At 47.0% G+C, this 72,089-nt stretch overlaps 1 protein-coding gene across 1 annotated transcript; it reads left to right on the forward strand.

Moving 5' to 3' along the window:
* The first annotated feature begins 8,458 nt into the window (after nucleotides 1–8,458).
* Nucleotides 8,459–50,462, forward strand: LOC119396500 (vesicular acetylcholine transporter). The gene is made up of 2 exons (XM_037663753.2): nucleotides 8,459–8,520; nucleotides 46,557–50,462. The coding sequence occupies exon 2, from the start codon at nucleotides 46,637–46,639 to the stop codon at nucleotides 48,374–48,376; it is 1,740 nt and encodes a 579-aa protein (XP_037519681.1). The 5' UTR covers nucleotides 8,459–8,520; nucleotides 46,557–46,636; the 3' UTR covers nucleotides 48,377–50,462.
* Nucleotides 50,463–72,089: the final 21,627 nt, after the last annotated feature.

Raw genomic sequence — 72,089 nt, forward strand, 5'->3', positions numbered from 1 at the left:
CGCGACCTAACCTAGAGTCCCCATGTCGCACATCTGAAGAGAAAACTGATATGCATTGAGAACATATTTAGGTTCGTTGCCGGAAAATTATGGGGACCATCCGTGCATTCAATGCTGCAGCTTTATACAGCCCTCTTTCTCGGATTTCTACGGTACAGCCTTCCTGCCCTGTCCAACACGTGCAAGACTAACATCCGTGCACTACAGAGCGTGCAAGCCCAAGCACTTCGGACATGTCCTGGCCTTCCAAGATGCTCATCCACAGTTGCAACTATCGCTATCGCACAAGAACAGCCGGTCGCAACTCATATCATCGTTGAGACGCTGAGAGCGTACATACGGCATTTGTCACGGCTACCGTCACATCATTTAGCGTGTTTGCCAGCGCGGAGGCCCCATGCTTCATTCTGCGGTATTGTGACAAAACACTACGACATATTACCACCTGGCTTCAAACCTGCGATGCGTCCGGCATCTGCGTTGTGGACTCTGCATCAACCTGACGTGTGCTTATCGGTTCCTGGAATCGTTAAGAAGGCACGCATTTCACCGCTAGCCCTGAAGCAGTTGTCTTTGCGTCTGTTGGAAGAAACCTACATTGAACGAGAGCATGTTTACACCGATGGCTCCACTAATTCCAACAGCTCTACCGGAGCGGTGGTTGTTCCATTTGATGACGTACTGTTACAGTTCAAGTTTTCTCACATCACGACGTTGACAGCCGCAGAGCTCGCAGCGCTTCAAGGTGCGGTCAAGTACATCCTGCAGCAGCCGCCTAATCGATGGGCCATCTTTTGCGACTCCAGGTCAGCCTTACAAACACTACGGTTTGCTTTACGGCACGGATTACACGAACAATCCGTGTACGAGATAAGGCACGACTACCACCAAGCACTCGAGGAAGAACATGATATTATATTTCAATGGTTGCCGAGTCATTGCGGAATTGTCGGCAATGATCGCGCGGATGAAGCTGCACGATCGGCTCATGACCATGATCTGCGGACGCCCATACCACTCTTGAGAACAGACGCCGCGTGGCGACTACAATCACTTGCACGCCGTATCACTCTTCTGCAATGGAATACGCCGGGTTTTTCCAACGCGCGCCTGTATTCGATTGACCCAAATTTTCAGCTTCGTTTGCCATCAGGGCTCTCAAAACGCGATGCAACTTTACTGTGCCGCATGTGGTTGGGTGTGGCATTTACGAATGCGTATTCGTGTCTCATTGGAATGGCCAGCAGTGCGGCATGCAACATTGGCGCCTGCGAGGAGACGCTTGAACACATTCTCCACTGCCCATCATACCAAGCTCAACGACGTAGTATGGAAGTCAAGCTCCGTCACCTGGACTCAAGACCGCTGACAGAAAAGAAGATCTTGGGACCTTGGCCTACGGTCTCGCATAGGCGCAAGGCCACGAAAGCCCTCTTGTGCTTCTTGAGGACCACCGGGCTTCACGAGCGCCTGTGAACTAACAGTGCGAGTTCGTGCTGTGTAGTTCATCCATCCCTTTCTTACTCTTCTTCTTTCTTCTTTACCCTTTCTTTTCTATTATTTCCCCTTCCCCCACCCCAAGTGCAGGGTAGCCAACCGAGTCAAAGCTTGGTTAACCTCCCTGCCTTTCCTCTTCGCATCTCTCTCTCTCTCTCTCTCTGCGTTGATGCTTCTTTTTCGTCCTATACTTTGCCACATTTCATGGAGTATAATAACTTATTCCATGAAAGACCAGAACTAAGAGCTCGAAGAGGTGTACGAAAAAGCACTGACAGCCGAGCGAAAACGCGCGCAACTTAAACAACAGAGGACCGAAGCCGTGTAGTGGAAATTTTCAGATGAATCTTAAACATCATGCCCCACAAGCTTTAGAATGTACTTAGACAACATAGCATTACGTAATATGTATAAGGAAAACATTTGTGACAACATGGCAGGTGCTGTTGAATCAGAAACTGAAGGTTTCAGTTTCGAATGCGTCTAAGAGGGGTTGGAAAAATGGTCGTAACTTTCGAACGGCTCAAGATAACTACATAATTTTTTTTGCTAAATATTATTGAATAGACAAGGAGCTTGAAAATGTTGCATAAAAAATCATTTTAAAAAATGCGTTTCTGAAGGTGGTGAACATCCTTAACGTTATAATCGCCCAAATTTTTTTGAAAGAAAGTTTGAGTTTACACAGTTTGCATAGGCTATTTTAGGAATCGGAGGTGAGGAGTAAAGAGCCACTTCAGCGCTTTTCCGTCCCCCCCCCCCCCCCCAAGCTGGGAAAAGTAGGAAGGCAAGGAACGACACCTAGTATATAAGTTCGTAGCCATTTATAATGCTAAAATTATACAGAACCAACTCGATGTGGTTTGCCGAGGTATTAATCGTCTGAACTTAGTCTTCTTCTTAAGAAATACGTTATATTATAGGGCTCTAACAGTAAAGAAATTGGCACTCCGCTTATCCTGAAGACTTCTGCGAAGTACCTTGCTTTGTCAGCCACATGTTATGCTTAATAAGTGAGAACTTAAGGTGCTAGAGTCCATAGCAGGTTCTTCATACTCATCGTATCTACAACGCTAAACTAAGACTGGGAAGTTTGCTGATGGAATGCTCAGATGATCAGGTTAAATTTGGGTGTACTTTTTAAACTGCACGATAATATTTCCAAAATGTTACTAAACACTGCCGTGTTGTCGCGGTATAGGGCGGCCCAGCCTGCACAATCTGTTTGTGCAGATTCTTCCTTGATTTTAAACAAACAGTTTTGCAAAGCAGGTCATGTGATCAGCTCTATGAATATAAAAAATCGCCTCAAATCATATATATATATATATATATATATATATATATATATATATATATATATATATATATATATATATATATATACACGGTACATAGTGAGCGACGCCAGCCCCCCCACTCGCGAACGAGTTGGTACGCCACTGCTGTTGGTTTCAGTAGGTGGTGTCTAACAAAAGAAACGAACCCTAGATCGATACCCCCTCTTCGGCACTTGTCGTGTGGTAAAACTTTGCCCCTAGTACTGACTGCCCTGTGCTCCTATGGCCCACTAAGTAAATTCTGTTCTCGGAATGATTGACAGTGGTATGAAACTTGTACCGCTAAAATTCAATTTCACCGAGACATCGCTTTGCTCGGTATATGACGGGTAATTTATACAAAAATTACAACGTTCCTCCGTTAGTCTGGCTGACCGATAAATTAACATATTAAGGGGTAGGAATTAATTTACGCATATCAAACACCGTTATTTGCGTGCTGTTCGGAGTCCACTTCCTTTATGCCTGCTTCACCTCGCTAGTGACATCATTTCTTTCACGTATAAGAGCCTATCAGTCAGTTTTAGTTGGACTCTTGTCCACTGATGGATTCCAGAACATGGTGCACTGCTTGACGAACTGTTCAACGTGCAGCGTCCACCGCGAAACGTTCACATACGTTTTCGCAGACCTCGCACGCTTTTTCGGTGCAATGCTCCCCGCCACGCCAAGCTCAGTAATCGAGATCTGCGGACCTCAGTGAGAAACTGTGGTGTCAGTATGCACTCTCGGATGAAGTACCACTCTTCGTTTTCTCTCTTTTCCTTCTTTTTTATCCACATTCCCTCTTCCTCGGTGTAGGGTAACAAATGGTGTAGGGTACCTCGGTGTAGCGTAGCTGCCTTTCCTTGGCCTCGTCTCTCTCTTTTGAGCAAGAAAATTTTACTTACGTGTATAGTATTCGCAAAACGTTAATGGATTATGGAGGCACTTGCTAAATGTAGGGCGTAACTGACGGCTCCGTCACGTTCGATATTTTTTTTTTCTAGGAAAACGGTAATGGTAGCGCTGCATGCATCGGGAATTTTTTTTTTTCTCTCTCAGAGTTCCTGTAACTTCAACTCGTGCGCATGCGCGAATGTGAAAATAATCGCATTACCCTAGTTTTCAGGCTCATCCCACGATCCATTTGTAGTTCAGGTCATTTCCGTAAAGCCTTGCAGGTTCGAGTTAAGAACGCCTGCCAAAGGGGTGTGTTCGGCTTTTGATTTATGATGTAGGTGGGCCAATAAACAAAAAGATAAGGGACACTAATTCAGGCTGAGCTCGTATAAATGATTGATTCGAGGTTGTATGCGCACTTCTTCTGTTGGAAACAATTTTGTTTCAAGAAAAGAAAGGCATAAGAAACCTATATATAAAAGAATGAGACAACGAAAAACATGTATATGCATCTTTTATTTTGTATTTCGCGCCGATAAAACTGCATTGCTATAAAGCACCCCCGATGCGGCAGTTTGGCTCTGCACTGACGCTACAGAAGACACAGGTATTAGAACAAAATAATCGCGTCTTGTGTTCATCTTTTGTTTCTTTCTGTTTTAATTTGTATATAGGATCCTGGGGAAGGCTTGATCCGCTCCCCTTAGCGAAATTGGCTCTAGATTTTTCGAACCTGTGGCACTTATTATATGAATATATTTGTCCTTTCATTACAAATATATTGAAAGGACTTGTTGTCACGACTTTATCTTTAGTTCAATGACAAGAAAACGTCAGTGTCACTTCATTGGGCTTCACACGTGTTCTTTGTTAAACAGAAAATATAATGTCCTTTGCAAAGGATATAAGCAAAGGTTAGTTTGTGTTCACAGGCTGTTGAATAAATTGTACTCCTTCCATTACAGTGAAAAAAAAAATAACAATAAAACATACCTACAGCCACCGGGAGCCCTCTAACATAATCTGCGACGTCATTGAAAGCTGGTTAAGTCACGAGGTACTACACTGGCATTGTATTACATTGCAATTATGATTCTGTTGCTTTCCTGAGGCACTATACATTTAGTAATCGTAATCAAATGCAACTTTGAACCATGTATATCTATAAATTAAGGGTGTGCGAATAGTGAAATTTAATCTCGAATCGAATAGTGCCGAATAGTGGCCAAAAATATCGAATCGAATAGTATATCTATAGGAAATGTGCACCGCCAGTTACGGCAAGACAAAGGAAAAATCAGGGGCGCTACAGCTTCATTACGCACTTCTTCGGGAGTGGCTTTTGTTTCAGCTTTTATGGGCGCGCAAGCATGTTGATACAACAGCCGCCATTCCAGTCAGCAGCGGCCCTGCTCACCTCCTAACAGAGGGGGGTACGGTAGCTAGTTTTCTTTCCCCATGGTCGAGCAATAAGGCTCATCTGACAACGGTAACGTTGTGCTTCATCGTCATGGGTGCTCCGGGACCAAAAGTCTTCGGACGTCCGTTCACAGCAGTGTTTTAACTGCGCGCCGGAACGATGGGAGTTCTGAACTAGTGGTGCGGTTCGGCAGTGGCGACTGCCCAAATTTTTAGATGCAGATCCAATCACCGAGGGTTTCGCAGGCCAAAGTCAGGTCATTTTACGGCGCTTGCGGCATATGCGACCGAACTACGCAAGAAGTCCGTGCCTTCGTTTCGGGAGCGAAGTTGTGAAGGACTTCGCAGTTTTCTCGTGTGTTTTTCTACGTCAAGAATTAATATAATCTCCTTTAAGATCAACATGCGCTCGCTTTTGAACCAGGATGTCAGTGAAAGTTTAACGAACGGCGACGTTAGCGTTACTTTTAGCCACCCCACCATAACCAAGTTGCACCATTGGCCTTTGTCGCGTTTTAGATATTTGTCCCGTCGAATTATTCGAAACTTCAAATACTAGCAATTCGAAAGTCGAATCGAATTATTCGATTAGGAACTATTCGATTCGGAACTCGAATATTCGCACACCCCTACTATAAAGTGTAATTATTTATGAATAAATTAACAAATAAATAAATAAATAAATCAAACTGAGTAGCCGACTTTCTAGATATCTGAAAAATGCGCTCAGTATTGACACAAATCACACAAAAAACAGCAGTCGCCCTAAACAGCCTTTACAGAAATAAATGTTTATAGCCTGCCTGATTCCTGTACTTTTACGCATCACTTTTTATATAGATGAGCAAATCCGGCGTGTTTGCACAGCTGAGTATTAAAGTCACGGGTTCGATTCATGGCCGCCGCACCCGTATTTATGTGCACGTGGGCAGAAGGCTAAAAAGACTGTTCGTTTATATTTGGATGCGGGTTAAGAAACAGCATTTGGGCACAATTAATCCGGAGCCCTTCACTCTACCTGCGGCGTCTGTCGTCACACCAGGTGCAAATAATTAGACTATTCTGCCGCCGCCTTCCACATCAGCGTGGACCTGGGCACATTCGTTTTTCTTGATTTAATCTCGAACTTTTCTTGATTGTTTTTCTTTCGTAAATGCCCTATCCAACGACAGAAAACTTAAGAAGCTTTTTCAAATGTACAATGAAGTCTTGCTTCTCATCTTGCTCTCGTATATTATCAATCTTCAAACGGTCTAAATTGCTGTGCTCTTATTATTTCCCAGCGTAAAATGCATGGTTAACTCTGAGGTAAATGCTTCTTATTGCTGCGCGTGGTTTTTATATTATTCATATTGACTATATATATATGGTGTGCATCTCAGGGCTCTGGGGCCTTCGTTTGGCGAAGCTGTACGACTTTAGCTCCGCAGCCGCTGGACATTGGGGGGTTCATTCAAAGCTTCCTCGCGCAAGCGTGCGATGCGCGAACTCGTGAGCGCATTACTTGTTACGCATACGCATAGGCTACAGGATGACTAGTCAATGCACCAGTAATTTACCTCGATGGGGTGAACGTGAGCCAGCTCGTTAGCGTAACCCAGGCCCGTAGCCAAGAATTTTTTCGGGGGGGGGGGGGGGGGGGCATTTGCTGAAAGCCTTGACTATTTCAGAAAAACGCCTATTTTCATAATTTATTTTCGACAAAACACCATGTGTCATCAAAATTTCGATGCCCCCCCCCCCTCTTGGCTACGGGCCTGGCGTAACCTCCTAACATCATTTCCTCTTCTGCAGACGTCGCAATATTATTTCAGCGATGCTGAAGGATACCGGAGAGTGCCTCGCTGGCGTTTGTGAACTGAGGTGCGACCGTAAGGCCACCACAAATTAATTGGGCTAAAACAAAGTGACTCACTCTGCGAGGGCACCTTGTTTCGCGACAGACTCGCCATTACTTCTCTTACCTTTCACGGCTGTACCAGTCGTTTGGCAATCTTGGACGGTTTGAAAACCGAAGCCGTTCTCCTTTATAACCCCGCTATTATCACCCAAGAAGGTGACAGCTGTATAGCGGTGGCCTTCTTTTTCTTACTGCAGTTGAAGTAAGAGCCAAGTTTAAGAAGAAAAGTCCGTCTGGAAGTAGCAAAAAAAAAAAAAAATTGACCATACAAAACGGCAACAGCCGCTTGACAAGACAAACGCTTCTAGAAAAAGAATGGCGGGTCCTGCAGTCCCAACTCAACTAGCGTCTCGGAAAAATGGGGCCCAGAAAGAGACGCGTTAAGCAAAAGTTTTAAGTGCGAAGGTTCACACAATAGTTTGCCGCTGAAGCGGAAATCTGCAGAACCAGTCTCAATTTCACTGTTCTTCGGGGGAAATAATGTTCTTGTCGATTTCGGCCGCTCGCATACGCGCGGCGGCCGCCATTGTGAGAGCCGCTGCATTCCTCCATCGACGGGCGGCCATGACAGTCGGATTTTTGTCTCTTCTTTGGCGCTTCTTTCTCCGGCGTATCTCGTCTCTTTTCGCTTACTGTTGCAAGCGCCTTTCGTTTGATCTTTGCCTCATCCCCGACCGAGCGAGGCCCGCTGGCGTTTTGTCGGCGGTGTCTGCCCTCCGCCGTTTTGCCTCCATCCTCCTTGATTTGCCTCACGTTGCCTTCTTTGAGCAGCTATTCTTTCTTTCTTGGACGTAACCCCCATACCACCACCGCGTGCGCGTTGCAACCCCGCCTCCTCCGATGGCGCCAAAATTTTCGCGCGCGCGCTAGAGAAGAAGGCCGCCGCAAAAGCGCGCGTACGCCCGCGCTCAGGAGGGAGAAAAACGCGCAACAGAATTGGGAAGGGGGGAACAAGACGAGGCTGCGCGCGAGAAAGGGCGCGGTCGGGCTCCCCACTGGCGGGGATAGGAGCAGGTGAGCGCCCCCGGCGGACCAATCGGGACGCGTCTCTCCCTCACCTGCGCCCGGGCAGCTCGCTATTGGCTCTCCCCATTGGGGACGACTCGTGACGTGCGCACTTCTCCCGCCATTCCCCTTTCTCCGGCAGGACCTTTCCCCCGTTTTTTTTTCTAGGGACGAAATTGCAGACGACAAGCAGAGGAACAGAAGGCAGAGGGATGTAGGAAAGTGGGACATTTGAGAAGGTTGGAAGCACGGGAGGGGTGAAGGCAGGGAGGGGACAGCCGTGTAGGGAGTGCATGGCGTCTTGAGGAAACTGAGGACAAAGAGCGAGAAGGCTCGGTGCTTCTCCCTTCCTCTTGTCTTCCCGAAATTCCCTCCGCGAGCGCTTGCTCGGAGCGAGGCCAGCCGTGCACGAACGCCGCTCGAACGCGCCTCAGAAAGCGGCCGGCGGTTCCAGACGGGAGCTTTCTCGCTGTCCAGGTGAGTGACACTATTTGTGACTCTTTCTTCGATGTATCACTTGTCTTTGACAGCTTCAAGCTCTGTTCCGTAGCACGTTGACTCTCTTCTTTCGAGTTATTAAAACCTGTCGATGGACACTTCGGCGCATACTTGTAACAGTGGTAAAATGCGACAAAACGAATATGCATTCGTGAGATGTGATTTTTAAATCACGTTATTTTGCGTTGCTGGTGAGTATAATTACAATGACTGCAGGGGCAGTATCAGCTGCAGTCTTTATCTGGGTTGTGCCACCTAGATGTTGCGAATGCCGAACCGTAGCGAACGCGTGAGGCAACTATACTACATAATTTTATAACAGTGTAAGTGATCTTCATGGCTACAGCAATTGACCGTACTGCCTGTTTCTTGAGCTTAGTTATGCTTGTACCTATGTAGCAGTGTGCTAAAGTTTGAGAATCTGAAAATAGGCTAGCAACTTGGAAAAACATTGACTGCAAATGCAGCATTCACCTACTCACCCTGCCATGGTAAGTTCAAGGTATGCTTAGTGTCGTCAGATTTCTGCAGAACTCTTTTTCTTGATAATGACGTAACCGTTGCTTTCTTTTGGCATGGGTCAACAGCCAAACCAAGGAGACAAACACTGCATATAGGATTGTAAATGAATGCTTACTTAGAGCACTCGTCGTCACTGCAGACATCTTTCACTCATGCTTCGTCCTCTCAATAGAGATCTTAATATTCGGTTGAAGTGGTTTGTCACCACATCCGGGCGGCATATAGAAAGAGACTGAACAGGCTCTTTCTGTATGGAGCTTCATATGGTTGTGGTGGGTGCGGGTATTGGGGGGGGGGGGGGCTATGGTGCTTCGCGCGTTTTACAAAACGTGCGTATGTAGCCGCTAATATGCCGATATTTTCTTTAGCACGTATACAACCTTGAGTTACTTTGACTAGTGGGGCAACTGTTATGACACGAAGGCTTCTTCGTAACTGGTCATCTACAGGAGGGAGAGCAAAGGTGGTCCATGTCAAGCATTACGGTAGTTCCTGTGTATTGGGTCATAATTGCAAAGTTGAACATTGTAAGTATAGTGACTACTCGTGATAACGTTAAAACTGTGGTGCATGATCAAATATTAGATTGTGATGATGATGATGATGACGGTGTAATGATGTCACACTGAGGCCGCGGCACTGTACGACAGCCCTTTCCGAGGTTTACCGTGAACATAAAATACAAGTAGTCACTCAAATGAGCGTGAAGCAACAATAAGTGGCCTGAATGTCGTATTTGCTTCCCTGTGCTCGGGCCTCTGTCTAGAGTATCTCGACACCTGGAAACGCAAAAAGTTATAAGAAGAATCCAAAGTTTCGTTAAAGAGAGCAATCTGTCGTCATAAGGACAGCATTGTCATGCAAGTTGAAAAACAAGGCTGCTTTGTCTAATGCACATAAATGAATGTAAGAGTCCATCAATGCAGTAAGCGCCTATAATATACAAGGTATATTTCTATGACAAAGGTATCCATTAGACTCTTGTCTACGCTGTCTATAGCTTTCATGAAGGCACAAGAGAATTTAAATACGAAGTAGGAACGTTTGGTGGGTTAGGATCAACAGTGGCTGTCTGTCTTAATACTTGAGCATCTGAAGGTCCTTCAGGTTACGTTGGTCTTGCTTAACAGTCCTCAAGTTTTATGGTTCTGCGTGTACACAGGTCATTGTCACCGTCCGAATAAATAAAAATAAACACAGAAAAAGAAGCTGCAAACCGAATAACTACTGCGTGAAGACTGTTTTGACCATGCACAGTTCAAAAGACCACTGCACCTCCACATACACCCGGCCTCAGCGCGTTGCAAAGGCCCAGAGCGAAGCCGTGGTGACGCGCAGTAAGGCACAAGAAGGGCGGCTCAACCATCTGAGAGGCGACGACCGAGATGACGCGGGACACCCTTACTGATGGACGGGTCAGGCCGTGGAGGATGTGTGGCGTCTACGGGTTCCACAGTCGTCGATACCAGGCATCTTCCATGAACTGGCATCACGTCCGTGTCACCTGTTCCGTGGGAACGAACGACCGGGTAGAACCGTGCATGCGCCCCCTTGCAGGCACCCGAGGGGAACGTCATCTTACTTAGAGGTCTGCTCATGCTTAATCTCTGGAACGCTGCGGTCAGCTTTCGCGACCTTGACACAACAGTCAGCCGGGAAACGCCTCTGAAAGTTCAGAAAGACCTACAGTAAAGGTTTAAAAACCCTGGAAGCTCTCTCGAGTACCCTTGTTCGGCATGCATCACCTTCCTTGTTGCGAACAACTAGAACGGGGTCAAGAAAGCATGGCATCCCTCGCAGATCGTCCGCCCAAGCACTAGGATGCGACGTCTATTTGACAAGAAATCGAACCAACTGCGTTAGTTTTGAAAACCGAGATATAGTTACGAATACACATGTATACAGTGGACCTGAACCGTTACAAATGAACACCGCCGGCAGGCTTTTTGATGGCTCATGCGTAAGGACTCTTACAGTATTCGATACTGACAATTTGCCAGGGTTATACCTGATATGGCTGCGAATAAATTTTACCATAGATTTAGCTACAAAGATTGATATAATGATATCACGCAAAATTTTAAGTGCACCCGCACATTCCTGAAATGAAACAGCGGTATAACAAGGAATGCCGCTGCAGCGAGCTTCCATTTCAGCCAGCGCATCAATGAAGGGAGAGCGGCACTCTGCGTTCTACCACTGTTCGATATTTCAAGCATCCACCTTCCTGCATGCTGTCTTATCTTAAATCCGTGTATTACAGCTTTAACGCCGAATGTATACAGACTTCATATCTAATCGCGGCAGTCCCCGCGGCCACTGATCATGTTTGTGCAACAGCGTGGTTCCTTGTTTGAGGGCCTTTGTGATCGTCTGAGCACAACGGATGAATTATATTTACGACGATCCTGAAAAACGTTCGAGAAGCCATTTTATAGTGGCCATATATCTGCATACATTTGTTCGTGTCATCTTTCTCCTCCCGAGACGTTTGCATAGCGTCACCAAAAAGCTTATCCTCCAGAAACTACAGAAGGGGCAGTAAGAAGACCTAAACTGCCGCTAAAGCATACGGTTGCATTAGTATAAAAACATTCATTCGCGTCATGCAATTAAAGGCGGCGCATTGTTTCATATCCAACGGGACGCGAGTCATGATGCACAGAAAAGAATAAAGCAATATCGACCAAGCCGCTTTTATTTGACAGAGAAATTGTTGAGAGCAGCCCTCATAATAGCTAATTAACGTCATTATGAAATTATCTAACTTTGGCTAAGATCCGAGTGCCTTCAATAGCGACACCAACAGTCCGGTACCTTCAGCAGTACGATCACTGCAGTTGTGAGCCTCGATTCTTCCACCTTGACTTATTAGCATGCAGCCAGGCAAACCTCTGCAATATTCACTGAAGAATGTGTATCTCGATCCGTGCAACTATGCGTACCGCGGCCACCCATACAGGTAATGCCTCTCGACCGCCATTTTTAACGTAGCGAATAGTTTGACAACGGAGAAAGCACTTCATGCACATTAGCATGTCGGAAACATGGACTCACGTTTTCTGGCCGAAATAGTTTTGTTAGGATTCGAGTGAAAGACAGTTCACTTTTCTCTAAGTCAATGGGCCTGTCTTGTAGATATCGGTAAGCTGTTACCACAGTATGGACTTGAGAAGATTGTGTGTGTTACATCATTGTTTTCGAGGACAGCTTATTACGCAACATCCGCTGCTTGGTCAGGTTAGGTAGGTGGCAAGTAAAAAATAAGAAGTCAGTAGAAATACGACACAATTTCAATAAGTCTTTTGTAAGTCGGGCGTATCCGCTGTGAGACCTGCAGCTGCATGTCGCAATAAACGTGTTCGACGAAAAAGGAATAACCGGAGCCTGAATGGTTTCCTTACGCTTGCTCAAATTAAAGAGACCCAATGTAAGTTATACGCACATGTGTTGATCCTGATCTTTTGTTTATTCGGCCTCTCCGTGCCGCCTTGTTATCACAGACACCCTGCCCGAACTACGGAGATTCACGGAGTAAACGAATATCCTAAATTAGTAGTAATAAGTATGCATTTGGAAAGTAGCGTATACGTTTGTGGCAAGGAAGGCACTCTTGCGCGGGGCTTTTTAACCTGCACTGAAATATGAATACGCAGGTGTATTTGCGACCTGCCCGTATTTAGTCCGACCGCCGTGGTTCTAATCAAAACGCGACCTCGACGCAAGCTCCAAAACGCTATATAGGCTCTGAATAACCACAACAGTAGGCAGGTGTGGCTACCTCCTTCATTTTAAATACGATCTTCTTATGCATTACAAGTTATCCTTTCTCTTTCGGTAGCGTCTCTCATAATCAAATCGTGGTTTTGGGACGTTAAACCCCAGATATTATTATTATATTATTTCTCTTTCGGTAAAATTAGCACGTTGTTCTCTCATATCTTTAGACTAAGGCATTCTTCCTTAGAGTTCCCGTTATCAACGAGTCTATAAGAATAATATTTTAAGGGAGCACTAAAAAATGAGCGGCTTATTGTCGCCCATCTGCGGTTTGCAGCGCATGTATAGAACATGCGGTTGTTGGCCTATAGTTGGCGCTTCTTTGCGCAAACCACTGCGTTTAATATATTATTACATTTCGATTAAGTACAACAGACACACGTAGCAAAAACGTGGTAATGGTCTTCGTTGCTACCTTTTTGCTACCCTCGTTCTGAACGCTACAGAGTGAGTCGAGATTCCGCGCATTTTTCTTAACGAAGTGTCTTTCAACTTATCTCCAGTAACTCTAATGATCGCGAGCGCATTCACTTTTACGCACGGCTGATCTGCCACACGCTCTGAGGGCCACCCTATTTGCAAAGCTACGACATCCGCCGCTGCACCGACGCACAGATGACGCGACGATTCCTAACGACATGGACGAAAAGCAAGCGTGCATGCCCGCCCACGGCAATCTTTGATACGGCTCGTTTCGAGTGTCACGCGAACATGCCCGACTCGCACAGCAGGCATGCGTCGCGCTTAAAAACGCAAAGACGATCCTTCACGTCATGTCGCAAGCAACGTTTGAGATACTTGAGCACGCAGCGTTTCAATCTGATCTCGGGAGATCGACTAACGATGCGTCCGGGAGGAAAAACAACGTCGCATGTCAGCACTGCATGCACCGCTCTTATTCTCTCCAGAAGAACGCTGTAATGCTCGCAGCTATATACGACGTGCTTCACCGAGTAACAGTTCTACGAGCACTGAACTTTCAAATAGGTCGTTGAAAGGTCTCGTTATAGTGCGAGGTCGAGGTTTTCATCCCGGCTCCGGAGGGTGCATAGCGACGAGGGTGGATGCAAGAACGCGCGTGTGTGCGAGTTAAAGAACTCCAAGAAGTCAATGGTCTTTAACTACGGCGTGCCTCATGTTGAGATCTTTGTTTTTGTACAGGAACAAGGTGAAATTTTACTTTTCTTCAATTCGCGTTTTCCGTTCGTTGCGTCTTCTTAATCACCGCCCTTACCAAATACGCTTTTGAATCACCCTACCCTGATGGTTCTCTGCAATCTGTAGCCTGTCTACGGCCTGTTCTTTCCGAGTCTGTCTTGGAACGTTCAGAGAACGGCTTAAATATGATTGTCAGCTTCTCTTCTCAGTGTCGCACTTTGATTCCCGGTCACGGCAGCTGCAATTCGATGTAGACCAAAATGCAAGAACACCCGTGTGCTTAGATTTAGGTACACGTTAGAAGAACCCCAGGTGGTGAAATTTATTACTGAGTCCCCTTTTACAGCGCGCATCAAAATCATATTGTGGTTTTGGCACGTCAAATCCCAGAATTAAATTAAACTTTCACACTGCCGCGCTGTTTTCTTCAGAGAGATGGGGGAAGAGGGCATATAAAGCACTGGTTTGTCTTCCCAATGAGTCAAGAATGAACCATGTCTATGCCAAGGAAGCGAAACTTACAAAGTAAGCCAGATTGTCGTTGCGAAGCGCTACAGTTCGTTTACTAATGACTATGACTCTACTTGGCTGAGTTGTTCGTCGGTGATACCATTTGTCTGCTTCTTGATTTGCAACACTCAGCTGCTTAAATACAGCGAAGAGTAGCTCTGCTCCTATTAATCTGAAGATATACTCCTTCTTTGAGAGACTATTCCATGAGGTCGCCCACTGACTATTTAGACATGACATATGATCCTCATGTTTAGTCACGTCAACGACGCCTCTTTTGTACACTTAAGTTTTTTCACGTTATTCTCACTCGTACGCCATCTGCAGCGAATGGGGCGGTATTTCGCAACCACCTTTGAATGTGAAACGTTCCATCACTACTCAAGACGGAGCTTGTCAAGGTCATTTTGTCATCTTTTCAACTCTCATAACACTGCCTTCCGTCTGAAAATGAAGGGAAAATACTAAAAGAATGTGATGTAGTAATAGTAGTTGTAGCAGTAAACATCTTTATTGAGGTCCTGAGAAGCTAGGCAGGCGGGCCTATTAGGTAGGTCTCTACGCAGCCGTTGGCTAGTCCCATGTCGGAACAGAGAGGCCATGCCTCCCCGCTCGTTCACGGGCCCTCTGGACAACCAGGAGCTGTACGTCTTGTCTGGGGTCTGTGATGGCCTTCGTCCTATCTTCTTTTTGGTTAAAATCCTGTAACGCAGGGCACTGCCAGAGCATGTGACTTAATGGGCAAAATTCAGCGCCACAATCTAGGCAGAGTTGATAAATTTCGGGGCGGAGCATGCTCAGAAAGGCCCTAGGAGGGTAGGACCCTGTATAATATTACAGAAATAAAAAAAGAAAGTCGATAACTCTGTTTATATATTAGGAATTCAAAGTTACCTTATCTTTCACATGCATTTTTGATTAGTGCGTTTCCTATAACAAAGTTTGGATTAAAACCTACGATAGCTTATATTGTTTCGTGACCCTCTATAGTCAGCAATACCCTTTCGGAAAGTTCCCATGTGTAGGGTAGCAAACCGGTTGTCCTATGCTGGTTAACCTCCCTGCCTTTCCTTCTCTATTATTTCTTCTTCTTCGGAAAGTTGTGTGTCTTAATTGTTAAGTCTCGTACAATCTCAAAGTCAAGTCCGAAATTCTGCCTTTCTCTTCAAGGCGCGAGAGCACTGGTGTTCTGACGTCAGAGCGGAGTGAGGAGACGTCTTGGTCGTTCTCTGTTTCATAGCACGCTTATATTCTATCGTGTCGATGTTCTGTTGCGTTAATTGTGGGTCGCTCAAGGAAAGTTAGTTTCTCTAAGCCGCTTAGTTAGAATCCTTCGCAGCTCTATAATTCCCATTAAGAAAGTTTCGGCCATGAGTATTTTTTTTTTCATTCTTTTTCATTATGTACTTTTCTTACCTCGAATACGTCCCACTGATTATTTTTCGATTAATTTGTTATTATCCGTCGCAACGAGTGACGTAACAAATCGTGAGGTGTTAATAAAAAAGGATTAAGGATTCTTACGAAAGATTATGGTCGTGGCGTTCTTGACACGAAAGCGTATATACAACGCGAATCGTTTTGTTTGTTTGTTTGTTTGTTTGTTTGTTTGTTTGTTTGTTTGTTTGTTTGTTTGTTTGTTTGTTTGTTTGTTTGTTTGTTTGTTTGTTTGTTTGTTTGTTTGTTTGTTCACGGACGTGCTGTGCATGCTTGGTAGTGAGCACTAGCTCATGTCAGATGCTGCCACCCCTGACGTTACAACTTGCGAGCAGACTCTGCTTGGCTGTCGGTATACCCACTGAGCCAGATATCACTCTTACTGTAGCATCATGACACGCCCGACGCGACTGCAGAAGCGCTACCCCATAGTCATGTCCCGCCTAACAGTTAATCTTTCAAATTGTGCTAGCCGCACGATGATAGCTTCATCTTGGCAACGCCCGCCGCCCTATTTGGGTGAATGGTGGGTATCTAACCAGCATCGTTAGGTGCGATTACCTTCGAAATCAAATCAACGCACTTGGCACTCCCAATGGACTCTGTGGGACTGCACTTTAGGATATTCAAATGGAGGATACTTCGTGAAAGTCTGAAGATCTAGTCAATCCAGGCGTCGTATATTGGTGCTCTTGTCGTTGTGGCCTCATTAAAATGGAACCCATGTTGTTCTGTGCTCCCTTTTCCGCGAAATCAGCTGTTATACATAAGTACGGGTAGCGCACAGTTACTGCCTTTGGCGTGAACTTTTTAGACAAAGCAGAAAGAAGCATAACATTTTCAAAATTTCTTGCTTGTTATTTTTTTATTTAATTGGTCCTAGTATTACGTGTTTTAACGTTTACAGTAGGTGAAAGCTCGAGCATGGATACTAATGTTTCGCAAAGCCAGGCTATTTAACATTTCAAATGCTTTACCTATTGTTTGGTGAGATACAAGTGATCTTTAAGAGTCCTTCACAGCACTGCCGTCGTCTTCCGCAGTAACGCTTGCAGGTCTCCATTAAGCTCTCATTTAGTCTTCAAATAGACGTTTACCATCTCTCTGTCTTTTTTTTTTTTTTTCTCTCTCCGCTAGCAGTAACCTGTGCCAGCGTTTTACCGTACTTTCTTCATTCCGCTCGCACTCGCAGGGCGCACTCGCCATCTTGCATTTTCCTGGTCGATGCAAGGTGGCGCTCGCAGCTCGTTTGTTACACTTCGACAGATGTAATAAAATCTGACGAGATCAAACACGCTATGTGATCGATTTCACCGCCCTGTTTCAAATGGCAAGCCCATAGGCGTGCACAGGGTCATCCATTAGGGGGAATGGAGGGGGGGAGCTGCAAGGTTCACCACAGCGCCCGCTATTCACCTACATTGGGATAACTTCTTCTTGGGCGAGTTGGATTTTACTAGACGTAATGTAGAAGCGCAAAGTTCGTAAAAGAAAGACAACAGAAGAAGGAGAGGAAAAAAAGACAGACGCTGTCTTTATTTCCTCTCCTTCTTCTGCTGTCTTTCTTTTACGAACTTTGCGCTTACATTACGTTCACCTACGTCGGTCGAGTCCCAGAAAAAAAAAGCAGCTTCTCAAGAGATGCAAAAATGAAAATGAAGCGATGACTTGCTTCTCACAACGGCCTTCCTTTTGTCCCCGGCTTTCCCTGGCTAGAACGTGGAAAGTGGACCGTTTTTGGCATGCAACGTCACGGTTCCTCGGCTGCCATTATCGTCAAAACCCTGCATCACTATAACACTGCAGTTCAAAAGAACTGACGGGATAGGTACCGCTGAGCAAAGGCATGGTGCAGACTTGGTGCCCCTCAGAGGTCACTAGAGGGGGCCGCTCCTTCCACCCTGCGCGCACGCCTAGGGCCAAGTCAGATAAAAATAATCATCATAATAACCGCCATGATAACTTCGTTTGCCTTATGTAGTAAGAAGTGGCGGAGAAGAAAGAGGAAGCGAATAGATACGAGCCTGCAGACTATCCTCTTCAGCTGACGCTGCAGTGTTGACCTGTATGTTTGGGAGGTTCCTCATTCCACAATGCATAGTTTGACTTTAACCTAGTGTACTCGTCCATATACATGTTATGAGTACCTATATGTATGCCACTTGGTTATGCAGCATGTTTTTTTTCTTCATGACCGACATTCTGGCTGCTTTTATTTCGCATAACGAACTAGTAAACTTGGCTTATTTCTGATTGGAGAATCAATTAAGAGCTTAAGATGTAACGGCTCGACATCGAAGGCGCGCAGATAGTGCACGATATTAACTGGAGTGCTGTGAGATTACACCGCACACGTAATCTCGCAACCAGGCGTAAACAAAACCCGCGTTTTCTGTTCTTAGGGAGCTTATTTCTAATATGCTTTATCTTCGTTTGACTGGTGTATTACATATGCTTGCGAGGTGATTAAAAAAAAAATCAAAATTGGTAAGAAACCTGGTTTCGATCAATAGATGTATGTACAACAACTCGTGGTGCCATTACATGGATAACGTGCACAACGATTGCATAGAAAACGGACACGGCGTGCGATATTGTGTCTGAGCCACTTAGTACAATTAAGTCGAGTCATTATGCTTCGGATTGAGGGGTGCCTGACTGGCCGGACACCACAAGTCGCACTCATCTCCGCAGTCAGGTCGGCGTTACATGACAGAGAACGGTAAGGCACGCCTTATCTCTTCGTCATGAAGCGCACCGATAAGGCACCTTGTTGTTGGCAGACGCACTCCTACAAAAAAAAAAAAAAGATAGCCATAGAAGTTCATCTGTGGACGATAACGGGCGAGAATAAGCGGTCGGCCTATCCGAAAAAGCACAATCGAATCATGTTTTCTTGAAGCCTTCAGAGTCCGTGTGCAAAAAAAAAAAGCAGATCGTAAGAACAGGCGCAGCCAATCACGAAACCGAAATTATTGTTAGCAAGAACGCGTAATGAGAAACAGTTCTTACTAATGGAAAAACATCGTTAAATATCGGCCTCTGTAGCATACGTCGTATACATGGTGCCATGGGCGCCCTGCACCCGCACTAACAGTTGCGCTCGAGGCTGCACACACGTTTTCTATCGGTATCACGTGGCGTATAAGTGCGTATTTTTTAAATGAAACGTGCCTTCTGATTTCCTGTATTGCACACTTTCTTGTGACTTACACAACTGAGTCAGATATCCGATTTCCCTGTGTTTTCTGCCCTCTGCTAATTTCTTTCTTCTATTTCGAATCTTCGTCTCCCTATTTCTATTCCCTCCACCTGAAAGTGTATGCAGGATCTTTGCCCCTCTCGGTTGCAGCTAGTTCAACCTGCTCCCTTTTTGTTTCCTCCTTGTCCTTTCAATACGCTCTTGTGCTTGCGTACCAAATGATAATAATTATCCCGTCCCATTCACGAGTGATGCAAGGAGTAGCTGGATACAACTGTTCGCGGCCTCTACCAACTATTCTTCAGCTGTGCGCAAAAACGCGTTATTTCTGTGACAGTCGCACTGGGGCACGAGCAGTAATGCAAGGTTCCTGTCCCAGTGTACCATACTTTAAACCAACAGACGCCTTCGTGTTTTATGTTAGTTCCGTAGTGTAACTAACGCATTTATATTCATTGAATAGAGACACAAAAGAAACTGCTGTAGAGGGTATACATTCTGGTGGTTTGATGGAGAACTGTTGAATGAACGGCTCATTGATCTACACCAAGCACTGGGTCAGAAGCGAATAACGTGACTAGTGCATTAAAAATCCGTGCGCCTCGACAAACTCAAACAAACCTAAGTCCTGTAAAGTGAGCTTGCTTCTCCTGCAAAACTAAACATCAGTCTCACGGTATTCCCCGCAGCGGGGACCTCGACAAACGTCCATAATTATAACGTGAAAGGGGTACGTAATACCTAGTTCGTTCACTTTCGAGGTTATTGTAAACCCTTGAATACCATAAGAAAATTGAGAACAACACAAGCATTCCCAAATATACCGAACCTCGAAGCATTTGGATACGTGGATTTGGCTCCTGCTTTATCTGTACCAAGCCAAGTAATGGGTTGCAATAACAATTACACGGTATATGGCAAACTGTATAGTTTACAACGACGGAGCAAGCGAATAATCAAGAATTACATGGATAACACATCGACGCATAAAGGCGTTGAGAGACCGCTGAACGTTCGCCACTTCAGTTTTTCTTTTTTTGCACCGAAACCGGAGAAGGCGAGAAACGTGCAGTGCCGTACAAAAAGACGTCCGCGTCTCGACCGGCAAGCAACACAGAGGACGCTCCCCTTCTACTCGCGGGAAACCCGCGCGCACCGTGCCAGGAGTACGTAGTACGCGGCGATGCGTCCGTGCGGCTGCCGAATCGCGTGTCTATAAATACACCCCACCGCGACTCACTCTCTCGAACGCTCACGCAAGCGGGTCGGTGGCTGGCGAGTGCTGTCTCTGGCTAGTGCGGGCCCGCAGCGTGCACCCGACGGGAAAAGGGGAGTCGAAGGGAAGAAAGAAAAGCCCGGTTCGTTCGATTTCCAATACACCGCGTAGTATGCATGCGTTGGTAGCCGCAGAGTGCAGCCGAGCAGGGTAAGCGGTCGTGCCGCATGCGCCTGTGCCTATATACCGCAGGGGACAGACTCGCACGAACGGTGCTTCTGTGTTTTGGACGAAGACGACGAGTTTGCTCCCACATGCAGTGCGTCAGTGACTCTGCGGTAGGCAACGTGCACTGCCTCGGCGTGCTTCTATATGCGCATCAATAAAGCACACATAAAGGACGCCGCCGGGCAGTACATGCTATAAAGCAAAGAGGCTGGTGCCCGGGTTATTCTGTTTCTCGGGGTCGTGTGAAGTGTAGGTCAATCGTGTGAATGTGTAGCGCGTTTCATAGCAGTCCAGTGTGCAGTGCATTGCGTTTCGTTAGGAGACCGGTGAAGGGGGGCGGGGGGGGGGGGGGAAGCACAGTCACATACACAGCCAATTAAATTCACTCATTACTACTTCGTAACGACAGAGGTGGGATGGAGATACGAACCAAACCGGGCGCCATAACGAAAAGCGAGGTGTCGGTTTGCAATCACCCATAACGAAGACTGCAAGAGGGTACACGAAAACGGCGATCGAAACAAGCCATGTCCTTAAAGGGACACTAAAGGCAAATAACAATTTATGTCAGAGTGAAAGCCCAATGTATGACAACTTCTAAAACGGCAATATTATCAACAGTAGTGCGCTACTTACGGAGAAATTAAGCTAAATGTATCACATGATGAGCGCCACGGGTGGGACATTTTCGAAGTGATCCCGATGACGTATGGAAGTCGGCCTACAATAAATCACTAGTAATCAAACTAGCAGCAGTAAAAAAAGAACCTTCCGAGCATCAAAAGACTTAATAAAATGCTGTTTGTTCGTTTCCGCTTGATTCATGGAAAAAAGAACCTCCGTGGCGTTGCCATATGGGGAACGGCGCGCGTGGTTCAAAGGTTCCGTTTTCGCCGAACTGCGCCTCGCCCGGCGCCCTGCTTCGCTCACGCGGTCGCGTCTCAGTTTCGGGATCGCGTACTGCCGCGTGTGTTTTGCGCGCTCGTGAAAGTCGCTCTGACCGAAAGTTCGACAAAATGCCGCATGCATGTGATATTGCCGGATGCCCGAATGGTGCACAACGCCAGTGCTACAGCAAGGAAACCGGTGTGTCTTTTCACTGGGTGCCGCGGAATGAACCCTTACGCTCGATGTGGCTTAGTGCCATGCGATTGCGCCAGTGTGCTGAACAGTCAAAACCTCTGCGTGTGTGCTCGCTGCGGGACGGCGGGACTGTGGCAAGCTTCGATGGCTTCGATGGCCGTTGTTGCTACTGTGGGTCCCGCAACTTCCGCTCTGCTGCTACTAGTGTCGGCGGCCGCGCAGTAAAAGCGGGCAACGTTGGGCACGGCAGCAGTGACGTATGAAAGTCGTATTTTGAGGCGGGAGATTTGAAGCGCACTAACGCGATGCGGACCACTAAAAACGTGATTTTATTTCAAAATAAGCACTTCCTTGGCATAAAAGTAGCACTACGAGGTTTTTGGACCGCTATTTCAACAATCAACGTCGACTTAATATTTGCCTTTAGTGTCCCTTTAATTGTGACGTCATTTGTAGTGCAGGCTGCCGACGAGGCTAATGAAACGTGATGTGCGGTAATTTGGTCAAGTTATGGTCGCCGGAGCGTTTTTATGTTAGCACACCGTGCTTGTCAGCCTTTACTTTTGAGTGCCACAGTCTAGCCCTGATCCCTGTGTGGCTACAACTGACACTGTTTTACCACCACTTCTAATAATCATACTCATAATAACGACGATACTAATAATAACGTTTAATATTGCTCCCGTGGCTACTTATTGATATTGGTAATGGCGCACATAGCAGAACACGTGAGTCAGTTTTAACTAATTGTGGGACTGCGCAAATGTTACTGAAAGATACTGTGGCTCTGCAGACTTCCTGTTTCCACCAAGCTTGCAAGTGGTAGCGTCAATCCCTGCAGTGTGGTTAGATGACATTGTCTAAAAATTATTGCGGCTACGTGTGAACAACGTGCATAAGGGGACACAGGAGAAGTTTATTATTGTTTAGTCTGAATTCTAAGAAATGTACAGACAAGAATGAAGCTAAGGAAAGAAGCAGGCTGCCGAGTGCCACCGGTAGGGGCACAGACGCCGCCAGTTCTGCAACATGGAGGGAACAGAAACATAAAAAAAACGATAGGAAGACCACCAACAAGATGACATCACCACGAAGACTATGATAAGGCAATGACGAATACCAGGGCACGTCAGTAAAAACTGAAAGAAAAAAACATTTACACTGGAGAGGTAACATTCCTAAGAAAATTTTGTATGAGGTGTCGTCACTCACAGTTCAGGCCACATAAATGTCCAAACGAAGAAAAAAAAACTTTGTAAACTGGAAGCCAGTTCAGCGGTTTCTAGGAAGCGATAGACATTCATGTTAGTGGTGCAAGTAAGCGAAAACTAGTGACAATACTATGGTGAAGCCGAACGCTAGGTAGCTTATTCAGCTGTGACATGCCTGAAACTTAGAAGCAAGCCACACGGCTAAGCAGCCATTGCGTACTGTTGCTATGGGAATAAATTGTGTTGAACGTGCGGTGGTAGCTAAAACAGAGAGAGAGAGAGAAAAAAAGGCAGAAAGGTTAATAAGAAGCTCGGATGCACATTTTGCTGATTCGAAATGATATGCCGAGGTGGCCACGTGCATAATCGCAGCAAAAACATCAGCACCGTCCATCTGTGCAGACAAAGAGGCTGCAATAGCGCGTGTACAATGTGCTGCATCTTGCCGAACACGTAAGAAGTCGAGGTGTAGGCTTATTACAGCACTAGTGGCGTGATTGAATAACATCGATTTGTAATGAATAAATAACCAGGCGTTTGCCCTGTCTGCGTAATGATGATTGATGCTGGTGTCTTTGCAGTACGTATGACCACACATTGTGTTACCAGCCTTTCGTTCTTCTTCTTCTTCTTCTCTTTTTTTTTTTCGGGGTCTTGAAGCTGATATTTCAGGTTGGGATTCATGCATTGCTGAAGACACATATTTTTTTAGCAAATATTCATAGGTATTATCCAGCATTCAATGTGAATTGAAAGCTGCCAAGAAAAAGGAAATAACATCGGAGGTGTGATCCTCGCCAGGCACTACTTCGCACATGATGTGGCTAGACAGAGTACGCACACAAATCGTACGCGACACGCAGTCCTTTCGAGTCGCGGCCTCCTGCAAGGAGACAAGGCTGCTGTCGCGTGCTTTACTGGTCCATAGTAGAGACCTTGCTGCGAGCAACTCTATGGGGAGTAGGGGTGTGAGAAAGGGAAGAGGGACGGAAGTGAATACCGCCGCGCGGGCCGAGCTAAATAATTCAAACGACGGAAATAGAGGGGGCCAGCCGCGGCGCGCCAAATCACTCCCGGCTCGGGCTGCATCCTTTGCTCGGCTAATGGGGGAACGGGGAGCGTCCCGGGCAGAGCTGTGCGGTGGCCGCAGCGTTCGAGCTCTCCACGTACGATGGACGCGCGAAGCACGGAGGCGCGTGTTGCTGGAGGTACAGCGCAGCTCCCCCTTGCCCCACTAATCCCCGCTTTTCTTACTCTTCTCGCCATTTAAAGGCGGCGTCCTCGAAACGCTTTTGCAGACGCCTTATTAAGCAGTCCCCGGGGGAAACAGTCTGGCGCGGCAGTGGCATACCAAGTGGCCGGGCCTTACTTAGTTCCCGTTCTCTCTGAAACGAGCTAGCCACCTCCCTACTCCGTGTAGCGAGACCTTTCTCGTAAGACCCCGGCAGTATTCCCGACAACCCCGGTTTTGCAAACGCGTCTGGCCCCGCTGCCCTCTCCTTTGTCGTCCGACACGCGTGCACCGCTTGTCCGGAGATATAGAGCGGCTCAGAGACGTCAAGCATTACTATATACAGTTGAGCGGCAGGTATATCGCTAAGTGTGAGGACGCGCATGCTTTAGTGTGGACGAAGTTAAAAAGGGGCGCCCCGCCACGGTGGTCTAGTGGTTATGGCGCTCGACTGCTGACCCGAAGGTCGCGGGATCGAAACCTGGCCGCGGCGACTGCATTTTCGATGGAGGCGAAAATGTTTGAGGCCCGTGTACTTAGCTTTAGGTGCATGTTAAAGAACCCCAGGTGGTCGAGATTTCCGGAGCCTTCCACTACGGCGTCCCTCATAATCATATCGTGGTTTTGGGACGTTAAACCCCAGATGTTATCAAGTTAAAGGGGCGAAGGAAAATCTGAGACGAAGAATTGAGGGGGATTATTTGCAGTGGTTATGCCGATGTATTGTAGTGAAGTGTGACGTCACACGCAATCCGCCATTTTTGAGGACTGGCACATAGTGTGTGTGTGGTGACGTACACGCACAGTTCATCAGGTCATTCGCAAGTCATCGCATAAGCTATGTAATGTACACACTCCGTACAAAATTGTTGCACATGATGCCTCCCAGGCGTACTCTAACGTATTTGCCATACGTACTGCGGTAACCGTGCTGCTGAAGGGAGCAACAGTGGGCCTTATCTCGACAGCCGTACTCGATTCCGTACTTTCAATCTATGCCAGCGATCTTCAGCAATGCTGAATGCGCCTAGTCCAACATGAACGAAACCGGAACGGTGTTCCGTCAATATTTGCCTTGCTGCGGTGAGTCAGATGGGAACAAGAACATCTGTCTCGACGAGTGAGACGCGCAAATTCGGGGGGGCTCGCGACTACCGTCCCCGTTCCGCGAGATCATCCGCAGTTTACGCGCTCAGCGTTCGATTTAACCCTTGTTTATGCGTGAGTGCAATGACCCCTCCTGCACCGTGTACCTTCTGTATGTATACTCACCTAAAGCGGCCCAACATTATCAGTGTCGGTAGCACAGCTTCAGAAGTGAGGCGAGTTTGGATTCAAAGAGGGACACTGCATGGTCGCTGTATGCATTGCTTGAACTTCGCTGGAGGCGATAGATATTTGATCCAGCGGTTGTTGTTTTAAGGTTTAGTTTTGCTTTCGGCACTTACCGGCACAAGTGGCGTTCCTTGTGATAGGAGCACGGAAACGTGTACAACCAGCTCTGTCTCACCGACGGCTGTAAGATCGCTGCTTGTATAAGTTGGTACAGGGTATTTCCTGCGATACGAAAAAGTTGAACGCATTTATTATCTCGGAACGCCGCTCAGCCTTGCTTTCACTTCTCGGGACGTAGCCACAGCTACGTTGCGTATTCTTCGCAGTGCACCTCTTGCAGTGTACAGCGAGCTCCTCTTCTCTGAAACTACAAACTGTGGAGGCAACAAATACAGTGGGAAGCAATAATCACTACTATGTCAGCAGCACGATAAGGTCTGGCTATAGGTGCAGAGCGAACGCACCATGTGCTTAACAAAATGACGTTATTTATTTAGCACTTAACTGTGCACCGAATTTGTGATTGAGAAGCTATTTCTCGAAACATGGGCGAGGACGGGATCGAAAAATAGTCTAGGACAACGAGCGGGTCATCGCGAAAGAGACACCTGATGATGCTGCAGTACAAAAATACCACTTTTACGTGGGGAGCTGCGGTTTAATAACTAAAAAAAAATAGCCCAGGGCAAAAGTTCGTCGTCAATGCGGTTATCACTGGCGCATAATCGCGTTGACGACGCAAGTAGGTGACATGCAGCACGACATTTTAAAAAGAAAGAGGGGGGGGGGGGGTAGAATGTAAGACTATTGAGCATATATAACACACCCTCCACTCACGAGACAGCAATATGTCTCTAGCTTAGATTACGGAATGCGAAAACTGATTACGGAGTACGTGTTTTCTGTGCTCATGCAGAATAACACAGCTCGAGAAAATGCAAATACCGCCTCGATTCTCGATGCATCCTACAGCATGTAACATCAACACTGCATGAAAGAATGGTCGAAGACATCTCCCGAAAGCGATGTCGAAAGCATCCCTGGACCAGCACTCGTATCACCGAGTCTTTCGTTATTGTGTTCTGTAGCTTACGTTGTCGACAGGCTATAACAAAAGAGCGGAAAGCTCGGGCCGGGTGAGTTTTGATGTATCCCGAGGAATCGAGAGGCACCGATGCGAGAAAAGCAGCTTTCCTTTGCGCGTCGGCCGTAAAATCCGGGATAAGAAGATTGCGAGAGCGTTGCGCAGAGCTAGTGCCCGAACACCGATCCGCTAGCTTAGTGTGTATATTTTATTATGTTTACACACGCATTTTTTTTTCGAACATCCATTCATCCCGGTTCATTTTTGACCTCCTGCGACATCGCGTCCTCGTCGACTCTGAGAGGGCAAAAACAAAAACTGTATGCGCACACGAAAGGTATTTCTGAAGATGGTTTTATGAGGCGTGCCCCAAAAAATAAAACGAACACGTAGATTTCGCTGAAGACTTGATACCATGGAAACTTTAGCGAAATATTTAAGAATTCATCACCCTCATGTTGGACAGCGGCCGGGTGAAAGGCGAGCTTAAATTGTTTTCTAACTTGCTTGGAATTCATAATGGCCAAGGTGCTGTCAAATGGGGATCACTTTTCGCTTCTTAAGAAAAAAAATATTGGCGCACTTAAAGAACAGCCCCCATTAATGAAATCTATTCAGCGTGACCGGCGCGGCCAAAACGCGCAGGAATAGTAAATGATATTTAAAGAAACCATTGTAATTTTTTTTTCTTTGGGCTAGTATTTCTTATACAAATTCTCGCTTTGTAAAGAAACACTGTTGAATGCGACATAATGAAGAGAAAAAAAAATTTTTGCCAGAAGTGTCCCATTTTTTGTCGACGTCTTCTTTTTGAGCTCCGAAAATTGCGCATTTGGTTAGTATGGGAACCTGTTAATAAAGACATAATGGCAGCGAAAATTTGCGCTCCGTCTTAATCCGTCTATCCACGGTCCTGCTACTTAATTACTATGGCCCCTGTATCAGTATCAAATCAGCTAGCCAAGAAGCCTGTACTACAGCATCTTACAAGCGAGCACAACTGTCCTTTTCGTTCTTCCTAAGCCCCGTATTGTTAGCGGTAGACGTCGGCATGGGAGGCCTCGCTGTGTCACTCAAAAGCTAATTTGTTCTACAACTTTCAGAATCTGGCCTGGCGCTTAAAGCAGCAAGCCGCGAATCATGTAGTCGTTGCCTCAAACATTGACCTAGTGTTCAAGGGGAACGGATTAAATTAGGTCAGCTTTGGGTCTTCAAAGTACGCGGCCATTGTTAAGTACATATGTGAGCGTTTTCGCGCACAAGTTTGCAGTAAATATGGCCGCTACCTCCCAGATTCGAACCGGTGATCCGGCGCTCGGCAAGCGGACGCTCGTCCATCACTGAGCCAACGCGGCTGCTCAGCTTCGAAAGTAAATTGGCGTTTAAGATTTCTTAATTATCACGCGTTGGCGCACATCCATGTATATGACGGCGAACTGTCATTTCCTTGCTTTATTCTTCGTATTATTATTTTCTCAAAGCAACTTTTATTTCACCACAGTCACGTCCTTCTACGTCATTTGTGCGTATTATAGAAGGTAGATGCACTTAAATACCAATTTATCATTTTAAGCAGAGAGAAACTGAGTGTTGAGCTAGTTGGTAGCATGATTAAATTAGTGTCGACGACGCAAAAGAAACGAACAGTAAAAAATGCGAAATAAACCTGACGTCCAGAAGTTGGCTTCACCACATTTAGACCCTATGTGAGGTGAAGGCAGCTTTATAGCTCTAAGTTGCCATCAATTTAGCGTCACTGAATCCTTAAATTCGACAGGTTCATAAGTACACGCGTAAATATGCGCACAGAAAAAAAAAGAATAACTCGAAAAGTCACGACGCAGTTTCGGTAGAATTTCACTGAACTATTGCGCTCGTGCTGTACGCATGAGTATTCGACTTTCAACGTTTATTTGTCGCCACTGCATTTATTACAACGGTTTTCTAAGGCGAAATCCTTAGATGCCTCATAAAACGCTAAAATTGACCGTCGGCGTCCCGCGGCGTCGCCATCAACAGGAGTGATGAAAAAAAAAATCATTATCACGTGATGACGTTACCATATGACGTCATCGTGACGTCACAGATTGCCAAAATGTGTGACGTCACGTCATATAACGTGACGTCACGAGATGACGTCATCACATGACATCGTCGCTTGGTCAAAGGTGGGCCGATCACGGAGGCAGTGCAAAACCAGGTGAGGTGCCGAAAGCTTTCGGATGGGGGCGGGGTAGGACCAATACATCAACTTAGAATACAAAGAAGACGGCTTTTGCCTTCGAGTCGTTTTTTAGATGTGAAGCATCTTATAGCGGAGTTCAATCCGGTGGTGGTGGTGGTGGTGGTGGTGTGCGGCGTGACCACCCTTACTGCGCATGCGCAAGCCCTCTCCGCACACCGCCTCTCCCTCTCCACTCCCCCTCTCCCATCCCCCTCTCATCTACCCCTTTCTTTTACCCTCCCTCTCCCCTTTCCCCTCTCCCTCTCCACTTCTCCTCCCCCCTTTGCCTCTCTCCCCTCCCCTCTCCACTCCCCCTCTGAAACGCGGTCTCTACATGCCGAAACGCCGCTTCGCATCGCCTCAGGTCCCCTTTAGCGGGAGATGGTGTGAGTTTTTTTTCGAGTTCTTTTTTTAACTCACGGCGACATCAGTTTTCTGTACTTCGAGAAGATGTTGCTGAAAGCGCAGAGAAACTGCAAGCTTCCAGCTTGAGGAGGTGACCGCTTATGGAGCGGTCACCTCCTCAACCCTCCTTAAGTGAGAATGAAAAGGAGGTAAATTCAGTTCAGCTTAAATATATAGTTTGAATTCAATACACTTTGTTTAGGTTTTACTCCACAAACAAGTAGCGTAACCGCAAACAAAGACAGGACCGGTGAGTGAAATAATTATTCTATTATTTCAAGCAGTTATAGCAACTTCAGTTCTCAGCTACACCAATTATCTTCTCACCGACTCGGGCACCAAGTGGAAAATGGCGCCGTTACCTTGCACGCACTGAACCAGTGGTCATTTCTGTGAGTGTGATTTATTCATTTATTGCTCCTTAAAAGCTCGAGGGCATTACATGAGGAAAGGCTTGTATAATAAATGTTTTCTGTGCTCACGCAAAATAACACAATACAAAGGAGAATATTAGTATGCATAAAGTTTATACGGTTGTTACCAAATGCTGGGTAACTTCCAGAATGCGCATAGAAGGATAATCAAAGTTGCAACGTAATACTCGCGATTATAGCATGCAGTTAACATCAGCGTCAGTGAGAATGGAGGCACGCTATAACATAAAAAGGCGACATGTGTACATTTGGGATGTGCGTGCTGGCTTCACCACAGAACAACTTTGTATGTTGTGAAGCCACCTTCACTTATGTTCGCCAGTGTGAAGGTAAATATTGCGCGCCGTTACTCGTCACGACACTACACAAAGTAAGAAGCATGCCTACTAGAAAGCGAATTGAAATGAATGAATGAATGAATGAATGAATGAATGAATGAATGAATGAATGAATGAATGAATGAATGAATGGCAGCTGGGCTTTAAAGGGGTCATGAACCCCTTTTCCAAGTAATGAGCTAATGACCTCAGTATCGGAGTTTGCTGCCTCCCTGATCGATTTCCGCAGAAGATTTCTCGAATCCGTCAAGAACGAGCGGAGTTACGGGGGTTTGGCGCACGCTCTGAGCGTTTTCTCTATTTTCTCGTCCTGACGAACGCACTGGAAGCACACGGGGAGGGATGGCAGGGGGGAAGAAAGTTACGTCAGCGCGCGTCATGACCTTGAGCGCGCGTTGAAACGCGATCGCTCTGTCCTGCTGTGATTCGTGTGTGCGAGTGTGGCTACCGTGTAAAGTTAGCAGACTGAGGAGTGCGGCGCCGGCAAGTGGCGGCACCCCGTGGCAAGAACCGCATCTGATGCGAACGCTACTCTCGACTTATGTCGGCGATCGGCCAATAGCAAGCTGTCTGTCGTGTGACGTCAAACAGCAGGCGCCCCGTCTACCGAAGAGAGTGAGGACGGGCCTCTGTATAAAAAGAGGGCGCCTGAGAAAACGGCGACTTCGTTCCCCGCTTCTAAACTCTCTTGTCCGCTTTCCGAAGGATGTGTTTTCTGACCAAGACCGAGGGGTGGTTCATGACCCCTTTAAACCTCATTTTCACCAATATTAAACAGGCGCTCGTACAACTGACTTTACCATAAAAACATTAGATACCTACAAGTGCTAATATGATCCGAGTTCCCGCAATCCACTATGAGATATGTATGTCAGGTGGCTAACTAATGATCATTGTTCAGTAGGGGTGGGGCAGTTTTTCATAAATAGGGAGCGTATAAAGCAAAAACGAAAGCTAGCTCCCGCGACAAGTGCATGGCTGTCATCTTCGGCGCTTCATCGCGCGAAATTTAAGCCTCCTATATTTTGTAGACTCCGTGAAGTTGTTTACACATAAACGCCAAGTACAAGTTTATACTTACCAACGTAGGCATGTACTGCTTTTCAAATTCTAAAAAAAAACAATAACCTGCGAGAGAACGAGATATCGATGGTGTGCTTTGTTATCGACACGGACCTCATTGTGTACGTAAGAACTTTGATAAAAACGCGGCTCACGCCAAGATATGACGGAGAATAAGATGACGGCACACGTACGCAGGGAAAAAAGATGCCATAACACAACACAGAGAAACAACAAAGACGAAGTCCCGATGGTCCTGACCAGCGAAAAAAAAAAGAAAAGAAAAAAAAGAAAGGCTGGACACCACTGAAAAGGACACGTGATCTGCGCGCTGAAATGTGCACATGTACGCTCTAGCCGATAGATCAAAACACCCAGTTCGTCTTCTCCCTTCCTCTCTCTTCTCTCTCTGGCTAACCTGCCCATCTAACATCGTCTCCATTTCTCCTTGTTGCTGCCATTTTCTTTGGCACCCCCTTTGCCAAAACTGAGCATTCATCTTTCCTTTTCGCACTACGCCAACGAACCACTCTTTAATCTTTTTGCGTGTGCTTTCGGCAAATGTTTAATTCCTCCAGTGCTCCACTTTCGTGTCCTCCACCATCCCGTCCCCAATCGTGTCTTTTTCATCTACTTCTTTCTCGGCACTTGCCGTGAAGCAGAGCTCAGCTCAGGAGCCCGCCACTCGGTCCCTGACACCCGCAAGCCACAAATTCAATTTTACGGGGCCAGCAGAGCAGTTTCCCAAACGAGGGAACTGCCGGGCGTGCACACCTAAGCAAACGCAAGAGAAGTGGTGCGGGCGAAAGGAGAAAGGGTCCGAAAGAGGGCGTGCGAAGAGAAGCGAAGCGTAAGAAAACGGGCTGCAGGCCAGCGCTGTGGTGTCATGATAAAGACAAACAGGACCAGCGCGGCCGCCGCAGAAGAAGCAACGGAAAGAAAGCACACTCGCTGAGCGCAAGCAGCCGAACGGGAAGGTGGAGAGAAAGGGGCAACGACGACAGCCTTGCGGGAAATAAAAATTTGCGCCGGTGGCAAGTGCGTACCGGAGGAGGAAAATGGGGAAAGAGCAGGACTGGAGGCGGCGTATTTTAGGACACCGCGTGAAAAAAAAAAAAGCCATTGGAATGCAGGGAAGCCTATAGCAAGCGGCCAGAACGCACTGCTGAACAAGTAGCAAGAGAAATTGTAGGGAAAGCAAGGTGATGAGCGCACTGCAGAGGGAACACGAGGAGCAAAAGGGAGAAGGAGCCCGTGTACCCGCAGCTATAACACTAAAGAACACAAACATATACATCAAAAAAACAAGCAAGCCCCACAGAGCAAAACAACAAGCCGCACGCAGCCGCGATGGCAGGGGAAGAGGAACAGCGTGGGCGTGCGGGGCAAGGGAACGCGATGACGCCAGAGGAAAGTGCGCTGGTGGCGGTTTGGTAAAGCTGTTCCTGTCTTGCGTACGCGGCCACGCAATGTGCGGCCGTAGACAAGGCGCTAAATTAGATTAGGGGGGCTTCGGCGGTGTATGTGCGCTCGTGTGTTCGTACAAGAGAAGGAACCGTGGGGGAGGGACAAGCGGCCCGTATGTGTGTGAGCCGCAAGAGCAATAGGGAGTGCGGGTGGAAAAATCCGGCGACTTCCCCTCGCGCTCGCACCGCGTGACCCGCATCGATGGTGCGGCGCGCTCTCTCCAGCGCGGATCGAGCAAGAACTGAGTGGCCCTTCTTCCTTTCCCGGCAATCGGCTCGTTTCTGGTTCGGCCCGACTCTCCCGGCTGCTTGGTTCATTGGTGCTGGCCTCCTGCACGTCGGTCGAGTTCTTGCTGCTCGGAAGGCTTGTGTACTCACTTTCGGCAGGAAGCAGTGGGGCTACCAAGTTTGCGTAGCCTGTCTCGGTTCGTTGTCGTAGTAATTGGCAAGGTCATCGGCGATAGAACAAACCGAGAGGAAAATCGCCGCCCTGAATAAGCTGAATGCTCGCGATAGAAAAACGGCAACGGCGAGATGCAGCTTCTTAAGGCAGATGTGGTACACCGAAGTTAATGTCGCCTTTCGTTATTTTCTTTTGGCGCTTTTTCAACGGTGTAGAGCTCCTAGCTTGTACGCTCATTATTTACGTGTAAATATCCTTTGTTCATTCTAAAAAGACAGGGCGTGCAAACACGGACACAAGAAAGAAGTCAGGACACCACAAACGCCGACTAACAACTGAAGAGAAGCACAACGGCTGAAAAGAAAGAAGGCACGAAAACTTATCTGCGCATGCCCATGCAACAGGCGAACTTATCAATCGGGCACGCGTGGCGGTCTACGTGGAAGAAAACTGTTAAGGCATTTGATTTCATGTTTATGCAAGTTAATCGACGGTTGGCTCGCGTTCGCCTGTTGCATGGGCATGCGCAGATAAGTTTTCGTGCCTTCTTTCTTTTCAGCCGTTGTGCTTCTCTTCAGTTGTTAGTCGGCGTTTGTGGTGTCCTGACTTCTTTCTTGTGTCCGTGTTTGCATGCCCTGTCTTTTTAGAATGAATACTTACCAACTAGCTCAGCTCTCTGTTATTCTAAGATCCTTTGTTCACCTCATCTAGAGGAATCCATCATTGTGATGCCGTTATCGTTGCGTATGACAGACAGAGCAAGAATAGCTTGACCTTTGCCTACTCAAGCCGGTGTTCTTCTTACCACAATTAGCGACACATTCAGCAGCGTGGGAGCCACGACGCATACTTGTAGAAGCACTGCAGTATAGCTGCTAGGCAGATTTCTTCTGAGCATGATGCTGATATAGGTGCATGATCATCCTTCCGTATCCTCTTTATTGATATAAAAGCCTTGCCAATTTTTTATTTAGCAATGACGTCATTTATTGCCGTTATTTCAATGTCAAATTTTTCTAAAAAGTCATTTCTCTGTGCATCTGGTTGAAAGATTACGCTTCGCGGCAGAATTAGCCTGGGCTTTACTCTCCCAAGCAGGCAGCTCCATGATTTGAATCATTAAAGTTTGCTCAGTACAATCGACACTTCGGCGTAGCCACAAATGTGTTCACAAAGCAGCTCGTGCGCGCAGTGGACATGGAGTAGCTCACAAAAGCAGGTACCAGCAAAGCCCGACCGCTCGCGCATTACGGGAAACCAGCCAATCACGGTCTTTCTAAACAAAAGCTAGCAGTTGTTCCGTGTACGAATACAACCCATGAGCGAAGCTCCTTAAAATGGGACGCAAACGACTATGCGCCTGATCTCGCTGCTGGCTTTCATGATGGCGGTAGGATGGGGAGCGGGTGGGGAGAGCACCTGCTGCGCTCGGTGGCGAGAACGACTGAGCGAGTGAGTGCGGCGTGCGCAGCGCAGGGAGAGGGAGACAGGTGTGAGAGGGGTGCGGGTGGTGATGTGGCGGCGACGGAACGGCGTTCGGCGCGCGCAGCGTTTGTCTTCTTGCGCCGGCGCCGGGTGGGGAGAGCGTCTGCTACTATATACCTTCGACAAAGCGCCCGTAGTGCGCTAGAATGATGGTTGTCATTTCACAATCCACGATAAAGGTGGTGAAAGTGAAGACGACCATTAGAACCAGTTGTGCAGAGAGCTTATTTCTTTTAACCTCGAATTTCTGGTGCGCTAGAACCAAACCACTGCAGGCCTAAACATTTCCTCTTAGAACACCGGCCACTGCAACCCAAAGCGATGCTTAAAGGCCAACTCCGGCGATTTTTTGGCCATGACAAAGTAATGGTGCTTTTATGTTCCTGAGACGCTCCTGTTACGGGCCCGATAGCAGAAATACTAAGCAAATTGGAGAATAATTTTAAATAAGCAAAAAAGCGCAACACCGAAACCGAAACCCAACCGAGTGTGCTGTCTACGTATGACGTACACGTTGTTACGAACGAACCGGAAGTCGTGCAAGGCATGCTGGTCACGCCGGCGCGGGGTATGAAAACTGTGACAGCCGGGACGACCAGCGAAGCGCCGGCCAAACCAATGCTGTCTGTCGCCTTGTGCACAGCAGACGCTCGCTGTAGCGGCCGAAGCGCCGAAGAAGCGGTGCCCTCGGCTGCGTCACTTCCGCCGCCTTCCCAATACTGACGTCACAGACGCAATGTTGCCAATAATTGTGGGAAGCCAGGAGGGCGTTTGCAGACAATCTTTGAAATTCATTTGCAAACAATCTGCCCATGTCTCAAGCTTGTAATTTGGCATAAATGACGGAAACGTGCAAAGGAACGTACCCAGCGAATTTCATTGAGATCCGTCGACCTCGAAAAATCGCCGGAGTTGGCCTTTAAGAGAAGGGAGCTTCAACGGCGACGGCGGGGTGCGGGCCTAAGGAGCTTCGCTCCTAAAAAGCGCCAAAACATGTGACGCCGAGATATGCATAACATTGCAAGACGTTGTGCGGAAGATTTACACCCTTCTCGAAGGTTAGTTTGCAAGAAGTTGTGAGGTATCGGTTGTTTTCCCTTGTAACGGGCGCTTCCTCTAGCTTTATAAGAGTGTAAGAGGGCTGCGCCTGGTACACGCAAGGCCTCGAAAATGGCAGAATTTTTTTCTGCGATGACGACTTGGGTAGGACAGAACACAATTTAAAAATAAACATTACAAATAAAAGACAAGCTACAAGCCCTTGCAGGGGGGAATAAGCTCGTAACGGTTTGTTCTTCTAAGGCTAAATAAATCGAGAAGGAGAGCCGCACGTAGCGCCGAAGACAGATTGCGGTGTGGAGGACGTGAAAGTAGACGGGAGCGAGCAACAGTGACAGACACAACTGCGTGTGCCAACATAGAATGTTCCAACATCCGACGCACACAAAGGCGCGCTGCTGCGGCGAAACAACGTCTGCGGCGCTCAGACGCTTCACGACCACCGGGCGACGCGTCGACGGAGGAGACGGGGAATAGAGGGATGTTGTGCCAGGAAGGGAAACGCTATATACTGCGTCGAACTTGAGGCACAAACGCAGCAGTGCCTCGAGGCACGTCCGACGCAGACACCGCTCGTGGATCGTCCGTGTTCAGACGCGAGCGGACTGGAACAGGAAGAGGAGGGAATAAGCACGAACAAACGGCAGACAGCTCGCGTTATATGTCTATACGCGTCTCTCCTCTCTCCCGACTCACTGTCTCTGCATGCCCGAAAAAACAAAAGGAAGTACAAGCTAAGGGGCGGACTGGGGATGAAACAAAAATGGATGAAAACATAGAGGGAGAAAGAGAGAGATGGGAAAGAAAGAAAAAAAAATAAACGATGAGGGATTTGAGAAAATGATGAGGATCGCACGAGCGTGATCGCGGACTCGAAGTGCGGGTGCGTGCCAAAAACGCTCAGCTGCTCGGGAGGCCGCTGCAGACGCGAACACGTAGACAGGCTCTACCCCGATGCGCCAGCGGCATTCTATATTTCGGTTTTATTTTTGGTTCTTTATTTTTTTTTCGGGCATGTAAGCAATCGCTGGGCGCATAAACGGAAAGGACGTTCTGACATTTGCACATATAAGCTCTTCCTGCACACGTAAGTTTGTGCAAAAAATGTGGCGCCTGAGCGTGTGTGTGTAGGGTTTGCAAAGGGTATATAACTCTTCGATGACTTCGTTTTACGTCTCGGTGGCAGTGACCTTGGAGCGCCGGGTAAGGGGGAGAGGGGGAGTTGGAGTTGGAGAGACGAGGCGCTTTATGGCCCGAAACTCGTATACAGGAGAGCTCGTAGAAGGTTGCGCGAGCAAAGATTCGGAGAAGGCAATTCGGTATCGTTACGACGCGTTTCGTGTTTATCACACTTTGTGCCGATTTTCTGGTGCTTTCAGTACTCTAAACTGCGTGTTCTTTCTTTTTTTTCCCCTCACAAGAAAGTCGTCATCGTATAAAGCTTAGTTTGGGGAAGTAAAGTTGGTCATTTGATTTCTGTTTGTGGCGGTGTTACTATCGCAATTATAGCAAAACGATAATCCAGCCACGCAGCGGCTTCTCCGCAGTCATCGCTTGCCGTATTAGGTGACTATCTCTCTCGTTAGTGCCGTGTATTATTGGTGATCGTAAACTAGCTTAAGTTGCGGGCGCTGAAATAACGGGTCATGAGGAGATACTATTGCGTAAAAAATGTTCTTCAATGCGGGCTAGATTTGCTACTATATTTATGTAACTGTATTGGCAATTCTACCACGGCCACCCCACTCGAAACTGACTCGAACGAACAGCTGTTGACGCCTAATGTGAGTTTTCTTCTTTTTCTCTTCCCCGCGTCAGGGATTTACCTCTAAATATTGGCGAGGCAGCCGCGCTGCATGTGGACGTGTGCATGATCAATATAGCTTTATTTTACGCTTTTCATGCGACGTCTCGCGTTGTCTAAGATTTAGGCGAGCAGAACATCGCAAATATGCCCAAACCATCCGCAACCGACTTGATAGCTTACGTGTCATCCCTTATTAGCTCATAAAAATTAGGAATAAAACAAAGGAATTTCGAGATCCTCTGCACCACCGCAGCTCGGACGTCGGGACAAGTAGTGCTTGTGTTTTCTTTTTTGGCGGCGGATAACAAACGCAGAGGATATAGCTGGTCTTCGTGTTATGTCCAGCTCTGGGGAGTCCATTTCTGTGTAATTTCTGAGTTTATCCGATGGTTTATCCTAAGTGCTCGGGCCTGACGTGGAGTTGACACGCGAAAGAACGATGACGTTGCTGAATTTCTTGTCGATCAATAATATTTAATGTAGTGAGTCTGAGGCGGCAACAGTAGTTGACAAGTCTTGGCACGAGAATTTCGATGGTTCCTGCTCCACCACGGCGCTGTGCCACAAGGGTGCTTGTAGGAGCAGCCGCTCCCCGAGGTTGTTGGAGAACGCACGATATCTCTCTCTCGCCTCTCTTACGATCCTTTTGATCGGAGCCCACTGGCGGGCGCAAATATTAATCTGTCGAGTTTCAACGATATGGGCCCAGGCCGTGGAACGGCGTTCATTGCAGGGTTTTCGGTTAAACGGGAAACTCTGCAATGTGACCAGTGACTCAGTGTTCCTGAGTCACTGGTCTCTATCATGCTTGTCACTTAACTGCCGCTGTAATTGCTTGCGTGCGTTATGTTCGCGTGCCCACGTGCTTAGTCTTGGTTCGCACGATTCACCCATCTCGCCTACAGTAGCACGCCAAGCATTCGTGCAGGTAAACGTCTCTATAATTACCCGCATCCGAGAAACACCCCCTCCTTCTCTCCTTGTTGCGAAATTTGGTTTGAACCGTCGGGCGGGACGCAGTCCACATGGAATCGCTGTACTTCCACTCCTGCGCCCGCATGTTCGTACACAACCGCCTGACGGATTCGCGCAGTTCGGAAATACGAGGGGCAGGGCAGGAGGGTTCCCTCCTCGGCTGGAGCCCCCGCACGGTTCAAAACTCTCCGTGCTCGCACAACGCCTAGGGCAAAAAAGGGACGCGTGGTGTGGCAGAGAGAAAAAAAGAGAGAGCTCCTTCCGGCGATATATACTTAACCGAAACGTGACCGCAATATCTAAACGTGCGCGAGTGCCCCGCACGCGGGCTCGTAGCACGATACGCGGGCACGTCGGATAACAGCCATATAGCGCGGGGAGAAAGGCCGCGTATACCATCACGTATACGCAACCGACGGTCGTTCTTAGTTCGCTGCTCTGAGAGTGTACATACAACAGCGTCTACACAGGCGCGGATTCTCGAGCCCGCCGAGAATTAAGGAATGGAGCAAGGTCGACCGAAGGCTATTCGAGTAACGAACTAATGACGTTGAGGCAATCTGAACTATTCAGCCGCTTCCCCGTCACACGGGCACCGATGCAGCTTCATTTACGAAAGTTTGGAAATTTGTAGTCTCGTAGGCGCAATTATTTGATTCCTAGCTGTTTTTTTTTTTTCAGTGTTATTTGTTTACTATTTATACTGTTCGCTTTGCTTACCGTCGCGGGCAAGGATACAAGACGCGGTTCAAGGCCTGAGTGCCTAAATAGCCTCGATCGCTTTATTACGAATGGAGATTAAACATGCGTTGACAGGAGTCGCAGTTACATTCCTTGATTTTGCATTTGTCTTTTCGTATTTTCTTTGTTGTGCTTTTAAGGAACAAAAAGAAAAAAAGCATACAAACGTGGTCTACGTAGCAAAAAAAAAAAGGAAAAGAAACAGACTGATGATGAAAATGCCTCAATGATTTTTTTTCTAATGTTAATTGGTGAAAGTATATGCGATGCTTTATATAAATAGTTGCTCATATAAAGGGCAGAGAACATAAAGCTTGTATCAGAAACCTAAGCACCCCATCCGCTCCTGCTGCGCACATGTCCTTGCTCAACAATTTTAAGCCAAATGTGAAAAACGAATATATTTGCTCCATTGTTGTTTATTAATCGATAACATCGGCTTCCTGAGTCATGAAAAAGGAGCGAGGATTCATGGCAAATACCATTGCAGGGGACGAACAAATGACTGAAGAGTTAAGCCAAGAAAATGCAAAAGTAGGGTTATATATTAGTGTGCAGAAAAGAGAGAGGTAATGCTTAATATTCTGGCAAGAGGACAAGAATTCATGAGTGACAATCCGTCTCAAGAATTTTCGCAAGAGTTATACAACATAGGTCAAAGAGTTATACGAGAAAGCAAGTTACAGAAGAATAAAAATGAGTCGCATCACATATGAAATGCAGGAAACGTATAGTTTACCAAAGGAACTTGAGAAGAAGTTAAGGAGAGCGCAATGAGCGATGGAACTAAATATGCTAACTAAAAAAATAACATTACAATAACTAAAATGAACTGAAAAATAGCATTACATAAACAGGTAGACAGCGTTGCGGATTTGAGAACAAAAAGGGGTAGCCGTTTTTCTAACAGTTAACATTGAGAAAAAGATATGAAGCTGGAGGCAGGGTAATGCGTAGGGCGAACAAGTACTGATCTTTAGAGTAACGGAAATGGTGTCCAGGCAAAGGAAACGCAGTCGAGGACGGCACATAATTAATTACATGGCGTGATAAAATTAAGGAGTTTCTAGGCGTGAGGCGGAATCAGCTCGTGCAAAAGAGGGACCATTAGAGATTGTTGAAGAATACTTCGTCCTGCATCGGGCATCAACTTGATGATGATGATGAAGACGACGATGATTTTTTAACAAAAGGCGTTCCCTTTAGAGAATGAGCCCTGACAACGTGGACGATAACGAAGAGGAAGATTAAAGACAGTAGCTTGGTGCACGTATACCATGACGTCTAAATAATTTACTTTATCTGCCGCTAAGCTCAGTTCGACTAAAGCCTATAGGTATTTGTACGTTCACAAAGTGACTGGATATCATGAGCACTAACGTGATAGCAGGAGTTCATATAGTAGTATACCATCATGCACAGGCATTGCGGCCTCCGATTTGTTTATTCCTAAGAATTTACGAAATCCCAACTCGTGTACCACCTTTTTCGCGCCGGAGAGGCACCGCTATACGACATTTACATGTGGTGTCAATAAAATTGCAGGATATTCTAATCTCGCACTACCAGTGTCCTAGTGAGTAGTCGCTCTATAGAGCACGGCGCTTTCGAGCTCCGCATGACGCGAACAACGGGGCCTCGTGGACTTGCGTGCCGTAGTGCGACTGATCGATTTTTTGAAGCACTCACGCCACGTGGACAATGGCACTCAAAGAGACGACGATATTACGGACGGCACCAAGTCGACAGAATAAAACGCACAGAAGCAAGCACGCCCCGAGAAGAAATACTTTTTGATAGCGTTATCGTATGAACGTTCACATTACTGCTGCGACGAAGACGATCACCATAGTTGATATCGTTTGCATAATATGCATAAGGTGCAGCAGTTATATGAATCTTTATGCAGGCTTATATTTTAGGTTTCCACCTCGCGTGCCTCGTGCCCGCCAAATGTAAATTTAGACGTGCCGCAGTTCGTTGACGAAGCTTTCGCTGTGTCAGTACTATACCGTGCGTGCGCTGCGACACGTGTATGAGCCAGGGGCGTAGCCAGATTTTTTTTTTGGGGGGGAAGGGGGGGGGTAACCATACTTTATGTATGTTCGTGCTTGCGTTTGCATGCGTGTATATATACGCAAGCAAAATTGAAATTTTCGGGGGGGGGGGGGGGTGCGTTGAATCCCCCCCCCCTTGGCTACGCCCCTGGTACGAGCTTTCATGAACCCTGTTAGTCAACCATAAATGTGGTACCGTAACTAGTGCTCAGGGGCTCGTATTCACCAAGAAAAATTAAGGTTCTCTTATCTAAATATTGTCCACAATTAACCGTACCTACGGCCACCTGTAGCTAATTACCCCAATTAAGAAATAGTTCTTCTGAAATAGGAGTTTCGCTAATGAGAGGTGAGCCTTCATGGCAGCCCCTGAGCCTTCATACTGAAGCATATCTGGACACAGAGAAGCTGCGCCCGTGTCCTAGTTACGGTAAACGTTAAACGCTTCGTGATCATATATAGAGGACGGCCTACATGGCAACCTGTCCTGCTGAGTGCTGTGTTATGCTCTTCGTATGCCAGCCATATTTATTAGACCGAAGGCAGCCACGTTGGAAGCCAGATAAACATTGGCAAATTCCTTCATTTCCTTCACACCCAAAAGAACTATACTGATCGCTATATTTCTGCGCTCTCAACAAGTAGAGAATTGCACAGCAATGAGTGGTGAGTGTGAGCGTAGTTGCATTGATTGTGCTTGGGCAACTTGTACGACTAAGGGGCTGCAGTTGTACACAAGGGATTCTGAAATCCAGAAGGTACAATCACTTTCAATTGTTGCTGCTTTGGCTAGGTGCGTCCAGAAATGGTCGATTGATTGATTGATTGATTGATTGATTGATTGATTGATTGATTGATTGATTGATTGATTGATTGATTGATTGATTGATTGATTGATTGATTGATTGATTGATCAAGGTATTAATGATACAACTTGAAAACATGGTGCGAACATGAAACAAAGTACGGACGCGAAGATTGGGCAGACTTCGCTTTTTTCACCGTTAGAGCACTTTGTAATTACCTGGCCACCTTGCCTGCGATCACCTTGAATAACATCAGCGGGGTTCTGAAAACAGGCCATGTTCTTTTTTTCTCTTTCTTTTTTTTTGAAGGGGGGGGGTGGCGTCTACTGCTCATAGACTCGCAATAAAGTCACCACTATCTATCCCGATGAAGGGACAGGTAGTGGTGACGTGCAAAGCTACTGAACCGTCTTCGAGTAACATAGATACAAGTACAGCCAAGAAAGCCTATTGGTAAGATACATGGCGGCTTCCCGAACCATATGCAATCTTAATGTGGGATTTCTCGGGCAGTCATGCGAGCATTTAGCCGAATCTGTCGAAATGCACGAATACACACCAACCTGTGACTCCTACGAGGAGTGGCTGCCGGACTGATTCCCCGTTTTGATATGACCTGCGCAACAAAGGAAACAGAAACTAAAAGGAGCGACAATGACTAGCGCTTTATATTCCACTGTATACTAGGATGTGTGTGCCTTCTTGCGCTGGTCATACCGAAATAGAATGCCGACTAGCGCAGTCTCACATCTTGCTTCTAGCCCCCCGACCACGTTCAAGGCATGGTCGAGTTGATCACGCCGTAATGACCAAGCCAAATACAGCAGAAACGCTGCAGGTTAGTCCTCAGACAGAGCTTATGGAAATCAGTTTTTACTAACCCCCTATGTCTCTCGAGTGTGGGACAGCGAACGCGCATGCACGTCATCTATGCGTCCCGGTAGTCTCTACTGTTATTCGCGTAGAACAGTAGGCCTAATATTGATTTGAAAGAAGGTGGTCGAGGGTGTAGGTAGCCGAATCTGCGGGAACTCCTCTCAGCTTCTAAAACAGAATTTCGCGTCTTCCACCAGGTACCTAATGCTACACAGCGCGAAGTAGCACGCAATCATATAGACGAATGCGCATGTCATTACCGAATTCGTGTCTGGACAGCCATTCACAGCAGCTTTAGCAGCTAACTTTTTTCCAACCATTTTTCCTTTGTTCACTGTCGCTACATAGGCAATGAAGTTTCAGCACAAAACGTTCGAGGGCTTTTTTTTTTCTTTTTTAGCGAGAGTGCTTGACGTCGTTCGTTCTTACAGTGAAAGTGTCACCAAATAGCCTCGAGGGCGACATGTGACAGACGTTATGCGCTCCATGCACTGACGGCTGTAATGTAGGCAAATGGCGTCTGGAGGGGCGACACTGCAGACGAATCGACGCATGAGAGAGAGAGAGAGAGAATGGAGAGTGTGAGGGAAGAGAAACCGCTTCTGGCGTGATGTAAGGGGAGGAGGAGGTGGTCGACATGTAAGGGAGGGGGAATCGGGGCGCTCTTGTGTTTACCGACCAATCAATGCCACTTCATACGCGATGCATGAGGAAAACGAGGGGCGCTCCGCAGTCGATTGCACGTCGGCTGAGGACGTTTCTTCGTCTACTGGGCGAGGTACTGCGGTCACGCCATGGATTGATCAGGCCGCTGGAGTTCTAAATGCATCCTCGCGTTTTGAGCCATCGAGCGCCGAGAGACGGCCAAAAGGCAAAGCCAAAGCGTGAGGGGGTGGGACCAGTGTGCTTACACGATAAACGCGGCTGATGCAGAATATAGCTTTGCAGGCAGAAATGAAATTGTAGGCACAGGTAAAGAAAGGAAAAAACATTTTTTCTCCAGAAATGTCACCCTTGGGAGTTATTTCGAGTCACAAACTTTCCTTATCGTGGGTACGGATTTTGCCTTTGGGCTATAGAATCTGTGTGTATAGTCGTGAGCAATATGAGCTGGAACACCGAAATTACCCTTTAAAGGTCGTAGCGGCAAAACGCAGTTGGCAAGCGCGAAGGTGTTCATGACACTGAATGCTCAAGCGAATAGGCATCTCTGGAAATTCAGTACGTCACATTCGTAGTCGTACGTCACATTCGCATATTGCTCACGATAGTACATGTATATCAGCAGGGAACGTATATAGGAAAAGATAAAAGGAAATCTTAATTGTGCTACAGTGTTGATATACAATACTGAAATACATCTCGTAAGTTGAACCACAGAGCTATTTAGGGGTATATTCTGTGCGCTTCTATGACTCCGATTATCGATTATGTTTCACCTATTTTCATGAAGTTATTTTAGCTTGAAGAAATTATTTGTCTTCAATACAATGGGGTATCTCTCTATTTCTGAAATGTTGGTTCAATACAGGCTTACTGAAGGGCTTTTTTTTTTCTTGTGATCGAAAAAAAATCGTAGCAACGTGCAAATGTGCAGCTGTCGAGTTGCGTTATCAGAACAATCACATTCATTTTTGTTTCGATAATGCACTTCCGCTGATAGAGTAGCATCCTGTGTGTCAGAAATGAGCACAGTAAGGTTTTGTTGTAGGCAAGTACCGTCGAATGACTGTCGACGACCAGGTATAGTGACACCGTTAAGTTACCCCAGGAAGTCAAAATTAATTCAGAACCTCCCCCCCCCCCCCTACGCTGTGCCTCATAATCATATCGTAATTTTGGAGCGTAAAACCCCAAGAATTATTATCACTATATCACTTGATGGTATAGCATACTCTCGCCTATTCCAAGCCTACAACGGTCCTACATCCTTTAAGCGATCCGGTTTGTTATTCAGGACGCGTTTCTAAAACTGCTTTTATTTGAACATTCTCTTAAAATTCGCCTTTTAAAAGCGGTGCACCACACTGTGAAACCGTGTTTCAAGAGGAAGTCGCCACTTGATGCGGACACGACACACGGCTTTCTTCCTATTTTCTGCTAACGCGTAGCTGCCCATTTCGTAAAAAAAAGGAAAAAAAAAAGCTCAAGAATGAAGAGGGTTGGGTCCAATTTTTTCTGTGCTTTGGTTAAGCCAAATTCGATGAGGAGCGAGCGTTGTTGCTCCAATCCCGCGATTCTGGGCCATGCCCCACGCGCTCACAGGATGCTCGCACAAAACTGCTCTTCCTGAGGGACAGGGCTGCTACGTTGGGGACTAATTTAGCCTATTAAGGAGCGACCGACCGAGGCTCCCACTCGCTCCCTCCATGAGCTGCTGAATATTTAATGCGGATGGAGAGGGACGCCGCTACAGCTCGAGTGAACAAATTCAGGGCGAAAACGGTACCCCACAAGCACTTTGGGGAAAGCATTGAAGGTTGGGGGAGGAATCTACGCGCCGGCGGGCCTCGTATACTAACGCGTGACTGGCGAGTCCTTCCGGTTTCTCATGTGCTGGGCCGGAATGCTTCTGCCGTGTGCCTGCGTGGTGCTTTAGGGGCGCTTTTAATTTGGATTGCCTCTGGTCGGATTTCGATCTCGTTCGTAACCGTGCTCGGATCTTTGTGTTCTATTTCTTTTAACTCTTCAGAGAGGGATGGGGCGGGTGTGACATGGAAGAGCCACTTAATGAGTCAATCGTTCCGTTCGTGGCCGTTCGCTGTATTTCATTCAGCGTGGTCGACAAGGGGCGCAACAAGTATTAACAGATTCGCAAGAAGGTTTCCTGCGCGCAATTGCGTCTCCAGGTGATTATATATTTACATTCGAAAGTATCTAGGGAGGTTGCAGGAGAAAAATGAGCTTTTGGAACTGTTCATTTCCTGCTGAACCATGGTAGTTGTGCAAGGGATAAACATCGGCTACGGCGATCCTGCATAGGTCAGGTGACGACACCGTCACCGTGTTACGTGTGTCAAATGGTGGAATTTGTGAAAGCCGAATCATGCTGATCTGGAGCACAATAATCTCGGAGGGATTAGTTATTTAAGCTATCCCGAGCTTCTCCCTATGGGGTCACATTCAAAACAGACATTTATTTATCATTTTATTGCACTCTCCTGTGCACTTGCGACTCAGCCACTTGTAACGAATGTCAGATCGAGGCTCACGGCCAGATAGGCTATCGCCGCCTTATATATATCTCTGCGATGAATGTGCGAAAGAAATACTGCTACGTTGCAGGTCAAATCACGCCGTCTCTTATTCATCCCTGTGTGGGATCGCGCATTTTTTATGGCTATGGAGTATAGTTTGCCCAAAACAAAACACGTTCAAAACCGTAGGTTACATGTCGCGTTTCCCGGGATATACCGGGATCATTGATGGAGTGACTGCCATGATTATTGCGATTTAAAGAAAAAAAGGTAGCATTCCCCTCGTAGTAGCGTCAAGTGCCTCGTAGCAGAGTGCGTATGATGCAGCATATTATTCAACTCGCTCACGTAGCTACGTTCGGTGCACCTGCTGCGGAATGTGGCCTCCTTTGTGGTATCGGCGCGAATCCCAGTGCAGTGTGCTTTGTAGTGTTCTTGTCACAGTGCACAAGAGAGAGGGCGGCTTGGCTGGGCCCTGGCAAGCTGTCCCCGATGGCTGCGGTGTTTCACGCCGCGCAGGCCTTAACGCTAAGTGAGGAGGCGCAAACGCTCGTCGAGCCTCGGGGATCGCCCGCAGGCCGCCGCCGCGCCACGCCGCCCTCCACCTGGTGCTGTAGACGTCCCTCCTGGCCCGTGCCGAGGCCCTCATGTCTGTCTCTGTCTGTCCCGTCTCTGTCCCCAAGGGAGCAGCCGAGGCGGAGGGCGGCGGCTGAGGCGGTGGCTGCTGCACGGGCGGCTCCCGCGGGCACGGCCAGCAGCAGCCATGGCGGTCTTGCCTATCATCAACCAAGACACGTCGCAGCTATGGCGCCGGATCAACGACAAAATCGAGGAGCCCAAGAGCCAGAGGCGGCTCATCCTCATCATTGTGTGCGTGGCCCTGCTGCTGGACAACATGCTGTACATGGTCATCGTACCCATCATCCCGCAGTACCTGCGCAGCATCGAAGCCTGGTACACGCACACCGAGGGAGGCAACATGTCCTCCTATGTGGTGAACGCCACCGTGAACGGCGTGGTCACCAACCGCACGGAGTGGCGTCGCACGGGGGGCCACATTGTCTACGAAGGCGAAGAGTCGGCGGTCGGCGTCCTCTTCGCCTCCAAGGCCATTGTTCAGCTGTTTATCAACCCCTTTTCGGGGGCCCTAATCGACAGGATTGGCTACGACATTCCCATGATGTTCGGCCTCAGTATCATGTTTCTGTCCACGGCTATATTTGCCTGCGGCAAGAGCTACGGCGTGCTGTTCTTTGCCAGAAGCCTCCAGGGTGTTGGCTCTGCTTTCGCGGACACCTCTGGGCTCGCTATGATTGCTGATCGATTCACTGAGGAGTCTGAACGAACCAAAGCGCTTGGCATAGCCCTGGCTTTCATCTCCTTTGGCTGCCTCGTCGCCCCGCCATTCGGTGGTCTCCTCTACGAATTCGCAGGAAAAGAGGTTCCCTTTATCATCCTCTCTCTGGTCTCGCTCGTCGACGGCATCCTCCTGCTGTTCGTAATGCAACCAGTCAAGCAGCAGATGCGTGCAATGGGCGTCGAACGGCCTGCCGGCACCCCCATCTGGCGCCTGTTCATCGACCCGTACATCGCAGTGGCCGCCGGTGCACTAATGATGTCCAACGTGTCACTCGCCTTCCTCGAACCAACGATCTCTATCTGGATGAAGGATAATATGCACGTGGACGACTGGCAGATTGGTCTCATCTGGTTGCCGGCTTTCTTCCCGCACGTTGCGGGCGTTTACTTGACAGTGCGCATGGCACGCCAGTACCCACAATACCAATGGGCTATCGCTTGCTTCGGCCTGGCGCTGGAAGGGCTCAGCAGCTTCATCGTGCCCTTCGCCCGCTCCTACTGGGTGCTCATCATACCACTCTCGGGCATCTGTTTCGGCATCGCCCAGGTCGACACCTCCTTGCTGCCCACACTGGGATACCTGGTGGACGTGCGTTACGTGTCTGTCTACGGTTCCATTTACGCCATCGCTGATATCTCGTACTCGCTGGCGTACGCCATCGGCCCCATCATCGCTGGCGGTATTGTCGAGAGCATTGGATTTACGGCGCTCAACATCTTCATAGCCCTGTCTAATCTTCTCTACTGCCCGCTGCTTATGTCGCTGCGACACATCTACGACTACAAGCCATTCGAGAGCGAGGCGAATATACTGATGCAGGACCCTCCGGCCAAGGAGTATCAGACCTACAGGCTTCAAGACGGCGCAGCAGCTCCACTCCCGGTCACGAATCACGTGCAACAGACCTCCTTTATGGAAGGTGGCACCGTCACTTCAGCGCATGGACAAGCTCAACAGCAACAACATCAGCCCCAGCAGCTTCCAGCTGCAGGAAAGGTACAGGCACCACAGCACCAGCAACAACAGCGACCTCCGCACAAGCGTCCCGCCGCGAAGAAGCACGTACGCGTGAGAGGGTACAGATCTTCGGACATGGAAATGATGATTACTAGCTCCGAGGAAGAAGAGGGTGACCTCGAGTGAAGCATCCCTCTTGGCTGGGTAGATGTCACATGTGCTCATCTTCGACGTTTCGGACGGCTCTCTGCGGAGGTGGTGCTCATCAGCTCCTGTGTGAGCGGTAGAGGGTGACTCCGAGTGACGTACTGACTGCTTGGTGATTTCTTTTTCCGCCTGGTGCGCACATATGTGTACTTCTAGACACTCCTACCTTTAGGGTATTGAAATGGAAGCGTTAATGAAAGAAAGTGGTCTTCGCTGCAGTGTATGATGCTAGCGTAACGATTTCTTTCCCTCGTTAATTCCCGACAAGAGAACCATGGTAGATGACTAAGACCGCTTGAAAGGTGGACACGTTGCTGCAGGTCGTAGCAGGCCATGGTAACAGAGTGGTATGAATTTAGAAAAGTGTTCATTCAGTAGTGTCGTGGCATATGGTGATGTCTCCCGCTGCTTCAGCCAAAGGCACTCTGTTACAAGCAGCTTCTAGCAAAGGTCGTGGTGGAACGCGCCAATGCAAATGCCAAGCATGGTTGTGCCCCGCAATAACTCGCCCTTCTGGAAACAATAACCACCGATGGCCTCCGCCAAGCTTGCGATGAGCGTTTACAGAATATAGACCTTAAAGGACCTAGGCAAACACAGAAGACGTTATATTACACTGATCGATTCTCATAATACTACGAAGTGCAACAAGAAGCTTGTGCGCGTGGTTTGAAATTCGGTACTGCTCTTTGTTAGAGATGGTGTAAGGGCACAGCTCATAGAGTAATGGTAGGCGCTCTTGAAAAAGAATGGGTTTAGCCTGCGAAAGGAATTAGAGTGTTGTTGGCACTGCCTTCATAAGGTTATTTTGTGAAAACTGTTATTAATAATTAGGTCCTAAAACTTTTTTCCCAATCGCGTCAATTCGAGCTAATATCGCCCAGTACTGATGTGGCCTCCCTATAAGCGTATTGTTGTCTCAAGCCTTGCGAATGATGCGCATGTATTACGCTGAAAAAGCCACTTCATTGTTTCAGGGCTTTTCTTGTATTTTGGCTTGCTGCACGTTGACACTCTGATGACTTCTGAAGAAGCTGTCATCAAGCACGGAAAGGGTGTGACGGACAAAAATGATCCGTCTCAATTCTGTCACGCTCTACGTGCTGTTTAATGTCTGCTTAAGCAACGCGGCACTGAGCACAGGACAGCGCTTGGCATAGCTGACACCAAACAGAAGAAACCTGCAGCCACACAGAGGTTACGTTTCTCTACACCGAGCCCAGTCGATAGAATGATTTCGCTCACAGGCCTGCGGTGCTAAAAGCGTTGTTAGAAATTGAGACCATTACGATTACGTGCGAAAAGACTGAGGGATAAAAATGCACAGTGATAAAATCCCACGAAATGGACGCTGCTTTGGAAGCTTTAGTTGACAGCGAATTTCGTTCGTGTGTTTTGGACCACGTCTCTCTCATTTACCGGGGTTACGTATACTGGCTCAGCACAAGAAGGCGCCAGAAGCAACATACGGTGAATGAGGGCACTTGCGGAAATCTTTCAGCTATATCAAATCATTTGAATACGCGTCTCTGCCCTCGCACAACGTACTTAATGAGTTCCATTGCTGCCTTGCGGTGCCTGTCGTGGGTAAAAATTCTAGATGAAAAACCCCTCACAAGAGGCCTGTGAGGAACGCGTATATCGGCAGAACCTGCTACGCATCTATAAACGATGGGATATGGAGAGATGTGCTGATGCAACAGAGCCTGAGCATTAGTTATGTATAAACATGCAACACGCTTTATATTCTCGGCCACTTCAAATGTCATGCTCGCATTGACTAGAAGTCGATGTTAAAGCAGTTGCATACATACACACATTCTTCTGCATGGAGCATCAGATGTAGGGTTCCCAGGTTTTGCGACAGTGAAGAGCGCATTAAACTCGCATCAATGCTTGCCTTAAAATGAGTTCTTATAAATGAGATGTTGTATTTGTTTTTACTTTTTTATCCAGATCAGCACGTTAAAATAAAGAAAGGAGGAAAAAACTTTAGAAAGAGTATTCACGCACAGAGGACGCAAACTCCGATTGTAGTTGATCCTAGAATTCCAGAATTCAAAGATAATATCTGTTTTGTGTCTGTTTTCTTACTCTAAGTTAGAGGGAGAGGCGCCGTAATTACGGCAACCGAAATGTGCTGCGCGTTATAAATCTATATTTTATTGACACCCCGAAGTCTAACGCACAATTCATAGCGTTTTAGTGTGGCACTAAGAAAATTCGTTTGCATGAGTGTGAGTTATATATATGCCGTCGCCGTCAGATATATGATATTAACGTCAATTCCTTGTCGTTTTCTCGTAGCATGACTGTCTGAGTTATCAGGGAGCAACACACGGGAGTAACGTAACAAGATGTAGCCCTACAATGTGAAAGTAAATGTTAGTTTCCCACACCTATAGGAGCATCAGTTCCAGCTAACAGCAGTAAACCTATTAGGATTTAAGCAGCCCATGTATTTATGACCGGTATAAACCAACAACTTTAAGCTTGACTTCAGTACCTCGCAGCTAGGGCAAGTAAACAACAACAACAACAAAAGGAGTATGTACTAGTTAGCAGTTGCACAGTCAATACACAGTGACACTAGTTGGGACCCGCAACTCGTGCTCACCTTTTTTGCCCGTTTCCTCAGCATCAAATCGGTACAAATTCTTACTTTGAACGCAGTTGGCTACGACAATGAGCTATGACATCCCTGAGGGGAGCTTTCGGAGGTGCATTTCGTCGACCGTTAACGTGGTGCTGGCGTTCCTGGGCATGCATGTGTGTGCCACTTTTCTTGCGTTAATTACCTCAAGAAGTATGAGAAAACTAGGACCGCTGGCAATCGGAAAGATTCAGTTCGACTAAGTCACCTGGCGATGCTGCAGAGCTGCTGAACGGGCCCATCACGCCTAGCTCACTCGAAGTTTGAGATGTTCCAAAATATTCTTTAAAGTGAGCTTCTTTTTTTTTTCTATGTTTCTTCCTTTCTCTGACAAAAAGTGTATATGGGCCAATTCTACTACCGAGAGCCGAGACGAGTGAAAACTTTCTCCCGAACATTAGGACAGTATTCGCGTCTTCATACACCGCTGAACGCCGGCTCACCAACTCCGTGTCGTGCAAGAGACGCTACGCGCCACCTCAGCCAACCAGGAATGAGAACGCGAAACGATGATTAGCCCGTTGTACAGCACAAATTGAATATTACCTTTACGGGGGAAAAGATAGCGGCGGACGACTGGCGAGTGGTCTTTCTCACTGAGACAAACAGCGTCTTGTTATTACTATTTTGCTGACAGGACTCGCATTATTCGCAGCACTGCGTAAAGTTGATGGGACGGAGCGAAGGAGCGTATGCTTATTCCGCAACGTGTTTTCTTCTTGCGTTCGGCGGATGCTCTGGCCCGAGCTGCGTCTTACAGCAGCAGGGCATGCCTTGTTGTTTTCTCGAGGAACCAAGCAACGCGGATGCTCTGTGCTCGCGTCCCATTGGCGCATCACGAGCCCAAGGCGAGGACGTGCGCACGCAAAATCGTCGCGACAGAACCACTTTCGCAAAACGGCGCTTTCACCGAATCACTGCCCCGGACATATAAATTAGTTCCTGTCAATGCGAATGCAGCGCCGGTCGTTGTGAGGGTGGCCTCCTAGGAATATTACGTAAGAAGTACAGGCGACGAACGACAGCCGCAGAGCGCTTCGTTCGCGGCATATTTCTTTGAGACTTAGGCTTCCTGTACGAGTTCTGAAAGAGAAACTAAGCGTGTACTTGGGCCTAAAATCACCGGCAAAATTCTTTCCCAAGAGTGGTTTCCACGGAGGTGAATTAGCGCGCTCTTAGTATCTCTGATCTCTACTCTTCTGACGGTTCAAAGGTTCCAAGCCAAGCAGCTGTACGCCGCAATGCCGTAGTATTTTGTGACAGCAGCACCAGTGGGCAGACTATAGCTCGTCCGTCAATGCTGCTTACGATGGTAGCCTCATAAGTAAAACTCCGCCTCCCCCGCCCCCTTTCTCACTAATTTTTTTTTTTCTTCTTGCGAAACAACACTATAAGCACCAAATTTGTTATGTGTGCAATTGCTTCAGCGGACGTAATGTGCTGCTCCTTGCAGCCGTCATGATGAGGGCATTGCAGTTAAAATTGTAATAAAGTAACGAAAGCATTCGCAAATGTTTGGGGGCTTGTAATGCGCTCATCAAGGACCTTAGAAAACTGAAGCAGCATTACGGAAGTTTGCGGAGGTAAATAAGGCGTTCTCGTCCAAGGCAAAAGCCCACGTGTTTCACGACAGCAGAAAAGAAAAAGTGAATTTCAGTAACCGGGTGCTTGAATCCGATCCCTATAGTGCTAAGCGTGAGAACTCGCATAGGGAAGTCGCGAAAGCTTCAGTGCAACGATAGTGTAATGTCGCGTACAATTTCGCTAGGATGATGGGAAGGAATGGCACGCGCGCCGAAGACGCGAAGTCACACTCAGTGCAAGTTTGATGCTACTAAATAGTAAGCTTCTCGTGCAAAGAAAAAAAAATCCACCGGTCATTGTTTTTGAAGCAACCGTCGTAGCAACCCGACTGCCTACGATACCTCGCGGGCGCGCAACTTTCCGTTTCGACTTCCCAGCGGATTCTTAATTGCTTGCTACCAGTTCGAAGAAATGGATCCAAGGGGACTCAGTAGCATTCGTGTTCCCCTTTCTTAGGCCTTGCTCGGTCGTAATGCTCCACCATTTGTGCGTCGCAACCATGCTTCTATTTTCTTTCACGGAAGAAAACGCCATATGGCGCGTTCACCAGCATGGTGTTAGAAAAAGCTTTATAGGAGCCGTAGAAACGTTACCAGACGATGACCATGCATATATCGGCAGAGTCCCATCCACACGCCTCCTGCAGCTCAGCGATTGCGTTCGGGACTGTGTAGAATTGATATTTCACGTCGTCGGTCCCGGCGCCGCCGCATGACAACGAATGACTTTGGACGTATGTACTACGCGCACTCCTTTTGACCACGAGGTGGCGTCTCATCACGTTGTTTTCGTCTTTGCAAAGTCGTGACTGGTGAATGCCGTGCTGGAGGGTAAAAGTGTTTATGTAGGCAGCGCGAGTGTCTGATTGTCCGCACTTTGAGGTTTCCGTAAAGTTATAAAAGAAACTATTCATATACAGGCCGTTCGTGTGCTTCTTCCGGTGTCGTACAGCGACAGCCCATCAGGCGAGCAGCGTGGCTAACCGACGAAGCTTTCCTCCTCTGACGCGCGCTTCCTACGAGGCTGCGCTTCGCAGTTGCGAAATGCCAGGTGACGTCGTAAAATTTTAAAAAAGGCAAAAGTATCGCAGTTACACGTCAGAGCAATAGCGTCACGGTCTTAGCATTCGTGAGCGTGTTCAGCCCTCCGCAAGCTAACGCCATAAGGTATATTGTTACAGTTTTCACAGAAGGCGTTCCAAGGTCCCTTACGGATAGAGTTCAGTAGAGAAAAAAACGAAAGAAAATAAAAGAAAAACATAGTATTTCAAAGATAATTGCGTTCTTACTCAAAATTTGTCAGACACGTCCCTATCTCCAATCATGCGTGACAAGGGCAAGTGCGAAAAACCGGTCAAGTACTTTCCCATCTCACTCAATAGGGGAAGCTTCAGCGTAACTTCATCCTAGTTAGAAAAAGGGAGGTCGGGGCGTGAGGGGCAAGTCCTAGGCAGGCGAAACCAACGACGAACTTTACGAAAGTGTAATAACACAAAAGGTGAACTAGGAGGGCGGAGTTGACATACACGAGCGCTTGTTTAGTTTTTTTTTTTTTGCGCCATTACTTTTTCGTCATGTAATAATGCGGCCAGACTGGTTTTCTCAACGGCACATTTTATGAAATCATCTCGAACAGCTCTGATTACTACAAGCCACTGTTGGTGATTATTTAGCCGCATCTCAAGGTTTACGGACAAAAAAAAAAAGACTACTACTTCAGCTGCTTCAGACTTCACTAGGGAGGCTGAACTTGACAGTATGGCTAAGGGCCTGGCTAGCATGGACTGTCATTTAGTACGAGATATACGAGTGTTGCAAAATTACTCGATTCGTTTGTTCGCATCAAATTACGCTGTACGTGCTCCTCTTATGGCTTTGAAGTTAGGCCCGCACAGTGTGAGCAAAACGCCATTTCGCGCTTGTGCTTAATACACAGAGGTAGAGAGAAGGAGGTAGCTTAAGAAAGTAGGCGGACGACAGCATCAGCTTATTGTCCTATTTGCAAAAGTACTGATACAGAGACACGTCATACAGGGACAGGCAATTGACGGGCAAACAACAATTAGATTACTTTGGACAACACTCGTGTTTAGCACTAGGGTAGGGACAATGGAAACGGCGTAAAAAGAAAGTGGGCTCTCGACTACCGGTCATGTGTAGCGTGATCAGTGCTGAGGCCAAATTCACAAAGTTTTTCATTCGTAAGTGGTCTTTGCCATTCGCGGCCGAGCTTACCAACTGGCCGGCAGCTCTAGCTTTAGCTGGCAGTTCTAGCTTTAGGTATAAGTGAAAATTCGCGCCATGGCTTTCTTTCTTTCTTTCTTTCTTTCTTTCTTTCTTTCTTTCTTTCTTTCTTTCTTTCTTTCTTTCTTTCTTTCTTTCTTTCTTTCTTTCTTCCTTTATTTATTTATTTATTTATTTATTTATTTATTTATTTATTTATTTATTTCTGTGCCGAATTGGCCTAATGGTCAGTTTCTTGAATTCCATTACTTTGGGATTTTGTTTCGTTGCGCGGTCTTTCATTAGATAGGACCCACTTCAGTTCCACGCCTGTCTATTTCTCGTCTCTGTAAAATACTTAGCGATAGCTGTCAAATAAACAGCTACCATCCAGCGTACGTTGATCGCCCTGAATACAATCTACAAGCTGCGTGATCTCTCGTGTACCCCTGATTGCCCCTTGACAAATATTGAGCGTTTCGTTGTGGCTCGATATGCGACGCGCGTTGTCGCATCGCAATCCCCGTTTCCAAATTTCCTTCCACGCTTAGATATCTGGCCTGGTCCGGGCTGTCATATCTGCTCTATGTCACACACTGTTATCATTATGCTATTGTCGCATAGCTGTACGCTCTATTTCAAAACTTGCGCAATTATCAATCAGGGTGCACATTATAAAAGACTCTCTAAATAACTGATATGGCTGGCAGCAATCTTTATTTTTCTTTTGTCTCACCCAACTACGATGAAGCACCTTCTTAAAAACCTTGGTTCAAGTTACGTGGAACGCCAGGTACAGGTAGTCGAGGCTGCGCGGCTGTGATAGGAAATTCGAAGGAGAATACTAAATGGTTTTACAGAACCGGAGGTTTGTCCCAGCTTTCGATGTTTTCCCAACAGCGCAAGCCACCTTAGATCATGTTCACGAACTAGGTAGACAGCTAAGATTGTGGTTGTACGTATACGCATGTATCTAATGTACATACATAACTGTTGTCTGTTGTATGACATGAGCTGTTCCAGAAAGCATGAGGGATGGTACATTGTCAATTTAGTTTGCCTAATGACGCAATGCTTTCGAAAAAAAAAAGTTTCGGTTATGTGCCTTACATTGCACACCTTTCATCGTTTACTCACTGCTCTTAAAACTTTGTTTGCAAGCGGTACTCAAAGGTTCTGACGCATGGAAGCAACTATAAACCTTGGCTCATTATCTGCCTAGAAAAAGCTCGCGCATGCTTGTTTTCGGAATAACAATAAGGAAGCCCACTTTCGGAAATGAATCGAAAGTTAATAATAATAATATCTGGGGTTTTACGTCCCAAAACCACGATATTGATTATGAGAGACGCCGTAGTGGAGGGCTCCGGAAATATCGACCTTCTGGTGTTCTTTAACGTGCACCTAAATCTAAGTACACGGGCGTCTACCATTTCGCCTCCATCGAAATGCGGCCGCCGCGGATCAATCGAAAGTTAACTGTAGCGTTCAAATTTCAAAATTGCAAAATTCAAATTCGAAAAAAAGAACAGAAAACGTTCCTAGCACGTTCATAAGGCATGATAAGAGTAAAAACGGAATAAGGCCGTCTCGATAATGGTAACACATACATACACACGCAAACAATCTACAGAATACTTGTTCAAAAAGAAATGAAAAAAAATGCATGCTTTTTTAGAGCATATTAAGCAGCATAACAGCCTACAGCGGGTTTTGCGGGATGCAAAGCCCCCGAAAAGTAAATTTAAGGTTACATTTCCGAAAAAAAAGGGAGAACAGGTCATTCCACGTTTTTTTTTCTTCTTTTCTTCCCTCTTGAATACGGAGCTTTCCGGGGAAAAAAAAAGGAAGAAAAAGAAAATAAACCTTGTCCAGTTAAGCAGCGTACTGAAACAAGTCGAAGGTGATAAGAAAAGTCGAATAATATTTCTTGCATATAAATAAACCCAGCTAAACGACACCGGCTGCATTGTTTCGTTATCAAACATGCAAGCGGCCGTCGTGACAGCGCCGCAATGAACTGCGGATATTCATTTGATCCTGTGGAGAGTGCCCCATAAGAACAGCTATGTACCTCTGGGCACAAGTGAACTTGATCGACCGCTTCTATTAATGTTGCCTTGTTGGTTTTTTCATCTCTTTCCGCGCGTAACGTCCTGGGTATAGGTCAGGCTCGTAGCCAGGAATATTTTTCGGGGGGGGGGGGGGGGCACTTGCTGAAAGCTTTGACTATTTCAGAAAAACGCATATTTTCATGATTTATTTTCGATAAAACACCATGTGTCATCAAAATTATGGTATGCCCATACCAGGCCCGGCTACGGGCCTGGTATGGGCATACCAATTTGTTTTAGCTTCATGGCAAATGAGGCGTCCTTACTGCTGCGCAGCAGAGTGCGCCATTCCTAAAATTGGCCTTTGCGTCCTTCCGACGAATAAGGAAACTGCGCTCCGTACGATTACACGCACGGACGTTTCTGGGGCCAGAAAACTTCGCGACAGCCTCTGAAGACACGGCAAGCGAACGGCTTCCACTCATTTCATTAGCTCCTTTCGAACGAATTTTTGTTGCCGCTTCTTCGATTCACGCTGCTTCTACTGATTTTCTCAACGTTGTGTCGTCGCGTCGTTTACGAGGTTTGAACACTGGTCCGCTCGTTTTGGTATGTCAGTGCGTCTTTGTCGCGAATGAGCGCCATGTTACTTGTTGAATCGTTGTCGTTTGAGCACACAACACCGCGTGTAGTTCTCTCACTTTCTCTCTACTTGTTGAGTCGTGTATGTAACGCAATAGAGCCAGCTGTAACCCCTGTTGTACTATAAATGTCTTTCTCTCTTTCTCTCAACTGTCACAGTTGAAGCTAGGTTAAGCGCAACAAGCCCACTTCCAAAATTTTAAAAGCGACGTGTGTGCTATCTTTAGACCCTCGCAAGCGGTACGGTGGCTTAAAAAAGAAAAAAAAAACAGCTTTAATGCGTGTCTGCCGGCAGTGCGAAGTAAGCGCCCCAGCTGAAGTTGTGAAGTATCTCGTATGACAATTGCTGGTGAAGTGGACGTGCTGCTGCTGCCGCTGGACGTGACGTAAATCACGATACCATGTCGATACGGTTCTTGCCACACGTAGAGCTATTATGTCTCGATGTCAATAGGTTCGATGGCAAACGCATGCTCGTTGATGCAGTCGCGTCACGTAATTAGCAAGCATCATACCTCATGTTGTACAGAGAATGTTGGTGTCGTGTTAAAACGGAAACGCGTAGCACGTGAGCGTGTTTCCTCGATGGTGCCGTGTGAATGCTGCTATGGCGAGAGTTTGTGAGCAATCCACCTTGCCCCCCCTGTAGCTCGAGCTCCTCCGGGCGGCCCTCTTACCGCTGTGCTGTACCCAGTAGCTCTCTAAGACGCGTTCCCCCATTGTGGTTGTTCTTTTTGTTTCTTTTTCTTACTCGTAAGACAAGAAAGGCAGGAAAGAATTTATTAAGCAAGGATAGTCGTTCCAGACCTTCTTCAATGAAGTAACACTTGCGACCACATATGATCTTTGTTGCTCGGAGGTGACCAGTGTCACGCCGAGCCACACCTCTTGCATTCTTCAGGTACGTGTTAAACGAGCTTGAGTATTCTTGTTCTGACTTTTTTTTTAACTAGAAAAACGGGTAATCGACAAGTCCAACAGGAATTTTAATGATATTGTGACTGGTTTTTAATCGATCCTTGTGGTTCCCATTCCTTGAGGCCTCAACACGAGACCGAGAATCACGGGTTCCTCATAACGGGTCTGTCTAAAGACTAGAGACTTGTTAGCTCGCCTCCCCATTCGCGTTAAACTCTGGTGGAAGCGGCGCTTTTATTATTAAAGGCGAACGCCTATCGCCTGACGTTCTGCTTTGCCATGCAATAGCGACATCCCTGAAGACTGTTCGTCTTCACATTCTAGTGTACCTGCCCATGCCGGCCAACAAGCAGCCACTGAGGCACCTCCACTGAACTGACCTGTTCATGGGGAAAGCACCTCGATACCCAAACTCTCGAAAGCATGGATGATGGTGTTTTTCCACGCTGCTTTGGCTGCCTTGCGTACATTTTTTTTTTTTTTTAATGAAGGGTGTGAACAGTGACGTTGAGCTTGTTTTCTTTTTGCGAGAAAAGGTTTACTGTCACTGTAGACGTTGTGTCTCACCTTTGTTCGTGTGCAGTCTGTGGGAAGCGGCCATTTTATCGTGCCAATTCACCATTCCACAGGTCCTTGAGGGCACAACAACAATAATGAATACTTAGCGATCCGGCTGCAGGAATTTGCATTTTCGAAATTCGTTGCGAAAAAGGCCGTGGGCAGACGTGAAGTCGTGGGCACTCGCTCAAATAAACTCGGCAGTGTTTTCCCGCACAGTTGCCTGACATGCTACATGGCGGCAAATGTTCTCGGGAATCATGTATGTGTGTTACATTTCTTTTTTCTCGGTAGTAGTTGTGAACAACTGGCTGGGGTGTCTATTGTGCATGCTTTCCATTAACAAAATCTTTAGGTGCAGTTGATGCAACTCTGTCGTTGTTTGTACCTATGCCGCTCTGAATACACGTAATATTTGTTTTCATAGATGTGTGTGCTTCAAAGGCCTTTTCCCCCTGTGCAGTTGCCGACCACAGTCATGTATAAATGTGGTGTAATGTTTTCCCGTGCTTCGTATCTATCAGCCAGCAATACTCGATAGGAGGAGCGTTTCGGCGATGTTACAGACGTCTGGTTGTAACTGCGGCGCCACATTAAAGCTGAGCGTGCAACGGTATCGAGACCAGGGGGCAAAGCCGCGCATGTAAAATTAGAATCTCTCTGTCTGAATTCAGAGATTACGAAGAAGACATATCTCTCTATTGCTTCTTAGTGTTCTTAGTCCCAGTGTTTCTGTCGTGTTCGGTTGTCGCGGTGTTACGCCACGTTGCTGCTTGTAGGGTGATGCAAGCTGCTTGTTTTCTGTGGAAACCAGTGGTCTCCGTAGTCCACAGGTGATCGCATGTTAGTAAATTATGTGTGAAGCAAGATGCGACAGATGTAAGCAGTTGCAAGTGCGTGAATGAAACTGAATTATATACGCTCGTTCACGTTGCTGCCACATTGATTTCGTTCATCTCGATGTGTCTGTGTGTAAATAAAGATATAAAGAAGAGTTCTATCGTGACTTCTGCTGTGATCTTGTTAGCTGGTTCCAATACTCTATGCGTATATGCCTATATAGATAATAAGGACAAAAAAAAAACAAAATTAGCCAGCAAAAGACTAATAAACGATATTTGCTCCCAGTCTGCTCTCAGATCGTCCTCTTCTTTCGTGGTGCCTTTACCGCCTTTTTGGACTGAGACTCGTTTTAGCTACAGTCATCACAACTGTGACCCAAATTCTGCAAGATAAAAATGAATAAAAATGAACCGTAGCTAACCGTGGGAATAAGCACCGCAGAAATGGTCCTTTCTTGTTCGTCACAGAGAACGGGCCAGTTCTGCAGTGTACGTAAGAGACGTTTCCTTTTATTCAGTATATCGGCTTATATAAGCATAATCGCAGATATATAAGATAATCTATTATGTGCCTTCCTCGTTGGCCCTTCCTCGTTGGCATCGTTGGTGGGACAAGTGTGAAATCACATGCACGTGCGATGCGCCTCAACCTGCACGGCAAGCGAACGACGAAGACGCACGTTATGAGCGATTCACGTGAATAACTCAAGCGAGGGTAGTAAGTCTGCAACGACGAAAAGTGAGTCTTGTTTTATCTCTCTCTTTTTTTTCTCTCTATTTAACTAATTGGGGACGGTGGGAAGGGGGTACGTACTGTTATTTAGCCAAGAATATACTCGTCAGTGGACGCGTGATTCGCTTCTTTGCATTGGTAGCCGTTCTGAGTAATTCACGATATTCAAATATGCGTGAATGTAAGCGATGTCAGGAGAAGGCCGCTGAGATCATGTTGTGGTCCCCGTTCTTTTGTTCACCGTGCACTGGCACGGTAAGCAACGAGAACGTCGGTGAGACATGCATTACGAGGACATTGTGAACAAGTTAGCTAGCGAGGATACAAGTAGTGTGTCCAATTTAGGGCGTTATGACGTGTACCTAGAGTTATTGACGAGAAGTGCATAGCAAAACCTTGGTGTAGGCTTTTGTGAAGAGGCAGCACTGACATGCAAACGTGCCACGTGCTATCGTGAGTATACCGCAGATCATGTAGCGCGTAACGGATTACTATGAATAACATTACATAACCTGTTAGCTTTAACGGCTTCGGACGTCTGGCGAAACCGCGACCTTTTATAAAACAACTTGTTGCTCCTTTTCACTTTTTTTTATCTTTTCACTGCGACGACAAGAGTAAAAAAGAAACTAAAAACCAAGTTTGCTGTTTACATCCATATTTCCCGTCACACCGCTGTCAACGTGAGGCCGCCTCCTTATGCTGAGCTTTCTCTTCGTCCCATGGCGAAGAAAAACAAATCTTTGCCCCTCTACCACAAATAACACTCGTACCCCTGCAAGTCAAACGTGCTAGCCACGGCGCTATCGTGCAGATTTGTAGCTTGGTAATTCGTGCGGTTTTTGTTTGCGTCTGATTTTTTACAACGGAGACGTAATGGCACACCTCCTTGATTTCTTCGCGTCGCTGTCCGTATGCAAAAACCCTTAGTGCCCTCTAGGGTGCAACGCAAGAACTAACTTTACTGAATGAGTTCTTCTACCACTCCCTAGAGAACACGAGGGTTTTATCACTTTAATGCTTCAAATGCGTATTTCAAGCATTAAAATAGTTAAAACTCCCAGTGCACTCTCGGGAGCGGCTTAAGAACTAATGCGTTAAAATGATAAAAAAAACAGTCAGTGCGTATTTCGCCACGTCAATCGAGTCGATGCGCTGCGTTGACACGATCATCCGTGGAGATATGGCGTGGCCACGGACATGACCGCTCATTGTGAGAACGCCCGAGGAGAGCGCCCACGCTTATGAAGAACGGCGAGAAGAGCACAGACGGGAGTGCGCCCGTCGGCTCCGCTGGTCACCCGCCTTCACCGAGTTGAATAATTTAGTTTTTTTTAGGGGCGAAGCTCCTTAAAGCGGCACCCGTTCGTCTCTCGTAGTGCGTAACCAGCCATAACGCTAGTACCAGATCTTGACCTCCAAGGTGGTGCCGGTGGGAGATTTCTCCTGTGCGTTGTTGAACAATAAAAAATTCGCAGCGTGCGCGTTAACTAAAAGCCGAATTCTTCTGTCTCTCATTCCCAATTAGCAGCCATTGGCATGTTCCAGTAGGAAACGTTAGTAGTAGAAGTGTAAGTGTTAGCTAAAAGCCGACTTCTTCTGTCTCTAATTCCCATTAGCAGCCATTGTTTACCTCCAAGGTAGTGCCTGGTGAGATTTCTTCTGTGCGTGATTAAACAATAAAAATTTTGTTCAAAACGCCGTTGATTGATGAAATAAACCAACGAAAGACGCCAGATGTTTTCTAAAAGCAAAACGAAAAGACGCCAGATGTTTCTAAAGCAAAACGAAAAGACGCCAGCTGCTTAACGAAAGACGCCAGATGTTTTCTAAAGCAATGGTTTTCTAAACAATGAAAATTCATAGCGTACATGCAAAATTAAAGTGAGCTGCAAGTCGTCATAACTCTCATCGAACCTTTAGTATAAACGCGCCCGATCTCACGTCGGTGATGATGTACTGGGCAGAATTCACGGAAGATTCACGGTTTACCGATGAACCTCCGCAGCTTCGCCCACTCATCATCATTCACTCCGTGGATATGCTGTGATTTTTTCATAATGCCACATACGTTCCGAGAGTTACAGCACTTGTTGACGTGTTTCGGAGGCCATGGGAGGCCTTAAGCTATGGCTAACGAACACAGTGTTTTGCCATTGCAAAGAAGTTGTTCTTGAGAAGGAAACGTTCCCGCGGTGCGACCCTGTTCATAGGTACAACAGCGAAAAAGAAACACGGAGAAGCAGACAGAGGACTAGCGCTGGAGACTAGGGTTACCCCTGCGTCTGCCTGTCCGGTCCGTCTTTTCTTTCCGCTGTTTTACCAGCAGACACGTGACAAACGGCTCTCATTCAGACGTTATTAAGCGACCCTCCTGTTGTCGCGGTAAATGAGTTGAGAGCCGGTGGGACCGTTAAAGATGCGTCTGACACGAAACAGGTTTATCGTCCGTGCAATGAAGCATCAAGCGTAACCTCAACGAGAAACAGCAGCAAAAGAAAGAAGTGATAGCAACGGGGATATACACTCACGCACATCAGAACCGGCGCTAAAAATCTGCGCCTGCATTAAAAAAAAAAAGAAAAAAAAACGAACGACTTACGCTAGACTCGTTCGTAAGAGAAATAACCGGCCAGTTCTGATGTGGGAGATTTCATTAGCGAAGCCTGCTGTGCAATAGCAATGAGCAATTACGAGCGAGGAGTTTTGAGAATTCAGGTCTTAGTTAGAACTCTAGAGCAGTTCGTAAGAGCCGGAACTGACCGACAGTGATAGCACATAGCATGTGCTCATCAGATGAGCACTGTCGATACAAACTATATTCCTGTAAACGAAACTGGGGCAAATATTTAGGAATCCGTTAGTTCGTAGGTGATCTTTCTACTGAAACCAGAATAACAGAGTGCCGACCGAACTGGCGTTGTCTAAAGGTAATAACGTTCTGGGTTTTCCCACAAGAACTTGGCGAACATGGCTTCCTCGTTAAAACCGAAGCGTCGATCATTTTAGAAATCACTTTGGTTGCCGTTTCGTTATTCGTGTCTTTAATAATAATCTGCTTCTCGACTGGACATGTGGTCCAATAATTGATTACGACTGTCTGACAAATACTTCTTTACGAACACTTTCACTCATGGTCGACGCTTTATGCGAGCTGTGAAGCTTAATTTCCATAGTTTTGGGTCACAAAATATATCCCACTGCAAATCAACACCTTGAGCTGCAGTGGAGAGATATTGTAGTCGATAACTACGCACTAACCCTTATCGCCTAGATTTCTGTAACATCCTTCAACAAAATACCCTTTCACAGGCTCTCTTTCTACTCGGAGCTGCCGCTGTGGCCTAGTGGTTACGATAATCGACTGGTAACCCGAAAGTCGCCGATTGCATCCCGGCCGCGGCGGTCACATTTTGATGGAGGCGAAGTGATGGAGCTCAGTGCACGTTAAAGAACCGTAGGTGGTGGAAATTTTCCGGAGCACTCCACTACGCGTCTTTCATAGGCCGGGTATCTTTCTTACTACGTGAAACCCCACAAACCAACCAACCACCTTTTCCCGCTCGGTTCCCATCACGATGATGTCAATGTGACTGGGGATCGAACCCGCGAACAGGGACTCTGCCATTGTAAGAGCCCAGGCTATACCTCAGTAAACGGTTCAGCTTCGCTTCAAAATTCTCAACGGTTCGATTCACGACGTCACGCGCACCTGTTAGAATAAGACAGCGTACAATAACGTGTTTCGTTCTCGCTCGCTGCGAGTGCTCTGGCTCTTCGTTCACTTCATGTGCGGCCTTCGCTCGTGGACCTCGAAACATTCCGTCGATAGGGCGCCAATCTTTTGAATCGGAACGGACAATCGTATATATATACATATATATATATATATATATATATATATATATATATATATATATATATATATATATATATATATATATATATATATATATATATATATATATATATATATATATATATATAGTCTACGCCAGGCTCCACAGCAAGTTTTCATCCCACACGAATGGGCAGAAGGCTGGCAGCGCGAACAAATAGGCTATTACATAAACAAGCGCGAAATAGCCCCGAGTCCTGAAGCGGCAGCGAGCAAGGAAGGACGGCGGCCCCCAGCTGCACTGACAGTCGAGAGAGACGTGCAGCGAGCGGTGCGCTCAGCGGGAGCGAGCGAGCCAGGGCGTCGGGATTCTCAAACTCAAAGGCGAGGGCAGGCAGCGCCAGGGATAAAGTGGGGCGAGGGAAGAGCACGTCGAAAACGAGCACCTCATTAGGAGACGACGCAACGGAAAGCCGGCTGCAGATCCCCCGTGGCATCCTTCGCAAACCTCCCCCCCCCCTCCCTCTTACCTCCTCACAGCCTTCTTAGCTTCGTTTCCCGCAAGATTTTGATCCCCTTAGGCTTAGATATATATTTTTTCGGTATCTTTTTTTTTTTTTTTTTTCGCTGCACGTGCCTGCCGCTGGCGGAGTTTGTTGTAGATCGAAACGAGAAGGAACGCCGCTGTGTGCGAAAGAATGGTACGCGGATGACGCCACGGGTGTGTACGTGTGTTCGTCTGGCCCTCGCGGTGTGAGAGTTAGACAAGCCTCCGCGCGGTACAAATCCGGCCAGCCAGCCGGGATGTACGTGCGCCGAAAGGGGGGGGGGGGGTTCTTTGAGGGACGCACTCGCCATCCGCATTTCGCAACCAAGCCCTCAGCGGGAGGGATCCAGCACGTCATCTTCTCGATGGTCTTCACCCGAACGCGGGGCTCGACTCGGAAAAGTGGCTCCTCAAATAGAGACGGCTTCTAGTCCTTTTCCTTTGTTTTCTTTTTTCAGAGAAGCTTCTCTATGCATGCAGCTGTGCGTACTACAAAACAAAGGCGGCTCCTCGAGGAAGATGGCCTTCCGCCTCGAAAGAACTGTCCAATTTGCCCCACTCGGTTGGTCTTTCACTCGCTGTCCGAACATACACAATTCAGGCACCGCTGTTGTTACGCGAGGTCTTACATTCGTGCGTGCGCGCGCGCGCGTGTGTGCGTGCGTGTGTGTGTGTGTGTGTGTGTGTGTGGTGTGTGTGTGTGTGTGTGTGTGTGTGTGTGTGTGTGTGTGTGTGTGTGTGTGTGTGTGTGTGTGTGTGTGTGTGTGTGTGTGTGTGTGTTGTGTGTGTGTAATAACAGCATTTGCCAGGGCACTTGTTGCAATGCCCTTCGGGCCCTTACAGGGTTCGAAATAAATGTAATGAAATAGACATATCGTTACTTTCAGCAACAACCCGTTAGGGCATTAACCAACGGAATGTAGCCCAAGTATAGCTAAGGTGAATGAACGGGCGAGCGCTATTCGTGCTGTTACCGGCTACGGCTTCCTGAACGTGCATAGTGAAAACGCAGTACAGTGAACAAGCACAATCTTGAGCGATAGTTTCTCCTAGTTTGTTGTTCACATTTTGTGGACAGTCTGTTCCTTCCCGCGTAATCTTACGGCCCTTTTGAAGTTCGTGGAGCTGGAAGAGGAGACTAAATGAAATTATTTTGCTGAGCACCGAATAATAGTTACTTATGAGGAACACCGTCGCGGGCCCTCGTTGAACTGTTATCCGAGTGTTAGACGTGAACCATGTATACGAGGTCGCATTGATGTTTCGGATCATAAATACCGGGACGACTGGAAGAAATTTACTCATTATTAGGTGATTTTGTTCACTGTCTTTTAATTCTTAGCACCGCACAAGGGATTGAGCTGGTTGATCTTTAACCATATTATGTGCAGGGCGTGAGAGCATAACAAGAGGCACAGAAACAAGACAAGAGAACGTGTACAGAACGCCGCTCGATATAGGCCTAAACTCCGTGACGCTGTTAGGCAATAGTTTTTTTTTTTTTTACGCGTGACTGTGGCATACGCAGTGATGCTGCATGACGCGAATTGTCTTGGTGAGTTTAAAATAATCGTGTTAACAGATTACTGGGGTTCATACACTCATGGTTTCAACATGAATCGATGGGGACACGAATGTAACACATATTTCATTAGATATGACTCGCACTTGTTAACTATTTCGGGTTGAGATTTAATTATTATAGTTCATTGTCAATGCCTTGACTAATTTGCCCGAACGTTTACGTGCACGCTGCCCGTGTAATTGCTTTCGTTTGCTGATCTTCTAATGACCGTGATGTTTTCGTATATTTACTTGATTAAATGGCTCTTAAGAGGCTGGCGTCGAGTGGTGTTAACTTTTTTGATATCATCAACTCAACAAAATCAATTGCCAGCATACACTAAAAGGCCCTGACTGCAGTCGATATTGATAAGTTTTTTTTTTTTTTTTTCGCGAATGTCTCGGCATGCGGTACCGCTGAGTGCGTACACTCAGCGCTGTAGTTTTTGAAAGGCTCCGTACACGTGTGCGTTAATGCTTTCGTCGTCGTAAGCTGCACGCTTACATTTGAAGCAGCAGCCCACAATAGACAGTCGCCAGGAATCGAATCGGCGCGGTTCAAACGCTTCATTGACGCCTCAGAACTAGCGGGACACGAAGAAAAACCGAGACGCCCGAAAAAATCGTCAGACCGATTGAACAAAGAGGAGATGTTCCCTGAGCAGCTAAAGGATTCGACCCAAGCGATGCGTCGCGTTAATTAAAACATTTCACGTATTCGCTTGGAAGTTACCGTCGACGCTTCCTTCTTTTCTCGCTAGTTTCTCTTTCTCCACCCCCTGAGTCCCTTCCCCACAATTCGCTGAGTAAACACCAGGCCTTGGAGGTCTCGAGTCACGATAATCAAATTTGCCCCCTTTTCTTTCATTTTATTTTAGGGCGTGCGCGCTTTTCAGCGCGACATGCGTAATTGGTAAGCTAAGAAACGGACAAGTCGAAGTTGGCGTAGGTACACAAGAAAAAAGAAAAGAAAAAGCTTATTTAAAGAAAAAGCAACCAGTAAAGTAAGAATGGAGGAAAGAGTAATAAAACTATCGTATTAACGGAAGCAACCGTCGCACAGCATAGGCGGAGCAGTGGCAGGCGAACACTTAACTAGGCAGTTGAGTGGCTAATGTCGGGCGCTGAAAGTTTGTGTTTGCGTGCGTGTGCGTGTAGGTTTAGCAGCACTGGCAGCACGTTCAAACACTACGCACGAACGATAGATGTGAGGGAATTGGCGGAAGTGCATGCGGGGAGGCAGGATGAAGGCAGAGGGCGACTCGGAGAAAGAGAGGTTGCGAATTTAAATTGAGCGAGGCAAGGGTGGGACATATACACATACATATATGGATGGGTGAAAGCCGAATTACGAGGCTGCACGCGGGGGATCAGGAGGCCCACTTTCTCTTCCTTACTCCCTTGTTCAACCAGGGGGCACAGCTTGGCGTGTCGCAGGCGGCAAAATAGAGGAAGCAGCAAACAAGGAAACCCACCCTTAGCATAAATACGTTTTAAAAAAAAAGAGGCGGTGAGGGGAGGGGGAGGGGGAGAGAGCAGCGCTAAGGACATACGAGGGCACGATTTGGAACGCCCGCTTGCTCACCATTTTCACGGGTGCGGCCCACCGCTGTACCAAACCCATGCAGCCGTGTTCCTCTCCGCTCGCTCGTTGAGCCCGCGCATCTGCTGCGCCGGTGTGCGCTCACTCGTTCCGAGTGCTTGTGTGTATCTGGAGAAGACCTCTGTGTACCTTGCGAATTACCCGGCGCCCTCGAGCTTCGAGCGATTCCCCGGACCCCTCGCTTCTCTCTCGGTGCGACGACGACAGGGGTGGAAGCAGCTCGAGGAGGGAATTTGGGGATCAGGGGGGAGGTGTGATCGCAACCGGGAACGTGTGCCGGCCTTTCGGGTCGCGCGAGCGCTCGTCATTTGAACGGGGAAAAGAACGGTGCTCCTTAACGCAGCCAGTAAGCCCTGAAACCTGGCGATTTCGGGTGTCTGTACACCGGCAGCACATTCAGTGCGCTCTTGCGCGATACACTTTGTGTGAGTATCTATCTATCTATCTATCTATCTATCTATCTATCTATCTATCTATCTATCTATCTATCTATCTATCTATCTATCTATCTATCTATCTATCTATCTATCTATCTATCTATCTATCTATCTATCTATCTATCTATCTATCTATCTATCTATCTATCTATCTATCTATCTACTCATTCCTAATTTTCAATTAGGTAAACATAACTGCGCGTCATGCATTGTTTCCAAACGAACGGGCCTACGCGACATGCGATAGAAAAGTAAAATAAAACTCAATACTCCGATGTGGGCCATAAGCCGCCAAATGCAAAAGGGCTTTTATCGACCTTGAAAATAAAGCAAGGGGGAGGGAAGGGGGGGGGGGGACGCTCAGCGACTGTCCAACAGCCGTAATCTGTTTCTCTAACGTAGTTGCGCCATAGAGGCGTTCTTGAACATGGAAGTACATGCAGGTCATGAGCCGCAATGTGGGAAAATCAAAGTCGTTCTGTTCCTTGATATTAAGCCGGAGTATGATAGGACAAATCGAAAATCAACCACGGCAGATAATTAGGCGGTGGTATATCAAATCAGGAAATTTGTTGGTTCTCGAAGGACAGGGTTTATTGGATATTTGGATACTTTTGGGAGAGGGGCGCTATTGTGCTGCGTTTGGGCGTGATGACGACGACGACGATGACAGAAATCACATTTCTGCGTTACAATGCCAGCTTCAGTCATCCATCGATGTCTGACCGGTCTCCGAGTTGGATCGCGGAACTTCTTGAGAAAATCAAGATGTCTTTATATGCAGCTGATGGAACAGGCGCTGAACACAAGGTAAAGTACGATGTTTCATAAGAGTGAGTACTATAGTCGGATACAACTTTAGAAGGCTCGGGCATTTCTTCCTCAAAGACGGACGCACACAAGCCCGGCACCAATGAGCGCGCACTCCAGATTGACGTCATGAGCCGGATGGCCTTCAGAGAACATTGCCTGAGTGCATGAGCGCGACTATTTCTTTCGTCGCGGAGACGATCGGCTGCCGCGCTTCGGTCGTCTGGGCGGGGCCTCTCCTGACTTCTTAAGTTGTATCCGACTATAGGCAAGTTCTCAAGTGGCATGTGCCTTCCGGCTTAGCTTTTACTGTATACACAGATGTAGTACGAAGTTACAATATCAATGTCCCAAAGCAGAATATGCCAGATGCCTCAGATAATCGTCAACTATATTTCTCCCTGAGAGAGCCACGTCTCTCTCAGGGAGAACGTACGTTGGGTGATCGTTTTTGTAGGAGATTGTTGCCTAAAATTGGCGGTAAAACAGATAATTATTAGGAAACTCGCGCGAACAGCGCTCGTGTTCGTCCGCCGTTCTATGTCTGCGCTTTATGGCGCTAATTTCTCTTAGCAGTCGTGGTTCTTTCATTTCAAAACAGTGAGTGAGTGAGTGAGTGAGTGAGTGAGTGAGTGAGTGAGTGAGTGAGTGAGTGAGTGAGTGAGTGAGTGAGTGAGTGAGTGAGTGAGTGAGTGAGTGAGTGAGTGAGTGAGTGAGTGAGTGAGTGAGTGAGTGAGTGAGTGAGTGAGTGAGTGAGTGAGTGAGTGAGTGAGTGAGTGAGTGAGTGAGTGAGTGAGTGAGTGAGTGAGTGAGTGAGTGAGTGAGTGAGTGAGTGAGTGAGTGAGTGAGTGAGTGAGTGAGTGAGTGAGTGAGTGAGTGAACTTAACATGAACTCCACAATTCAGATTCACGGAAAAGGCAATCGACGCGGTAATCATTTCGACCGCGAGATGCCCTACATCGCCGATTTTATGCTGCACTGATCTGAAAACAAATATATATTACTGTATCAAAAAACTTCTCCGCGAAAACAAAAATTGGGGGCCGCTTAAGCTTCGCCTTTAAGAGTTGAACGCGATAGCGATATCCTGCCCCTAGTGCGCACTTTGAACACTACGAGTGTTTAACAGAATGTGCGCACTGAGGTGTGCGCCTTATTTAATTGGTAGCATGCTTTAAACCACAAACTTTTTCGAAGTTGCGATGCACCCACTACGTGGTCTTAAGGGAATACGCGCAGTAATGTGTGTGCCTTTGTAATCGGTGGCTGTCTTTAAACCACCAAGTCGTTAGGATATTGACATGGCGTGACGCCCAATGGCAATCTACGCTTGCACCACGCAATATTACTGCGATATAACATATCGTACTGTGACACCTGTATACAGGACGCGTATTTTTGGGAAGCATGAAAGTTACTTTCAGTGCAGCTCCAAGCAGAGGCGTGGCTGTGTGGTAGAGCACCTGCTTGCCACGCAGGCGGCCTGGGTTCGATTCTCACTCGGACCCAACATTTTTATTTGTTTTTATTTGCAGCTTTTCGATTTTTCGGTCACGGACAAGATGATGATTTTTCGCTCACAACCAACGGTGCCGACGCCGACGGCGGAATTTCTGCGATACGAGCTCTTTAACGCTATCGCGTTAAAATGCGTAGGTTGTACTTCCGCACTGTGTGAAAGCGCTTTTCTTTTCCGAAATAGTCAGCATCAAGAACATGTGGTATATTTTACCAGAATCAAAACAAGACACTGATTACTTTTACTCGCAGCAAGCGGCAAGGGCTTCGCTTCCTTCAAAGATCACATACACACGTGAAATGAAGTAGAAACAATCTTACCTTTTCTGGAGCCCACGCTTCTGTCAAAGGACGCGCAAGGAGAGAACTATGCTTTGAGGAGAATAAAAATACCCTATACTAAACCCGTACACTTCCGCAGAAGGTCTGAAAGGTCGAGGTGAATCGTGTTTGCAAGTCGGGAAATTTGATTTTTCGTTTCTTTTTTCGCGCCTTGACAAATTATTGCTGTACTTTTGCCAGAGGCTCTGGTTTTCCGTTGTACAGCCAGTCGCGTTTTCGTCATGACAGAGGAGATTTCGGCATAAAATAAATTGTGTCGTAAGGCACGGTCTACATAATAGGAGAAAACTCGCGCCACAACAAAATTTCACTTTATCTGAGTTAATCATAAATAAGCACTATATACTTACGAAACCATCTTGGCATGTCTGCAGGGCTGCTAACTGCATATTTAAATTATTATTATTACTGACGCACCAAAGCAGACGAAAGTATAAACCAAATTCGAGCACATATATAGCCTCTGACATTTTGAGCGCGCGAAGGGCACCGGCTAATCTCGGCACTGATTCTGAACGTTTTGGGTTCTGCGTCATGGAAGTAAGGGCGGCTTTTCGATTTCGTTCTTCTTCTCTTCAGTTTCGTGTTTGTTATCCAAGACGTGTGTTTTGATAGCTTTTCTTGACGCATCCACTCGCATTAAAGCGTAATATTTCGTACGGAGGCTGCTCAATCGATGAAGAACGCGATTAGATTTTTTTTTTTTTTGCAGTGGCTCTTTTCACGAACGATACATCGTGTTGCCAGGGTTACGAGAAAAAAATGTTTGTCGTTGCTTAATAATTAATGCGCTGCCATTTTAACCTGAAAATCCGAATCGAAAAAAA

The sequence above is a fragment of the Rhipicephalus sanguineus genome, chromosome 1, assembly GCF_013339695.2.
Source record: "Rhipicephalus sanguineus isolate Rsan-2018 chromosome 1, BIME_Rsan_1.4, whole genome shotgun sequence".
In the NCBI taxonomy this organism is placed as follows: Eukaryota; Metazoa; Arthropoda; class Arachnida; order Ixodida; family Ixodidae; genus Rhipicephalus; species Rhipicephalus sanguineus.

Bases quoted from the DNA above. Each gene is read 5' to 3' on its own strand.
- LOC119396500 (XM_037663753.2), top strand. From the start codon at position 46,637: ATGGCGGTCTTGCCTATCATCAACCAAGACACGTCGCAGCTATGGCGC.